We start from the raw sequence: 72,089 nt of genomic DNA, 5'->3' as shown, positions 1-72,089 counted from the left end.
ACCATAGAGCCATCGTGACCAATTACCGATCACATCTCCCTTATGATGTTCAGGAGTTAGAATATTTGCATGATCTAGAGATACAGCATAAAGGCAAACCACGCTACACTGAGGATTTTGTTCTGCAATTGGAGATGGAGCTAGTGCAGGCAAGGTTAAGAGAAGCTGAATCGCAGTGTGCACTTAAAGAGATGCAGAAAAAAATCTTGGACATGGAAAAGAGAAACGCTTCTTTACCTGATGTGAATAATGTGGCCATGTTGCAAGAGGAGCTTATAGGGGCGAAACTGAAAGAAGCTAAGCAAAGGATGTTGGAACTTGAAACACAGAACCAAATCAGCGGTAACCAGCTATGTTGAGCAGAGAAGGAGTGCTATGGTCTACATGAGAAGGTGCAATATCTCTCAGCCCAGAATAAGGGTCTACTCACTCAGTTAAATGAAAGTAAACGGAAAATGGCTGAGATAGACTGCAAGAATAAAGAAGATTTGATGGCAGTGAGACTTCAAGAGGCAGATAGCATAGCAGCCTTGGCTGAACTCCAACAGGAAATTGCGAAAGAAGCAAATGAAGAGGAATCTTCAGGAAGCCAGGATTTTATTCCAGTTCTTCTCTACGACTCCTTACAAGCAGAGTGTGAGAAGTTGAAAGAACAGTATGAACAGGCCCAGGCTACAATTCTGGAGGGGATTAACTCGGCAACCTCCGAAAAGCTAGTTTCAGTAGAAGCATATGAACAACTAAAGGTTGAACATGAGCAAGAAGTCCAAAGGCTGCAGGAAATTCTTGATGAGCTCAAGGCCAAGACAGACTCATCGGTAGAAGTTCCATCCATAGATGAGAATTTAGAGGTGAAAGACATGGCAGAACATGAGAGACAAGATGTCCAAGAACTCATAAAAATATTGAAGGAAACCCAAGTCAAATATGAGGCGGCAATGACCGAGGTTCAACGACTTGAAGAACAAATTCAACTGGGAATCCTTTCAGTGGAAGGAAAGGAAACTGTAAGAAACACAGAGACTGTAAGAATGGGCCCTGAACATGAGCTAGGGAGCATCAAGGCGCAACTTCTTTGAGCGCTTGAAACCAAAGTACAAGAGGAAAGGAAGGTGAAAGCATTGGAGGGAAAGGTGGATGAAATGCAGAAGACTCTGATCCACAGAGTCCCCGTGGAAGAGTTAACGGTCAGCCAACTCCTTCACATGCTGAGAGACAAGACTCCACAATGGGAACACGAGCTTCAATCTTCAAAGGGAAGGAATTCGGAGCTCCCAAAAGTTACAGTTTACTCTATGAAGAGTTCGTTGAATCACGTCAATGTGAACAGAAGAATGTTTAAACAGCTGCTTCAGTAGAAGGATTAAATAGCCTGATAACGCAATCCCCGATGGAAGGGAAGGTATTGAACTCACAAATGAGGTCAGTAGTGAAGGAATGGCAGACAAACCAGGAAGAGCGGGATGAAATTGAATGCATGAAGAAGTCTTTTCAAGAAAGATGTCTAGGGAAGGAACCACCGTCGGCTAACGTCCAGATGGATAAGAAGGAAGTAGAAGGGCCTCTCACTGGCCTAACTCAGGACGACCCCGAATATTACCATGACCTGTTGAGTGACACTGAATATTACGAGGATCTGGTCTGCTCAGTTTGTGATGAAAACTCCCAAAGTGCTGAAATCCGGATGAAGCACTTAAGGTCTAAGGAACATAGAGAGTTGGTGGCGCTACAGCTGGCAGCTGAGAAAGGAGCTCCGAGAGTGTCAAAAAGGCAGAAAAGAAAAAGAAAAAGCAGAAGATAATAACTGTCTAAAATATTAGCACTTCTACCATCTCAGGCGGAACACTACGAAAGGAGCTAAATTAGTTGAAAAACTGGAAAATATCAAGACAGCCAGTTGGTTGTAAAAGTCCGCGCTGCTGGTTCAACAGGACGGAAGTTCAAGCTGTTACGTCAAGAAAAAGGCTATGGAGGAGTCACGCTAGCCATGTGAACCGGCTACCTCAAAGAGATGTTGTTCGGAACGAGTCAAGATCAGAGACTGAATCTATGGACTGTTTCCGCAGAGACTGAACTTGTGAACTGTTCTCATCGAGATTATATCTGTAAATTGTTTTATATGACGTTGACTCCACCGAGATTATATCGGTAAATTGTTTTATAGGAAGTTGAAGATATGTATGTTTAACGGGGACTCTGTAAGTAATAAGCTAAAAAGGGAGGATTGTAGTGTATGTACCCGTCTACCTTTAAGGGAACTATTGAATGTAACCGTTCACCTTTAAGAGAACTACTTTAGGTGTGGCACTATTTGTTTGGCTTCTGTATACTGTAATACCGACAGTGACCACACCAGTATATAAGTGTTGTGGCAGGATAACTGGGGCAGATTCGCCCGGACCTTCGAATAGTAAAGACCTGTTTGTTTGTTACTTCTGAAGTCTGTGTATTTATTAACTGCACAACCCACAGACTTTACACTCACCACCAGAACGATCTAACACAAATACACATACAGGCTCTCATGAAAACACATCAGACGTACCTGTGCTGAGAAGATCCACACGTGAAGTAAAAAAGCCTGATAGACTTAATCTTTGAGTACAAAGAAAACTACATTGAAAATGTATTGACTGTTGAAGATGTTTATGTTGTTATTGATTGATACTGATTTTGTTTAACCTCAAAGAAAGGGGGATGTAATGATCAGTAACCTGTCATTCTGGAATGGTACACTAGGTGGTGCTGTATGTATATAAGAGTGGGCTACCCATGATGCACTAGGCTACCCACAAGGCAGCAGTCAAGATGGAGGACTCTACAGATACTGTACCTAGTCCACATGTGCTCAATAAAGTGTCTAGCAAAAGCTAGCTGTTCTTAATAAAAATGACTAGTTATTAATGAACATAACAGGGACGTCATTCATTAATGCCCTAGATATACAAGGAGTCCAGAGTAGTGTGAAACAATTACAAAGGGTAATACAACAGATTTTAGAGAAAGAAACTGGTTTGGTTCAACAAGAATCAGAGTTGGGAGAACATACGATAAGGAAATTACTCGAGGGAATCAAAGTTATAGAAGACCATGCTAGCACTATCAACAAACTAAACCATAGAGCTGAGGAACAGGCAAAAGATGGAGCAGGGAGAAACTTGTGCCATGCCTATGGCCAATGGACCACCGGATAGTTAAAACACAATCTGGCACAGATACGAGGTGAGGTACCAGACTGGATTAACAGCACACAGCTCTATGGCCTGAGCCAGAATCCAGGCCCTCTGAGTGCCTGTACCCTCAAGGGGATGACCAGAGTATATCCAGTGATACAAAAATGCAAAGCAGAAGTGACAGCAATGATAGGCATGGTACTCATGATACCAGTGGTGAGACTAGACACGACTCCATACCCACAGTACCAGGTAACAAACATAGGCACAGTGAGGGGTGAGACATACCTCCAAAACTATCCAATTGGTACCTATGCCATCAGGAAGAATGATACTATAAGAGGAGTCTCCCTAAACGGATGCCATGGGAAAGGTACGCTTACAATATGCCCACATCCGGTAGGAGAAGGCACTAAGGATGAGTGCGGCTATAATAAGACAAAGGGGTGCATGTTGGAATTATCACATCAATTACCATCACACCCGCTCGGGATATAGAGACAGAGGGGAGTATTGTATAGCCACCACAGAGACGGAGTACCAATATAGTAACCTTGTATGCGTAATCACAATGCCTAACTTCTGCTTTACACCAAAGATCCCTGTGACAATTGGACACACCAGATTGGTGTATGTATACTCAAGGGAGGAAATGAAACTAAATGAGACAGATAGTTTAAGGGACGAATTGGTCAATTATGAAGATCCGGTGGGGGCTCCGATACCCCGCCTGCAAGAGGATCTGCAAGAGATAAAAGAGGGCTTAAGTAAAATGGTGAAACAATACGTAATGTTGCAAAGGAACCTTGGGGAACTAGAAAGGGACATAGAAGTAGAACTACAGGAGGTCCCATTGTAAGAATTCGCAATAATTTACAGTTCTGAAGATTAATTTTTTGATTAAAGAATCCCTGGGCGTTGTGCTTTTAAATTTCCAGGGATAAAAATGGCTGTCACCACATGGCCGAAGACAAAGGACAATGCTTTGTTTACAAAGCAATTGAATGCTATTAGCATTTGTTTGTATATCGAGTGGATACATCTAAACTGCAGAAGAGACTTTTGTATCTTGAATGGGAACCGTTTAAGAACTGAATGGGTTTTTTAAATCACCCAGCACTGGACAATAGGGCTGTTGCATTCTCTTTTGTTTTAGCCCAGGTGAACTCCGGATGTGGGCGGGATCATTTCAGCCCCACAGTGCAGACTCTAACCCAGTCCAACCACTTTGAGTTAGCCAATCACAGCTTTCTCTTGTGTATTGGACCCTTTGGGCGGGGAATTTTGCACACAGCCCTTGCAGGGCAGAATGGCAGGACCTCACCAGGTATAAAAGATAGCTGCTGAGAAGCTATCACTCTTTTTACTTTGCTGGACCACAGGTGAGCAGGGTGTTCTGACTCCTCAACAAGGCAACCTAGCAGGAGTTTGGGGTGGTGATTTAAGGGAATTGCTAAGATTGTTTAAATAACATTGTAGCCATTGTATCCCTCGTTTTCGCCGTCTGCAACCCCCTGTTATATAGTTTTACTGTAATTACTGTGTTTGTGTGGTATCGTTTATTCTTTTGATTGTAGTTTATTTAGGTAATAAAACTTGATTTTTCTCTCATCCAAACCACTTGTCCGTTTTAAATCATTAATTATAAGTTCCTGCACTCAGAACTGAAGGAGGGGTAGCGATTCGAAACCGCTGTTTGTAAATTGGTTTAGAGTGCAGCAGCAAAGGCTGCTGACCAGGTGAATTACCGTAAACCAGGTAAAAGGTTGGAATTGGTCAGAGCTCAGAGGCAAAGGCTGCTGGCCAGGTGAATTACCATAAACCAGTTAAAAGAAGCCCCCCCTTACACCATGGTATAAGAAGCTGTGGGATTGGGGGATGAATGTCAACATCCACCCATGGGACAGCATTACGTCTCACATACTAGTTATAGTACAATTGGTTTTGGCGATAGGAATGGGAATAGCAGCATGTGCCGCCTGTAGAAAACATAGAAAACAAAGAAGGAAATGGAAGAAATGTACATGACCTTGATAAAGTAGTAATGTATGCTGTTCAGTGGTAATTGTTACAGAAACCTCCTGGGCAGATTCCCATCGAGCAGACAGACGATTACTACGAACGAGCGAAGGCTTGGGAGAAAGACCTGCTTAACGGATGTATAGTACTAATAACATTAATGCTTATAACCTATGTAATTGGATGGATAATATGTTGATGGAAAAGATGTCAGGCTGCGCAGTTTCAGGCCCAAGGCTGTCGGCGATTCCCAGGAGGCCGTCATTCCAGTGGGACTCCGGGAATCTGCCCCCAGATTTGTTCCCAGGCAGGCCAATAGCAGAAGGTTGTCCCCCGGGGGTGGGAGGGGGAGGGGCGGGTGATGGATCACACGTCGCTTCCTTGCTCTCCGCCGGTCAAGCTCCCAACTAGGCTGCACTCGAAGCCTGGGACTTGCCTGAGCCCCAGGCCCTGCTCCAAGCCCCCTCCTCCCTGTACCCCTTCAGCAGCTGGTTGAGCAGGGTCTTCTCGTTGGCCCCTTGCCGCCGCGCGAGAAGGGGCGGCAGCGGGTTGCACTGGTACTCGATGACCACCATCTTGACCTGGTCCAAGTTCTGCCGGGTGGGAATCTGCATCATCCGCACGGAACTCCCCCGGTGGTCCTGGAATCGCGGAGCCAGGTCCTTGAAGAGCTTCGGGATGAGATCTTTCTCCTGACAGAAACAGAAAAAGAAGTTTATTCCCAGAAATATTCCACTCTGCCCTCCCCTCAACCGGGCCCAATAAGAACTCTCCCTTCTCAGTTACGGCTCACTCTCGCCTCCTAGTCAGAAGGTCATGGGTTCGAGCCCCACTCCAGAGACTTGAGCCCATAAACCAAGCCGACACTCCCAGTGCAGTACTGAGGGAACGCCGCACTGTCGGAGGGGCAGTACTGAGGGAGCGCCGCACTGTCGGAGGGGCAGTACTGAGGGAGCGCCGCACTGTCGGAGGGGCCGTACTGAGGGAGCGCCGCATTTTCGGAGGGGCAGTGCTGAGGGAGCATCGCACTGTCGGAGGGGCAGTGCTGAGGAAGCATCGCACTGTCAGGGGGCAGTGCTGAGGAAGCATCGCACTGTCGGAGGGGCAGTACTGAGGGAGTGCTGCACTGTCAGAGGGGCAGTGCTGAGGGAGCATCGCACTGTCGGAAGGGCAGTACTGAGGGAGCGCCGCACTGTCGGAGGGGCAGTACTGAGGGAGCACCGCACTGTCGGAGAGGCAGTGCTGAGGGAGCATCGCACTGTCGGAAGGGCAGTGCTGAGGGAGCGCCGCACTGTCAGAGGGGCAGTGCTGAGGGAGCACCGCACTGTCGGAGGGGCAGTGCTGAGGGAGCGCCGCACAGTCGGAGGGGCAGTACTGAGGGAGCGCCACACTGTTGGAGGGGCAGCACTGAGGGAGTGCTGCACTGTCAGCGTGAATCACTGTCAGAGGTGTCACCTTTCAGATGAGAGGTTAAACACGAGGCTCCGTCTGCCCTCTCAAGTGAATGCAAAAGATCCCACAGCCACTATTTTGAAGAGGAGCAGGGGAGTTCTCCTCGCTGTCCTCTGACCAATATTTATCCCTCAACCAACATCTGGTGATGATCACACTTGTATGTGGGAGCTTGCTGTGCACAAATTGGCTGCCGGGTTTCCTACATTACAACAGTGACTACACTTCAAAAAAAAAAGTACTTCATTGGCTGTAAGGTGCTGTGGGACGTCCTGAGGTAGTGAAAGGCGCTATAGAAATGCAAGTAGCCAAGGCTCTTTGCGATGGACAGCGCGGCGAGATCGCGGACGTGGCGGAGTGACGCTCGCGACACAGGCCGACCCCGAAGACCCCGCGCGCCCCCCCCCACCCCGCCCCCAGCCCCGCACCAGAGATACTGACCGTCAGCCAGAAGTCGGCCATCTTCATGGCTTTCTCGTCCGTGTCCCCTCGCTTGGCGTAATCCACCAGCTGGAAAGCAAGGGCAGATCAGTCAAACCCGCAGGCTCCTTCCCAGCACAGAGGCCAGGCGGCCCCTCCAGCCTGCCCTCCTTCTGTACGCGAGCAATCCCCAAACCCATCCCACTGCCCCACTCTCTCCATCGACAAATATTGATCCCAAATTCCCCCTTTCACAGAGGCCATGGTCTCGGCCTCAACCTCCTCCCCATGGCTTCAGTGACGTGGAGGATTGGAGAAGCTGGGATTGTTCTTCGAGCAGAGAAGGTTTAGGGCAGATTGAACAGAATGATAGAATGATACAGCGCAGGAGGAGGCCATTCGGCCCATCGTGCCTGTGCTGACTCTTTGGACTCACTCCCCTGCTCTTTCCCCAGGGCCCGGAAAATGTTTCCTTTTCAAGTATTTATCCAATTCCCTTTTGAAAGTTATTATTGAATCTGCTTCCACCGGCCTTTCGGGCAGCACATTCCAGGTCACAACAACTCGCTGTGTAAAAAAAATAATCTCCTCACCTCCCCTCTGGTTCTTCAACCAATCACCTTCAATCTGTGTCCTCTGGTTACCGACCCTTCTACCACTGGAAACAGTTTCTCCTCATTTACTCTCAAAACCATTTATGATTTTGAACACAATCTTCCCCTTAACCTTCTCTGCTCTAAGGAGAACAATCCCAGCTCCTCCAGTCTCTCCACATAACTGAAGTCCCTCATCCCTGGAACCATTCTCGTAAAGAGCGGCGTTCAAAATCATGCGGGGTTTTGATCGAGTAAATGAGGAGAAACTGTTTCCACTGGCAGGAGGGTCGGTAACCAGAGGACACAGAGTTAAGAGAATTGGCAAAAGAACCAGAGGGGAGATGAGGAGATTATTTTTTATGCAGCGAGTTGTTGAGATCTGGAATACGCTGCCTGAAAGGGCAGTGGAAGCAGATTCAATAATAACTTTCAAAAGAGAATTGGATAAATACTTGAAAAGGAGATATTTGCAGGGCTCTGGGGAAAGAGCAGGGGGAGTGGGAACGAATTGGAGAGCTCTTCAAAGAGCCGGCACAGGCACGAGGGGCCGAATGGCCTCCTTCTGTGCTGTGAGATTCTATGGGAGCATTCCGTGCTTCAACACCTCTGTGTACAGAAATTTCTACTAATCCCTCTCAGAACACTCGTTAAATTGATGGGCTCACGTCACTGACGCCCCGAGCACAGGAAATTTATTGTCCCTATTCACTCCATCAAAACTCGATCATTTTAAAAAACCCTATTAAATCTCCGCTTAGCCTTCTCTGCTCCAGTGCAAATAGTCCCAGGATCTCAAGTCACCTCTCTGGCTCAGTGGGTAACACTCGCTCTCGCCTCCGAGTCAGATGGTCGGTTCGAGTCTCAGTCCAGAAACTTCAGTACATAATCCAGGCTGACACTCCCAGCGCAGTAATGAGGGAGCGCCGCACTGTTGGAGGGGCAGTACTGAGGGAGCGCTGCACTGTCGGAGGGGCAGTACTGAGGGAGCGCTGCACTGTCGGAGGGGCAGTACTGAGGGAGCGCTGCACTGTCGGAGGGGCAGTACTGAGGGAGCGCTGCACTGTCGGAGGGGCAGTACTGAGGGAGCGCTGCACTGTCGGAGGGGCAGTACTGAGGGAGCGCTGCACTGTCGGAGGGGCAGTACTGAGGGAGCGCTGCACTGTCGGAGGGGCAGTACTGAGGGAGCGCTGCACTGTTGGAGGTACCGTCATTCGAATAAGTCGTTAAACCGAGGCCTCGTCTGCCTTCTCAGGTAGACATAAAAGACCCTGCGGCCACTATTGGAAAAAGAGCAGGAGAAGTTATTCCAAGTGTCCTGGGCTAATATTTATCCCTCAACCAATAATCACTGAAAACAAATGATCTGGTCTTTTTAAAAAATGCATTCATGGGTTGTGGGTGTTGCTGGCAAGGCCAGCATTTATTGCCCATCCCTCGTTGCCCTTGAGAAGGTGGCGGTGAGCTGCCTTCTTGAACCGCTGCAGTCCGTGTGGTGAAGGCACTCTCACAGTGCTATTTGGGAGGGAGTTTTTAGGTAGGCTCTTTTCCAGGTTGAATCGCCCAAGTCTCTCCACACAACTCAGTCCCTCTGGCACCGGGGATCGGTCTCGTGGCTCTACTCTGTGATGCCCCTCGTCGTCGAATATCTCCCTTATGTCTGTGTGTCCAGAACTGGATCCAGTACATTTAAAAGAAAGACTTGCATTTATATAGCGCCTTTCACGACCACCAAACATCCCAAAGTGATTTACAGCCAATGAAGTACTTTTGAAGTGTAGCCACTGTTGTAATGTAGGAAACGCAGCAGCTAATTTGTACACAGCAAGCTCCCACAAACAGCAATGTGATGATGACCAGATAATCTGTTTTCTAGTGATGTTGGTTGAGGGATAAATATTGGCCAGGACACCGGGGAGAACTCCCCTGCTCTTCTTCGAATTAGTGCCGCGGGATCTTTTACGTCCACCTGAGAGCGCAGACGGGGCTTCGGTTTAATGTCTCATCCGAAAGGCGGCACCTCCGACAGTGGAGTTATCCCCAGTGTCCTGGCCAATATTTATCGTTCAATCAATATCAATAAAACAGATTATCTGGTCATTGTCACATTGCAGTTTGTGGGAGCTTGCTGTGCACAAATTGGCTGCCGCGTTTCCCACATTACAACAGTGACTACACTTCTAAAGTACTTCATTGGCTGAAAAGCGCTTTGGGACATCCGGTGCTCGTGAAAGGCGCTATATAAATGCACGTTGTTGATTCGGAGGAAAGCAGAGTAACAGCAGCCTGGGCAGACGGCAGGAAGGAACAAGATAAACGGGGTGTTCGAAGGGAGGAAGTGATTACCTTCTCAGCGTAAAACCTCATCTCATCAGCCCGGGCCAGGGTGGTTTCAATCCTCTCGTGTCGCACCAACGCTGTCACAGGGTTCCGCAGCATATCGATCCGGGACCGGGGTCCCAGCCCCATCCGACGGTAAACTCGCCCATGACTGATCCAGAGGGCAGTGGTGAGATGCATCCTTCCGAGGGGCCGGGAGTCTGGGGGGGATCAGAGACCGGAGCAAAGGTGAGAAATCAACCGTCACAATCCCAGCGTCACGTCACAGCTCGACCCAGAAACACCCTGATCCCGTCCGCCATTCATCACCGTCCCCGTCCCACACTGATCACCGACCCCCCGGACCCCGACCCACACTGATCAACGCCCCCCCGGACCCTGTCCCACACTGATCTCCGCCCCCCCCGGACCCCGTCCCACACTGATCACCGCCCCCCCGGACCCCGACCCACACTGATCACTGACGCCCCAGACCCCGTCCCACACTGATCACCGACCCAACGGACCCCGTCCCACACTGATCACCGCCCCCCCGGACCCCGACCCACACTGATCACTGACCCCCCGGACCCCGTCCCACACTGATCACCCCTCGGACCCCGTCCCACACTGATCACTGAGCCCCCGCCCCGGACCCCGTCCCACACTGATCACCCCCCCGGACCCCATCCCACACTGATCATCGCCCCCCCAGACCCCGTCCCACACTGATCACCGACCCCCCAGACCCCGTCCCACACTGATCACTGACCCCCCGCCCCGGACCCCATCCCACACTGAACCCCCGCCCCGGACCCCGTCCCACACTGATCATCGCCCCCCCAGACCCCGTCCCACACTGATCACCGACCCCCCAGACCCCGTCCCACACTGATCACTGAACCCCCGCCCTGGACCCCGTCCCACACTGATCACCCCCCCGGACCCCAACCCACACTGATCACCACACCCCCCGGACCCCGTCCCACACTGATCACTGACCCCCAGCTCACTTGGGCTGCTAACTCTGGTTGCAGGTATTCCTGGAGATATCATCACATGAACTCCGACCTCCAACCACCCTGCCCGGTCAAACAGCCTTCCCCCCCGCCCCCATCTCCCACTTGCCTGGATGAGTGCAGCTCCAACAACACACAAGAAGCTCAATACCATCCAAGACAAAGTAGCCCGCTTGATTGGCACCCCATCCGCCACCTTGAACATTCACTCCCTCCACCACCGGCGTACCGTGGCTGCAGTGTGTACCATCTACAAGATGCACTGCAGCAACTCGCCAAGGCTTCTTCAGCAGCACCTCCCAAACCCACCACCTCTACCACCTAGAAGAACACACTCGCCTCTGAGTCAAAAGGTTGAGGGTTCAAGATCCACTCCAGGGACTTGTAGCATATAAATCCAGGCTGACACTCGAGTGCCATGCTGAGGGAGTGCTGCACTGTCGGAGGTGCCGTCTTCCAGATGAGACGTTAAACCGAGGCCCCGTCTGCTCTCTCAGGTGGACATAAAAGAGCCCATGGCACTATTTTGAAGAAGAGTAGGGGAATTATCACCAGTGTATTGACAATATTTATCCCTCAACCAACATAACAAAAACAGATTATCTGGTCATTATCACATTGCTGTTTGTGGGAACTTGCTGTGCACAAATTGGCTGCCGCATTTCCCACATTACAACAGTGTCTACAGTTCAAACTTAATTGGCTGTAAAGTGCTTTGAGAGTAAAAGATTGGTGAAGTCAAGCGTAGGTCCCTTGCAGTCAGAATCAGGGGAATTTATAATGGGGAACAAAGAAATGGCCGACCAATTAAATACATACTTTGGTTCTGTCTTCACAAAGGAGGACACAAATAACCTCCCAGAGATGTCGAGGAACATAGGCCTAGAAAGTCAGTGGGCTGCGCCACCAGTTAGCACCTTAAGAGGGCGCTAAGTGGGTCGGAAGCCACTGGCCACGCCTCCCGCTAAATTCAGCGGGATGCTAATGGCGGCACTCGCCGTTAGCACTGCGCCGCTACCGATGACGTCATCGGTGTGCGCAGCGCCCCACTGACGCCCCGATCGCGATATTAGATGCGCCCCCTGCTTTAACACCGGACGCGATGTGCGATCGGTTCAGGGGGGCCTACCTGCGGCGGTAGATCGCGCTGCACAAGGCTCCTCCCCTTTAAGAAGGGAAGGCCTGCAGTACTGCAGTGCAACGTGCCGCAGTGTGTGGCGCTGCGGCACGTTGCACAGCGATATTAAGTTGCAGCGCCCCAAGAGGGATGCGGGGCGCCTCCAGTAGCACCGCGCTTCCCTCTGGGGCGCTCCAACTGAATTTCCGGCGGACGGCTGCGCCTGCTTCCGGGGCGCTACTTTTAGCGCCCTGGCGAGGCTGGCACCCCAAACGGGGCTATAGTGAATTTCTAGGCCATAGGGTCTAATGAGAGGGAGGAACTGAATGAAATCAGTATTTGTACGGAAATGGTGTTGGGGAAATTGACGGGATTGAAGGCCGATAAATCCCCAGGGTCTGATAATCTACATCCTGGGGTACTTAAGGAAGTGGCCCTAGAAATAGTAGATGCATTGCTGGTCATCTTCCAAAATTATATAGACTCTGGAATAGTTCCCATGGATTGGAGGGTAGCTAATGTTACCCCACTATTCAAAAAAGGTGGTAGAGAGAAAACGGGGAATTACAGACCGGTAAGCCTGACATCGGTAGTGGGGAAAATGCTAGAGTCTATTATAAAAGATGTAATAGCAGAGCACTTGGCTAACAGTGACAGGATCGGAAAAAGTCAACATGGATTTACAAAAGCTAAATCGTGCTTGACTAATCTACTGGAATTTTTTGAGGATGTAACTGGTATAATAGATAAGGGAGAACCAGTGGATGTAGTGTATTTGGACTTTCAGAAGGCTTTCGATAAGGTCCCGCATAAGAAATTAGCGTGTAAAGCTAAGGCACATGGGATTGGGGCAAGGTACTGACTTGGATAGAGAACTGGTTGGCAGACAGGAAGCAAAGAGTTAGAATAAATGGGTCTTTTTCCGAGTGGCAGGCAGTGACTAGTGGGGTACCGCAGGGATCGGTCCTAGGACCCCAACTATTCATAATATATATTAATGATCTAGACGAGGAAACTAGATGTAATATCTCCAAGTTTGCAGATGACACAAAGCTGGGTGGGCGTGTGTGCTGTGAGGAGGATGCCGAGAAACTCCAGTATGATTTGGACAGGTTGGGTGATTATACTGCATCTGCCATGCATCTGCCCAATGTGGATGAATGCAAGGTTATCCACTTTGGTGGCAAAAACAGGAAGGCAGATTATTATCTGAACGGCAATAGATTGGGAGATGGGCAAGTGCAATGAGACCTGGGTGTCCTTGTGCATCAGTCGCTGAAGGTAAGCATGCAGGTGCAGCAGGCGGTTAAGGCGGCAAATGGTATGTTGGCCTTCGTAGCGAGAGGGTTCGAGTACAGGAACAAGGATGTCTTGCTGCAGTTGTACAGGGCCTTGGTGAGACCACACCTTGAGTATTGTGTACAGTTTTGGTCGCCTTATCTGAGGAAGGATGTTCTTGTCATGGAAGGAGTGCAGCGAAGATTCACCAGACTGATACCTGGGATGGCAGGAATGATGTATGAGGAGAGATTGAGTCGATTGGGCTTATTATAGTGTCCGCGTATCAATAACACACGGACTGCAGGAGAACGGTAATAACAGGTATTTACTGAACAGAGGGTATGCTGGAGCTGAAAGTACAGAAGCCTGCTACGGCTTTATATACTGGTGTGGTCACTGCCGGTACTGCAGTATAAAAGCAGTTCTCCCTTAAAGGTACATACACACAATTCCTCCCCTTTTAGATAAACAGTACATAACATTCATTTAACAATTAAATAATAACTAATTACAATTACAATTTTCTTTGTACTATATACATCAGCTGAAAGTAATCATTTCATAATCATAATCAACTTTGTCATTGTTAGTGCACAAGTGCAGTACAACGAAATGTAGGCTTGCAGCTCCCGAGAGTATACATTTTGATTAAGACATTTAAACATTCAACATTCATTTGGCTTGTAATACATAAACATAAATATAATAAAGTGCATTGGCAGATGTGCAGGCTTTAGAGTTTATTTGTGGAGTTCAGTAGGATGACAGCCCTGGGAAAGAAGCTGTTCCTAAATCTGGTTGTTCGGGTGCGAATGCATCTGTAGCGTCTCCCAGATGGCAGGAGGGCGAACAGACTGTGGCTGGGGTGGGTAGGGTCTTTGATGATGGTCCGTGACCTCCGTAAACAGCGTTTCTGGTATATGTGCTCTATGGTCGGTAGCCGGGTGCCGGTAATGCGTTGGGCAATTTTGACTACCCACTGCAGGGCTTTCCGGTCATAGTAGCTACAGCTGCCATACCATACTGTGATACAGTTCGTCAGGATGCTCTCTATTGTGCAGTGGTAAAAGTTAGAGAGGATCAGGGGTGACAGGTTACATCCCTTCAGCCTCCTTAGGAAATATAGGCGCTGCTGGGCCTTCTTCACCAGAGAGGAGGTATTGAGGGACCAGGAGAGGTCTTCCGTGATGTGGACTCCGAGGAACTTAAAGCTGTCCACCCTTTCCACCACAGCCCCATGGATGTGGATGGGGGTGTGACTTCCGCCTTTAGACTTCCTGAAGTCCACGATGATTTCTTTGGTTTTCTTGATGTTGAGGGCCAGGTTGTTATCGGCGCACCACTTCACGAGATGCTGGACCTCCTCCCTGTAGGCTTTATAATTTATAAATTCAGTCTTTGAGGAGGCTTCCTGATCCTGTCTGGATAGCGCCTTTCTCGAGTATCCTGTTCTTGCGGCAGAGTCGATTCTGGCTCATATTGTCATTGGTTGGTTCATCAGCTTCCAATACCACTGATTCTGAGGTAGACGCAATCTGTACTTCGGGTTCATCACCAGGTGCGCCTGCTCGTGGTATGGGTTTGACTTCTTCCTGTGACTCTAGAATCTGGTCAGCATGGCGTCTCACGATGCTCTCTCCAACGTCCACTGTGTACATTAGTGGTCCCTGCCGTGTGCATATCGTTCCTGGCTGCCATTTTTCTGTTCGGTAGTCGCGGGCCAAGACTGGTTGCCCTATCTTGAAGCTCCTGGTTGGCTTTTCATTGATGTGCTGGAATTGCTTATTCTCAACATCTCGTCTTATGTTTGGTTTGAGCAAGTCCAGGTGACATCTTAACCCGCGGTTAAAGAACATCATGGCTGGAGTTTGGTTGGTGACTGCATGTGTCGCATTTCGGTAAGCAAACAAGAAATTATCCACCTTGTGTTGCAGTGGTATGTTGTCGTTATACATCGCCTTTATTGCTTTTTTAAAGGTTTGAACAAACCTCTCAGCCAATCCATTTGTGGCTGGATGATATGGGGCGGATGTGTAATGCTTTACCCCATTATTCCTCAAAAACCTCCGAAAATCCTCGGACACAAACTGTGGTCCATTGTCGGAGCAAATCTGTTCTGGCAAGCCATTCCTGGCGAAGATGGTCCGTAGGACTGCAATAGTTTTCTCCGTGGTGGTGGAGGACATTTTGATGACCTCTGGCCATTTCGAATGTGCATCCACGGCGATTAAAAACATTGAGTCCATAAATGGACCAGCAAAATCAATGTGTACCCGTTGCCATGAAGATGAGGACCACTCCCATGGGTGTAGCGGGGCCTGTGGTGGAGCGTTTTGGACTTTCTGGCATCCTGTGCATCTCTTGGTCATTTCCTCGATTTCTTTATCGATTCCCGGCCACCACACAAACGCCCTGGCTAGGCACTTCATTTTCACCCCTCCCAGATGACCCTCATGAAGCTCATTGAGCACTCTTTCTCTCAACTTGGGTGGAATTACCACTCGGGATCCACACATCAAGGTCCCCTGGCACACTGACAGCTGTTCTCTCCTTGGCGAGAATGCTGGCAACAGTGAGTCGCCATGTGCTGGCCATCCCTTCACCGTCAAATCATAGACCCGAGAGAGTGTCGGGTCATTTCTGGTTTCCTTTTCTATACTTGAGTTTGTAACAGGTAGACATTCGACTATGGTTGAATGGAATATCTCAACAGGGTCCACTGCAGGTGCTTCCTCCACCGTAGGCAGTGGCAGGCGCAACAGCCCATCAGCGTTTCCTTGCTGTTTCATGCCCTTATACTCTATGTCGTATTGATGTGCCCCTAGAAAAAGGACCATCTTTGCAGCCGTTGCGCCGTCATCACCGGAACGCCCTTCTTTGGGTTAAAGATGGAGACAAGAGGCTGGTGATCAGTCAGTAAGGTGAATTTCTGCCCGTGCAGGTAGTGATTGAACTTCTTCACCCCCCACACCAGGCTGAGGGCCTCCCTGTCAATCTGGGCGTAGTTACGCTCGGCTGAAGTTAACGAGCGTGACGCAAAGGCTATTGGCCTCTCTGAACCATCAAGGAATTTGTGCGACAGCACCGCTCCAATGCCGTAGGGAGACGCATCACATGCCAACCGAATCGGTAGTGATGGACTGTAGTGGGCCAATACTTCTTTTGAGGTGATTAGGCATTTACATTTCTGAAAGGCACGCTTACACTCATCACTCCATTTCCATGCTACTCCAGTTTGCAGCAGGGCGTTCAGCGGGTGCAGAATTGTAAACAAGTTTGGCAAGAACTTATGGTAGTAGTTCACCAGCCCGAGGAACGACCTCAGTTGTGACACATTTTCCGGTGCTGGAGCCTTGACTACTGCCTCAATCTTGTCTGGGGACTTATGTAACCCCTCTTCATCAATCACGTGACCACAATACGAGATTTGTTTCCTGAAAAACTCGCATTTGGGGCGGTTGGCTCGTAGCCCATATTCTTGTAATCTAGTGAGCACCTGCTCCAGGTTGGCATGGTGTTCACTGTCATTTCCGCCCGTAACCAGGATGTCGCCCAAATAACACTGGGTCCTCGGGATCCCCTGCGGGACTTGTTCCATCGCCCTCTGCCAAATAGCCGGAGCTGATGCTACCCCGAATACCAGCCGGTTGCACTGGTAAAGGCCTTTGTGAGTGTTTATCGTGAGGCATTTTCTAGATGCTTCTTCTACCTCCATTTGTAGATACGCTTGGGCCAGATCAATCTTCATAAAGTGTTTCACTCCAGATAGTGAGGCGAAAATATCTTCTATCCGCGGCAGTGGATATTGTACTGTGTGAAGGACTGGGTTCACAGTTACCTTAAAGTCCCCACAGATGCGAATCTTCTTCGGTTCCCCAGGCGTGCTGCTCAATGATTTCTTCATTACAGGAACGATGGGTGTGGCCCACTCGCTCCAGTCCACCTTGGACAGCACACCCGAATGCTCCAGACTCTCCAGCTCTGCTTCGACAGCTGGGCGGATCGCATACGGTACCGGTCTGGCCTTAAAAAATGTTGGGTTTGCGTTATCTTCAATTTTTATCATTGCCGTTACGCCTTTTAGAGTCCCAAGCCCTTGCTGGAGCACCTCTTTCGCGTCAGTTAGAATTTTTGACAGTCGTCCAGGTGTGACGTCGTCATCCTTTTTGTCAGCCACGGTTAGCGTCTGAATGGAATGCCAATCCAATTGCATTTTTCAGATCCATTCACGTCCCAATAATGGTGGTCCTCCATCTTGTAGTATATATAGATACAGTTCCTGTGTTTCCTTGCCGTTGTATTTAACGGGCACCCTTATTTTTCCTCTGGGGTAGACTTTTTGCCCCGTATATGTCTTCAAGACAATGGAAGTATCCTTCAAGGGAATGTGTGAGAATAGCCGCTCGTAGTCTCGTCGATTCATGACAGTTAGGGCTGATCCTGTGTCCAATTCCATCTTTACTTGGGACCCTGCTATCATGAGGGTGACCGAAATGGTTCGGTGATCCTCCTTTGCGATCACGTTGTGTAACTTTAGACAACTTAGTCTCCTGCTCCCGGAGTCATTATCACTCTTCTGATCTTCCGAACTACTGTCCGTCATCTTTTGTACTTTCTTGTACTTTTCCTTAGTAGTTCTTTTAGTGTTGGTTTTCTTTCCTGACCTGCAGACTCGTGCTATGTGTCCCACTTTTCCACATTGCCTGCATACTTTGTCCTTAAACCAGCAATCCTTCTGGTCATGGGTTGTTCTGCCGCAGCGATAGCACTTTTCTGCTCCATATGCCATTTCATTAGCGCTATATTCTTGCGGTTTCTGTTGTATTTCCGCAGCTCCCCGTGCTGCTGCTTCGTAGGATACTGCAACGCTGAAAGCCTTTTCTAGCGTAAGGTCCTTTTCCGAAAGTAGTCGTTTCTGGGTTCCTTCACTCTGGAGCCCGCAGACAAACTTATCCCTTAAGGTATCTGCCAGTCCTGCTCCGAACTGGCAGTGTTTCGATAACTTGCGAAGTTCCGTAAGATAGTCAGCATTACTCTCGTCTTTGTGCTGGTTTCTTTTATGGAACTTGAATCTTTCTGCTATCAGCAGCGGTGTAGGGTTTAGATGTTCCTGTAAGATATTGACAATCTCTTCAAAACTTTTCTCCATTGGTTTAGCTGGGGTAATTAAATTCCGCAATAGGCCGTACGTTCTTGCGCCCATCAAATTCAATACCGACGCCTTCTTTTCATCGGCCACCTCATTTGCCTTGCAATACACTTCAATTCTTTCCACATACGTGGTCCAGTCTTCTATTTCGTTGTCGAAAGCAATGATGCTGCCACTCTTCGGCATCTTGGGTGGTTTAAAATGGCGCCTCCCGCGCTTTTCCTTCTTCCCCAATGGATTAAAATGGCGCCTCCCGCGCTTTCCTTCTTCCCCCTGCTGCCAATGCTGCTCTTAGCGTTCTAACTCATAATGGCGGCGCCCCGCGGCTTCCTGCGTGTCTCTCTTTTGTTAATTAATTTTTTCTTCGACGCTGTCCACTGCGCGTCTCTTTTCCTTCCCCTTTTTTTTTCTCAAACACTGCCCGACTCTTGAGCACCGGCCGCGCCCTGTGCGCGCCACCCTCTCTCTCTCTCTTTTTCTTCCCGACGACGCTGCTCGGCCCCTTTGCAGAGCCGCTCGATCGAGCTCTAGCCCGCCGCAGTCCGGGAAAGGTCAGAGCACTACCTGCTACCAGTGCGATTTGCTGGGACACCTTGACTGGAGAACCAAGCCCAGCTCTCCACAGCTTCCCCTGCGATTCTCTGAACTCCGATGGATCACTGGGCAGTTGCCCACGGTCGACGCCCGTTGCTCTGGCTTCGACCTCCAAGAAGCTTCTTTTCAGGGATGGAGCCCCGTGAGGTGATGCAGTACTGCAGGTGAGTTTGAACCTGCTCGTCACCACGATAGTGTCCGCGTATCAATAACACACGGACTGCAGGAGAACGGTAATAACAGGTATTTACTGAACAGAGGGTATGCTGGAACTGAAAGTACAGAAGCCTGCTACGGCTTTATATACAGGTGTGGTCACTGCCGGTACTACAGTATAAAAGCAGTTCTCTCTTAAAGGTACATACACAACACTTATATTCGCTGGAGTTTACAAGAATGAGAGGGGAACTCATTGAAAATTATAAAATTCTAACAGGACTAGACAGACTAGATGCAGGAAGAATGTTCTCGATGGCCGGGGAGTCCAGAACCAGGGGTCACAGTCTAAGGATAAGGGGTAAGCCATTTAGGGCAGAAATGAGGAGGAATTTCTTCACCCAGAGAGTGGTGAACCTGTGGAATTCTCTACCACAGAAGGCAGTTGAGGCCAATTCATGAAATATATTCAAGAAGGAGTTAGATATATTTCTTAAGGCTAAAGGGATCAAGGGATATGGGGAGAAGGCAGGGACAGGGTACTGAGTTTGGATGATCAGTCATGATCTCATTGAATGGCGGAGCTGGCTCGCGGGGCCGATAAGCCTACTCCTGCTCCTATCTTCTATGTTTCTAAACACATTGCTGTTTGTGGGAGCTTGCTGTGCACAAATTGGCTGCCACATTTCCCACATTACAACAATGACTCCAGTTCAAACTTAATTGGCTGTAAAGCGCTTCGAGACATCCGGTGGTCATGAAAGGTGCTATATAAATGCAAGTTTTTCTTTCTTTTAATAAGGTTAGGTTTAAAAAAATAGAAAATAAATTTATATTTAAGAGATTAAAATCATGTTTTTTTTAATCAAATAGATTACAATAAAATTAAAGTGGGGTTAAAATGAGCTAATTTTTTTTAGTGTAACTAAGTGTAAGAGGTTGAAGTGAATGAGAAGTTTGAGTGGAATGTGAAAGTGCTGCTCAGGTTGAACTGGGCTGAATGTGGGTCCTGGGCCTGAGGCTGGGGGAGGGGAGAGGAGGGGGACCTGGGCCTAGTCTCCAGGGCCCAGCCCGCCCACTCATTCCCGCTCCCGGCGCCTCTCCGGCCCCACTTACCCCAACTCCGGGGCCTTATCGGCGGTTAGCGGGTGCCCACTCCCAGGGCGGCTCTTTCTCTGCGGCTCCAGCGGGTTTTTTAAACCCGGTTTTCTTCCTCTTTTAAACAACAAGAAGCCGCTTTTCCCCCTCACATGGGCGCCGCCATCTTCCTTCCGGCCCCGCGTCCCCGCGCTAAACCCGCCGGCCAGCGCACCTCGCCCCGCCAACAAACGTTCCGCCTGACTCCCCTCAGATCAGAGGCAATTCAGTCTTTTTAGAATAAAAATAAAGACTTGCATTTATATAGCGCCTTTCACGTCCACCGGACGTCTCAAAGCGCTTTTCAGCCAATGAAGTACTTTTGAAGTGTAGTCACTGTTGTAATGTGGGAAACGCAGCAGCCAATTTGTTCACAGCAAGCTCCCACAAACAGCAATGTGATAATGACCAGATCATGTGTTTTTGTTGCACCCACTATTAGAGCCAGGGGAACTTAAACAGCAGAAGAGAGGAGACTGGGGGAGAAAGAGCAAAGGATGGCAACGGATGGCCAAGGAGCTCCCTCAGGAGCTGCCAGCCCAGGAGCCATTTGTAAAACAATTGATCTTTCACAATTTTGTGCCCTCGACCGCTATCTATAACCGACTAGAGGCTAAAATATATTAGCATTAAATAAACTGCTCAATGACAATGAATCAGATCACAATTTGCTTGTTTAATAATGTTTGAATAACTCGGTACATCAACATAGATTTTACTTGGACAATGTAGACGCAGATCAATCAGTTTGCATGGAAATATTTTAAATACAATACAGAATAATACAAATTAAAGCACATTTCGGCCTGTCGAGCCTGTGTCAAATAAATTACACATTTCAACCAACTTTACAATTTTCAAATTCAGCTTCTGCTTAAACTCTTGTCGACACTTTCTTAAACTTTGAAAACTACAATAACAGCATTTTACTGAACATCTGTTCATGAAATCTCATGGGCAACAATTTTTCAGTCACTATATTTATTAGCACAGTATATTTTGTGATCGGCACCTTTACCAACGCAGATGTAACCAGACTGCATAAAGACAGCATCGATCCCAGCGATCTCTCACCATCAGAATAAAGGGGCTGTGACAGCTCGGTGGGACAAACACTCACGGAGATTAAACACATTCTGCAGATGCTGCAGTTTATATCAGCGGGAACATTTTGAAATCCCAGTCAGAAGGTACAATTTCAGAGTGAGAGGGTCAGACATTAGGCTACAGCAACATAGCCCGAAATCTCCAACCCTCACTGGGAGTGAGAGATTGTGGAATTTACCCTTATATTCCATCTTAATCCACACAGAAATATTATCATAAAGAGTGAAAGGTAAGAAGTATAAATATGAGTAATATTTGAGATAACTAGTGGTTATTGAAGGCCATTCAAATAGAAAGAAATATTTAAACTTAGTCAAATTATAAATTGGTTACCGTTCTCTTCATTATGTTTCGGAACATTTTCTCAGGCGAATTTTGAAAGCTGTTGAATCCTTGAAGAATTCCCCACAATGACGGCAGGTTTCAAAGCACGTGTAAGCTTTCAACTGATAGATGTAAACAAAACTCTCTCCACATTCAGCACATTTATACGGCCTCTCTCCTGTGTGGATCCGCTGGTGTCTCTGGAGGTGCCCTGCCAGTGTGAAACTCTTTCCACATTCAGCACATTTATACGGCCTCTCTCCTGTGTGGATCCGCTGGTGATTATGGAGGTGCCCTGCCTGTGTGAAACTCTTTCCACATTCAGTACATTTATACGGCCTCTCTCCTGTGTGGATCCGCTGGTGACTGTGGAGGTGCCCTGCCCGTGTGAAACTCTTTCCACATTCAGTACATTTATACGGCCTCTCTCCTGTGTGGATCCGCTGGTGTCTATGGAGGGTCCCTGAATCTGTGACACTCTCTCCACATTCAGCACATTTATACGGCCTCTCTCCTGTGTGGATCCGCTGGTGTCTCTTGAGGGCCCCTGAATCTGTGAAACTCTTTCCACATTCAGCACATTTATGCGGCCTCTCTCCTGTGTGGATCCGCTGGTGTCCATGGAGGTGCCCTGCCTGTGTGAAACTCTTTCCACATTCACTACATTTATATGACCTCTCTCCTGTGTGGATCCGCTGGTGTCTCTGGAGGTGCTCTGCCTGTGTGAAACTCTTTCCACATTCACTACATTTTTCCGGCCTCTCTCCTGTGTGGATCTGCTGGTCTAGGTGAAAATCTCCTGATTTTATACATTCTCTCCTGTGGACAGATTGTGTGAACAATCCCTGCCCATTTTTGCGTTGTGCAAGATACTTTATGCTGGAAGGAGGAGATTGTCCTGCTGAAATTTGTCCACTGGATTCTGGATGTCTTCTGATGTGTTTCTGAAGAAAATCTGCAGTGGTGAAAGCAACATTGCAATGTGGGCAAGGATGACACTCATCTCGGTGCACTTGTTGCCTTGCTGGAGAAGGAAGAAAGAGAAATTGTCAGTGCAATGAATCATCTAGAAGTATCTTTTGGTAGTACAATTTGTGGTTATTTCAGCATAAACGCAGGGCTCTTTAGATGTTAATATAGTGAATTTAGAGCCGCCTCCAGTGAATGAAGTGGTGAGGGGGCAATCATCAATAGTGTGTGGAGATTTAAAGGGCAGTCCCAGCCCCGCTCACAGCCCCCAGACACAGCCCCGCCCCCAGTCTACAGTCACAGCCCCGCCCCCAGTCCACAGACACCGCCCCCAGTCCACAGTAACAGCCCCGCCCCTAGTCCAGTCACAGCCCCGCCCCAGTCCTGCCACAGCCCCGCCCCAGTCCACAGTAACAGCCCCGCCCCAGTCCAGTCACAGCCCCGCCCCCAGTCCAGTCACAGCCCCACCCCAGTCCACAGTAACAGCCCCACCCCCAGTCCACAGTAACAGCCCCACCCCAGTCCACAGTAACAGCCCCACCCCCAGTCCACAGTAACAGCCCCGCCCCCAGTCCACAGTAACAGCCCCGCCCCCAGTCCACAGTAACAGCCCCGCACCCAGTCCACAGTCACAGCCCCGCCCCCAGTCCACAGTCACAGCCCCGCCCCAGTCCACAGTAACAGCCCCACCCCCAGTCCACAGTAACAGCCCCGCCCCAGTCCACAGTAACAGCCCCGCCCCCAGTCCACAGTCACAGCCCCGCCCCCAGTCCACAGTAACAGCCCCGCCCCCCAGTCCCAGACCCCATACCCCAGTCCCAGAGAGAGAGAGAGAGTGGGGCAGAGAGAGAGAGAGAGTGTGGGGCAGAGAGAGAGAGTGAGGCAGAGAGAGAGAGAGAGTGGGGCAGAGAGAGAGAGAGTGGGGCAGAGAGAGAGAGAGAGAGAGAGTGGGGCAGAGAGAGAGAGAGAGAGAGTGGGGGCAGAGAGAGAGAGAGAGAGTGGGGGCAGAGAGAGAGAGAGAGAGTGGGGCAGAGAGAGAGAGAGAGAGTGTGGCAGAGAGAGAGAGTGGGGCAGAGAGAGAGAGTGGGGCAGAGAGAGAGAGAGAGAGAGAGTGGGGCAGAGACAGAGAGAGAGTGGGGCAGAGAGAGAGAGAGTGGGGCAGAGAGAGAGAGAGAGAGTGGGGCAGAGAGAGAGAGAGAGTGGGGCAGAGAGAGAGAGAGAGTGGGGCAGAGAGAGAGTGGGGCAGAGAGAGAGAGAGAGAGTGGGGCAGAGAGAGAGAGAGTGAGAAAGGAGCATAGAGAGAGAGTGGGGCGGAGAGAGAGAGAGAGTGGTGCAGAGAGAGAGAGAGAGAGTGGGGCAGAGAGAGAGAGAGAGAGAGTGAGAGAGAGAGAGTGGGGCAGAGAGAGAGAGAGGGAAAGTGGGGCAGAGGAAGCTGGGGGCAGAGAGTGTGGGGTGGAGAGAGGGAGAGAGATTCGGGCAGAGAGAAAGGCAGAGAGGGAGCAGGTATAGAGAGAGGGGGGAGGCCGAAAGAAAGCGGAGATTGGAGGGGGGAGAGAGCGAGGGAGGGGGGAGAGAGGGAGGGGAGAGAGAGGGAGGAGGGAGAGAGAGAGGGAAGAGGGAGAGAGAGAGGGAGGGAGGGGTGAAGGTCAGGAACTTGGGTCGGGTAAGGAGGAGGTCAGGAAGTTGGGTGGGGTGGTGAGGGGGTCAGGAAGTTGGGTGGGGTGGGGAGGGGGTCAGGAAGTTGGGTGGGGTGGGGAGGGGGTCAGGAAGTTGGGTGGGGTGGGGAGGGGGTCAGGAAGTTGGGTGGGATGGGGAGGAGGTCAGGAAGTTGGGTCGGGTCAGGAGGAGGTCAGGAAGTTGGGTCGGGTAAGGAGGAGGTCAGGAAGTTGGGTGGGGTGGTGAGGGGGTCAGGAAGTTGGGTGGGATGGGGAGGAGGTGAGGAAGTTGGGTGGGGTGGGGAGGGGGTCAGGAAGTTGGGTGGGGTGGGGAGGGGGTCAGGAAGTTGGGTGGGGTGGGGAGGGGGTCATGAAGTTGGGTGGGGTGGGGAGGAGGTCAGGAAGTTGGGTGGGGTGGGGAGGGGGTCAGGAAGTTGGGCGGGGTGGGGAGGGGGTCAGGAAGTTGGGTGGGGTGAGGAGGAGGTCAGGAAGTTGGGTGGGGTGGGGAGGAGGTCAGGAAGTTGGGTGGGGTGGGGAGGAGGTCAGGAAGTTGGGTGGGGTGGGGAGGCGGTCAGGAAGTTGGGTGGGGTGAGGAGGGGGTCAGGAAGTTGGGCGGGGTGGGGAGAGGGTCAGGAAGTTGGGTGGGGTGGGGAGAGGGTCAGGAAGTTGGGTGGGGTGGGGAGGGGGTCAGGGTGTTGAGTGGGGTGGGGAGGAGGTCAGGAACTTGTTTGGGGGGTGGGAGATGGTCTTAACCCGCGAGGGTGAGCCCTTTCTGTTCCAAGTGAGCTCTGTTCTGTCTGGATTTGGCAGTCAGAATGGCTCGAATTACACTTTGCAAAGTCACTGATTACGTCGGCTGGGAGGATCTAATTACACATTCCAGAGAAACTGCTGGATGTGTCTTGTCCTCCAAGGGGACCAATCAGCAATCAGGACTTGTCATCCAAGGGAACCAATCAGAGCTTTAGGTGTTGCAAATAATCACATCCTTCAATGAATACTGCCAAAGATTTCAAAGTTCATGCATTCAGTCTTTGAAATCCTCCAAGGAACAAGGTAGATATCAATACTCTTTCAATTACTTTTATAAACCAGCGTGAAAATCAGTTTTCTTAAAACAGGACAGAAAATTAAACAGCAAGTGCTGAATAAAAGAGCAGGGGAACTGGCTGGGAGTTGCAGAGGCCCCAACAGTGCAATGAAGCTCACTGTATCTTTATAAATAACAACAACAACTTGTATTTATATAGCACCATTAACGTAGTAAAACGTCCCAAGGCACTTCACAGGAGTATTATAAGGAGAACAACCCCAGCTTCTTTAGTCTCTATACATAACATAAGAACATAAGAGTTCTGACGAAGGGTCATCGACCTGAAACGTTAACTCTGTTTCTCTCTCCACAGATGCTGTCTGACCTGCTGAGTATTTCCAGCATTTTCTGTTTTTATGTTACATTATATAAGAACAATAAGAATTAGGAGCAGGAGTCGGCCATACGGCCCCTCGAGCCTTCTCCACCATTCAATAAGATCATGACTGATCTTCGACCTCAACTCCACTTTCCGCCCGATCTCCATATCCCTTGATTCCCCTAGATTCCAAAAGTCTATCTATCTCAGCACTGAATATACTCAATGACTCAGCATCCATAGCCCTTTGGGGCAGAGCATTCTAAAGGTTCACAACTCGCTGAGTGAAGAAATTGCTCCTCATCTCAGTCTTAAATGGCCGACCCCTTATCCTGAGACTATGCCCCCTGGTTCTCAACTGTCCAGCCAGGGGAAACAGCCTCTCAGTCTACCCTACAATCACCCTCAGAATCTTATATGTTTCAATGAGATCACCCCTCATTCTTCTAAACTCCAGTGTATGGGCTCAATCTACTCAATCTCTCCTCATAGGATAACCCGCTCATCCCAGGAATCAATCCAGTGAACCTTTGTTGCACCGCCTCTAAGGCAAGTATATCCTTCCTCAGATAAGGTGACCAAAACTGTGCCCAGTACTCCAGGTGTGGTCTCACCAAAGTCCTGCACAATTGTAGCGAGACTTCCTTAATCTTGTCCTACAGCCCCCTTGCAATAAAGACCGTCTTGCCATTTGCCATCCTAATGTCTTGCTGTACCTGCTTGCTAACTCTGTGCTTCCTGTATGAGGACACCTAAATCTTTCTGAACACCAACATTTAATAGTTTCTCACCATTTAAAATATATTCTGTTTTTCTATTCTTCCTACCAAACTGAATAACCTCAGATTTCCTCACATTATACTCCATCTGCCACCTTATTGCCCACTCACTTAACCTGTCTATACCCCTTTGCAGGCTCTTTGTGCCCTCCTCACAGCTCACTTTCCCACCTAGTTTTGTAACATCAGCAAACCTGGATACATTACACTCGGTCCCTTCATCTAAGTTATTAATATAAATTGTGAATAACTGAGGCCCAAGTACTGATCCTTGCGGCACCCCACTAGTTACAGCCCGCCAACCCAAAAATGATGCGTTTATCCCTACTCTCTGTTTTCTGTCTGTCAACCAATCTTCTATCCATGCTGATAAATTACCCTCAACCGCATGAACTTGGATAGAGAACTGGTTGGCAGATAGAAAGCAAAGAGTTGGAATAAACGGGTCTTTTTCCGAGTGGCAGGCAGTGACTAGTGGGGTACCGCAGGGATCGGTCCTGGGACCCCAGCTATGCACAATATATATTAATGATCTAGACAAGGGAATGAGATGTAATATCTCCAAGTTTGCAGATGACACAAAGCTGGGTGGGCGTGTGTGCTGTGAGGAGGATGCCGAGAAACTACAGGATGATTTGGACAGGTTGGGTGATTGGGCAGAAGCATGGCAGATGCAATATAACGTGGATAAATGTGAGGTTATCCACTTTGGTGTGAAAAACAGGAAGGCAGATTATTATCTGAATGGCAATAGATTGGGAGAAGGGGAAGTGCAACGAGACCTGGGTGTCCTTGTGCACCAGTCGCTGAAGGTAAGCATGCAGGTGCAGCAGGCGGTTAAGAAGGCAAATGGTATGATGGCCTTCATAGCGAGAGGGTTTGAGTACAGGGACAAGGATGTCTTGCTACAGTTGTACAGGGCCTTGGTGAGGCCACACCTTGAGTATTGTGTGCCGTTTTGGTCGCCTTATCTGAGGAAGGATGTTCTTGCCATGGAGGGAGTGCAGCGAAGATTCACCAGACTGATACCTGGGATGGCAGGAATGACGTATGAGGAGAGATTGGGTCGACTGGGCTTGTACTCGCTGGAGTTTAGAAGAATGAGGGGGGATCTCATTGAAACTTATAAAATTCTGGCAGGACTGGACAGACTAGATGCAGGGAGGATGTTCCCGATGGTCGGGGAGTCCAGAGCCAGGGGTCACAGTCTAAGGATAAGGGGTAGGCCTATTAGGATGAAATGAGGAGGAATTTCTTCACCCAGAGAGTGGTGAACCTGTGGAATTCTCTACCACAGAAGGCAGTGGAGGCCAATTCATTAAATATATTCAAGAAGGCGTTGGATATATTTCTTACGGCTAAAGGGATCAAGGGGGATGGGGAGAAAGCAGGGACCGGGTACTGAACTTGGATGATCAGCCATGATCGCATTGAATGGCGGAGTAGCCTCGAGGGGCCGAATGGCCTACTCCTGCTCCTATCTTCTATGTTTCTATGTTTAACCCTTATCTTGCATAACAACCTTTTATGTGGCACCTTATCGAATGCCTTTTGGAAATCCAAATTTACTATCTACCCTGCGAGTTACATCCTCAAAATACTCTAATAAATTTGTTAAACACGATTTCTCTTTCATAAAACCATGTTGACTCTGCCTAATGATATTACGATTTTCTAAATGCCCTGTTACCACTTACTTAATAATGGATTCCAGCATTTTCTCGACAATTGATGTCAGGCTAATTGGACGGTAGTTCTATGTTTTCTCTCTCCCTCCTTTCTTGAATAGCGGTGTTACATTTGCTACCTTCCAATCCGCTGGGACTGTTCTAGAATCTGGGGAATTTTGGAAAATCACAACCAATGCACCCACTATCTCTGCAGTTATGTCTTGTGGAACCCGAGGATGTAGGGGTCCAGGGGATGTGGTGGCTTTTAGTCCCATTACTTTCTCAAGTACTTTTTCTCTACTGTTCTTAATCATTTCCCTTCCTTTCATTTGCCCCTTGGTGCCCCACTACTTTTGGTATGTTTTTTGTCTTCTCCTGTGAAAACAGATACAAAATATTTGTTTAAGGTCTCTGCCATTTCCTTATTCCCCATTATAATTTCTCCTGTCTCAGCTTCTAAGGGATCAATGCTTACTTTTGCTACTCTCTTCCGTTCTACATACTTGTAGATACTCTTACAATCTGTTCTTATATTTCTTGCTACTTTACTCTCCTATTCTATTTTGTCCCTTTTTATCAATGTTTTGGTCATTCTTTGATGGTCTCTAAAGCTTATTACTATTCTTTGTAACAGTATAAGCCTCTTTTAATCCAATACTATCCTTAACTTCTTCAGTTAGCCAAGGATGGATCAATTTTCAACAGGAGTTTTTAATTCTCAAAGGAATGTATATTCACTGAGAATAATGGAATATGTTTTTAAATGTTTGCCACTGTTTATCTACCATCATATCTTCTAATCTAATTTTCCAATCTACCATAGCCAACACACCACTCATACCTAAATAATTGGCTTTATTTAAGTTTAAGACACTAGTTCAGGCATAAGTATTTCGCTCTCAAGCCCAATGTGATATTCTAACATATTATGATCACTCTTTCCCAGAGGATCCTTTACTATGAGATAACTGAAGTCTCCCATCCCTGGTATGATTCACACAGATTTGGACACAATACTCTCGCTGAGGCCTAAACAGTGATTTATAAAGGTTTACCATAATTTCCTTGCGTTGGTACTCCATGCCTCTATTGATAAAGCCTAGGGTCCCAAATGATTATTAATAGCCTTAACAATATGCCCTGCCACCGTCAAAGATTTGAGTATGTGAATCCCAAGGTGTCTGTTCCTGCACCCACTTTAAAATGTTATCATTTAATTTATGTTGCCTCTCCTCAGTTTTCCTTTCAAAATGCATCACTTCACAATGTTCTGCATTAAATTTCATCTGCCATGTAACTTCCCATTTCATTAGTCTATCGACATCTTCCTGAAAACTTCTACTATCCTTTTCACTGTTTACTACGTTTCCAAGCTTTGTGTCATCTGCAAACATTGAAATTATGCCCCCAATTGTCAAAGTCCAGATTATAAATATGTATCAGAAAGAGCAGGGGTCCTAATACTGACCCCTGGGGGATACCACTGTATACTTCCCTCTAGTCTCAAACAAAAATTCAGCAGCACTCTTTGCTTTCTGTCTCATGGCCAATTTTGAATCAACGCTAACATTCCCCCTTTGATCACATGGGCTTCAATTTTGCTGACAAGTCTATTACGTCGCACTTTATCAAACACCTTTGAGAGTATAACAGAAAACAAATGATACTTTGGCTACATTTCCCTATTTTGATCAGAATCCTTACATTTTGGTTCTTGTTTTGCCACCAACATTGCGGTCCATTTGATACCGAGTTCCTTGGCATATTCATCACCATACCAGACCAGCAGCTCGCACCGAGGAGGAACAGGCTTGCAAGTCCTGTAATAAATTTTGCTGCAGTGCTGAAAGGCTACAAGGTTCTGCTCCTCCTCCTTTCTGGCACAGTTAACAAACCTGGAACATAACATACAAATATTTAAGTAGCCAAAAATAAGTTAAAATTGTAAAATGAATACAGAATGTAAAGCATATTAGTATAGCGAGTTAGAATGAGAGAACATGTCCCCAGCCATGGACAAATTTCAATTTCAAACACACTGTCAGGAGAGGACACTCAGTGGGGACCAATCACTTCAGTGTAGATACGAAAGATAATGGCCCCAATATTTCAAAGGAGGGAGTGTCTGACGGGGGGTGGGAGAGGTGCAGCGATCCAGAATTACAGGTTTCCCGGATCCGGTTCCTACTGAATATAATGCCTAGAGCTGATTAAAAAATTTGGCTCGATTTCCCAGCCACAGCCACCCAGAATGAAAGGCTGACTGGCTGTTGGGTGGGATATTGTACTGGATGGATCATATGAAATGGGACAAATGATCTTCTTCATCCATTACTATCTTGTGATCCTCACAATACGGTATCAGTCTTCCCTCACCTCATCCAATTTGATGTAGATTAATCCTTCGCATCAATGTATTCAAAATCCTTGTTGGATTTGGTGATCTGCAGAAAAGTATTTTGATAAAAAGAATGGAATAATAAAAATTTTAAAAGCAACTTTATCTTTTTATTAGACTGTCATAAGGCTTAACACGTATTGCAAGATTCTATTACATCGCCTCCCACGTCTTTGAGTAAAAATTGACCTTCCTCTTACCTGTGTTCTGTGATTATACCTTTTCATCTGAGTGCCCAGTTGAACACGATGGCTGGGACTGAAATGATGTAGCATAGGAGCTCGAAAAATAGTATAATGGTGCTGAACAGTTTCAGGAAGCTTTGTAAAGTCGGGAAAGGTCCCTGAATTACTGTATTGTCAGAGCGCCCAGGATTTGGCAACTGCTGTTCAATGCATTCTGAAACTAGGAATGATGAGAGTTGGTTGAGGTGATGCCTGACTCACCTTTGTTCATAAATACAATGACAGCAGGCTCTGGGAATCTCCTGGAACTGCTTTAATAGGATAATACCTGAATTAGAGCAGCAGCACTAAATTAATCAGAAGGTGAACAAAGTACAAGGGACTGGAATGTAGGCTCATTCTTAGTTGACGTTGGCTCCAGTACAAAGCCATTGGATTAAAATGATAACAGCTACAAGGCCATCCAATACCAACAGGCTCTATTCCTCAAAAACAGGAGTGGGGAATCAAGCTAAGAATGCAATAGACAGAGGCCTTGAAATTGGATAAGGCCCAAAAACAGGCGCGGGCAGCACGATGTGCCCACGCCCGTTCAAAGTAGTGCAGGCAGCACATAAAATTCATGCTGCCTGCTCATTATAATGATTGTAGCGCTGAAATGTGCTGCTGATTGTCTTAGTGCTGATTCGGGGGGTCAATATTGGGTGGAGTCTCGTGGCCAATAAAGTTTGTTCAAGGCTCTAATACAGGGGAAGTGCTTTTTTGCACAAACACCTCATTGTCATTGTGGAGAAAACCATGGCCCAATAGCCAAGAAAAAGGGCAAGGAGATTTTCTGATGTGGCACTGGAGGCCTTGATCCTGGAGGTTCTATGACATCCTCAGGTCCTCTACCAACAGGGGGCAGGAGGCCCGCGGACACAAGAAGGCTGTGGGAGGAGACTGCTGAAGCCGTCAGTATGATGAGTGTTGTCCGCAGAACCTGGATCCAGTGCTGCAAAATGTTAATGACCTCACACGACTGGTCAAGGTGAGTAAATGCATCTTCAAATACCATATCCCACCATCTGTGCCATGAATCGCAAACACTGTTCAATGCACCACACCCCCATCAGTCACCTACCAACAATCTCTAGCCAGCACCACTCATACCTCACACACTTACCACTGCTGCAAGACTTACACCCACATCTCACACCTTGCACAAATTTCCAGCTATTCAACCATGGCAGGCACATCACCCAAACATATTGTACCACACTCACTGACACTTCCTTTCTCTTGCAGGCCAACTTGCCGCACAACCTCCGGGAGCACCAGCAGATGGATGAAGGGTCATCGGGTGGCAGTTCTGTCAACAAGGGCAAACGGCGATGACGAAATCCAGCACCGCCGTCAGTGTGCCAGTGCAGCCTTCGGTCGCCTCAGGAAGAGAGTGTTTGAAGACCAGGACCTCAAACCCGGCACCAAGCTCATGGTCTACAGAGCAGTAGTGATACCCATCCTCCTGTATACCTCAGAGATATGGACCATTTACAGCAGGCACCTTAAATCACTGGAGAGGTACCACCAATGCTGCCTCTGCAAGATCCTGCAAATCCATTGGCAGGATAGGCGCAGCAACGTTAGTGTTCTCGCTTAGGCCAACATCCCCAGCATCGAAGCTTTGACCACGCTCGATCAGCTCCAATGGACAGGTCACATCGTCCACATGCCCGATACGAGACTCCCAAAACAAGCGCTCTACTCGGAGCTCCGACACGGCAAGAGAGCCCCAGGCGGGCAGAGGAAATGCTTCGAGGACACCCTCAAAGTCTCCTTGAAAAAGTGCAATGTCCCCACCGACAGCTGGGAATCCTTGGCCCAAGACCACACAAAATGGAGGAGACGCATCCGGGAAGGTGCTGAACACCTAGAATCTCTTCGGCAGGAGCAAGCGGCAGCCAAGCGCAAGCAACGCAAGGAGTCTACGTCAACCCAAGCATCCCACCCACCTGCCCGCCCCTGCAACCACCATCTGCCCCACCTGTGACAGAGACTGTCGGTCCTGCATTGGACTGATCAGTCACCTGAGAACTCATGTTTAATGTGGAAGCAAGTCATCCTCGGTTCCCAGGGACTGCCTAAGAAGTAAGAAGAAGGGTAAGTCAGAATTGAGAACCTCATGGACTTGAGGGAAGTAGTGCTCGCAATAATTGTTGGGGCAGTGACAGAGTCCGTGGAGTGCGGGGAAGTGAAAAACATTGCTGATGATGACGGTATGCTTATACCTAATCCTTCTTCTCTCAGCCCACTATCCCTCATCCCACAATCTCTTTTCACTTGCACGCTGCTGATGGTGTATGCATGGATATCTGGCTTTCCCTCCTACCTCAACACAACCCGACCCTTGTGCATTTCTCCTTTCAGATACCCAAGCACTTTCAGCAGCCCAGCCTGACTCTGAAGTTCTGGAGGAGGAGAGTAATGGAGGAGAAGCAAATGGCACTGTAAAGTAGCAGAAGTGCCAGGAGGCGGGAAGATGTGCTGCTTCGGGTCCCGTCTCCTGGAGGCAGGAAAGGCATTAAATACTTTTAACTGCCTGTTAACAGGCAGAAGAAAGGATTAGTGCCATTTTACCTTCACAGCTGAAGGCTTCCCGATCTCGGAGAACCCCGCCGGGTTGGAGGTGACGTGGAGGAGGTCTTCGGCAGTCGGAGGTACCTGGAAATATGATGTAGAGTTGAGTGATGGGTGCAAGTGTGGAGTGGTAAGTATGTAAGGTGAGTGACAAGTGTAAAAAAATAGTCACTTACCTTGTTTTCTTCCTACAGCCTTCATCCTCTCTGGATCGGGAGACCCGACATCCTCCTTGTCGATTTCACAGACTGGCTGTTGCATCCTCCGAACCAACAGCCATGTGAAATCTACAAATTGAAAGGTTTGATGAGTCCTGAACACAAGCACTCATCAAACTACAGAGAATGTCAGTGTTTGACAGCCTCACAGAGCTGTCAAACACTGACAATTCTTCTTTCAAGTCTTGACAGACAGAGCACGTCATCGTCAGACCTGCTGTCAGTGACTTCCTCGCTAATTGGCCTGCTGAGCCAGCAGGGCGGGCTTAACAAGGTCAATCAGGGGAAAATCCCTCTGGTTGGTCAGACGAGGGTAGAGACGGGACATTGACACAAGCAACAGTCCCGCCTCCAACTTGTCTCCACTGAGAAAATCCAGCCCATTGATGTGACGATCTGTCTCATCTAACTATCTGGGGCATGCGCAGGCAACGGCAGCACTACCGACCTCGCAAAATGGCGGCCACCGCAGGACCCACCGAAAGCAAGGCAGCCACCATTTCTCAGCAAAACCAGTCTGACTGGCCAGCGCTGAGACTTCAGAATTCGCGGTCACAGAGTTCAATAATTGCCTCAGCTGGCAGGGGGGTGGGGAGGAATTCTAGTGAGGGATTTTGTTTCAGAGTGTGAACATGCTGCCTCAGCTGGGGGCGGGGTGGGTGGCAGAGTTTTTATAAATAGTTGGGAGTCTGCTGTGGCCTCAGTGGTGTGAGAGGATTTTTCTCTCAGCACTGACACTATCAGCTGTGGGGAAGGCACTGTGAACTTTGATACACCTTTGGACTCAGTGGGGTGAATTGCAATTGTTTCCTCTGTGGTGGTGTTTGGTGGGTTTCAGTCAGACAGAAGCATGTTTGCTTTCTCGCTTCCTGATTGTGGTGAGTCATGTTCGGGTAGTTCCGTGGCTGCTCCCAGCCCTACAATAAACACACCCAGTAATCCGTTCTTCATTTGTGAACATTTCCATGTGTTGACAGGCTAGTTGAACACAAGAGGCCTCACAGCAAAGACTAATTCTGTCTTCACTCGCTGTCTACTTACCAGTAGGACTCACTGAACAGCAACCAGGAATGGGAACCTTGGATAATTTATAGAAAATAAATTCCAATAAGTCCTGAACTTTATTATAAAATAAGGAACTTGATAACGACAGCAGTCACTTACCGCCCATGAATTTCCACTGACAGCCTCTGCTTCTTCATTTGATACTATTCCTTCATAGGGTCCAAAGTGAACGCCTTTGGGAATAACCTGCCCTTCATTCCATACACCAAGACCAGCTTTTCGAACTTTTGAAGTCGCTATGCTGAGACCCTCCGGAAGGGTTAAACGTGCTCTGTCTGGCTGACCGAATTCCACCACCATGTCCTTTAGGAACACTGCAGGGCCATGCACAGGGCATTCTTCAATAAAAAATGTCTCGCAGTCTTCACAAACTAACACATAAAATACAACTTAAAGATGGATCAGGATCTCAATTCATTATTCAGTGTTCATGAAGGTAAAAGGTGCTAGTACTGTACTGAGATTGATTTGCCTCATTGTTTGATTGCAGTCTGCACACACGATATTTCCATGATCTATCAGCTGGTGAAAACACTTGGGGCATCTTCCCTCTATGAAAATTACACCCAGTGCCAGTCAGATCTTCCCCCACTCTGTTGTATACAAGGGCTTGTTCTGGGCGACATGTTCGGTTCTTTACTCCAAGAAGGCAGTACTGACCACAATTAATAACAGCATTGCAAAAACTGTCAACAGTATCTCCAGGCTGTGCCGCACCTGATAAGATTGGAGTGGGCAGGAAGGGAATTTTGCACAAGGAGGCTGAATTACCTCCTATAGCTACCTCATTCTTTGCATGAAGTTCAACCTGCATATCCAGTAACAAAAGTCCCTCTAAACTATCAGGCAAATCACACTAGGGGACAGTGTCACTTCTCAAATTTGCCCTTTCAGTTATGCCATCATCTTGTCCCCACACCCCTTCCCAAACCATGCTGACTCCCAACTTAATTCTGGCTGCACCGTCAATTCTTCGGAGATGGTCATTGCTTGCTGTTCATAAGTTTGAATGCTAGCTGCCGCTTGTCAGCCCAAGCCTGGATTTTGTCCAGGTCCTGCTGCAGGCTGGCATAGGATGCTTCAATATCTTAGACAAGGAGCTGCTATTCCCTGTAATCAGGGGCCATTAGTTTATAATTACTGAAAGTCCTATTCTATTTTATTACAAGATTCCAGAATTATTATCAATAGTTTGGGGATCATATTTGTGATTGTTTTTCCTCAATGAAAAAGAACAATCGGTGCCTGTTTGTGGGCAAACACAGGCCTGCACTCCTGTCCCACCACTCTGACATGCTGCATTGCTCCACCAATCCCCTGGCTTACCAAGGCCCCTATGTCATCACACCAAAATGCCCAATAAATTATTCCTGCCCTGAGGAAATGGATAGGTTACTTTGCACATACACAGGTAATCATCGTCACAAAGTTCCCTTTCTTCAGTATCAACTTTTCTCTCTCTATTTCTGAAACTGTATCTTCTGCTTTCAGTCTTTTTGGTTGTTTCTTCATTTGCTGACCCCAAGATCTTTCCAGTACAGACAACTATGAAATAAATCAAAAAGATCATGAAGAAAAATTGAACCAATTAATTGTAATATTCTTGCATGTAAGGTTTGTTTTTGGTTACACAGAAGATGCTGTAGACATTTACATAATAATGCAAGACACTGTGTTAATCTGATTTGAATGACTACGGTAGTGGTCACATTATCAACATAGAGCATCTCTTCCTCATTAAAAAAAATAATTATTCAAAATAGTAATACTTTACTGAAATCCTTTATTCCAGGACAAATACCTTTATTGGATTCGCTACAAGATTCATTTTCACAAAGCAAGGTGCTCGTTTCTCTTTTGATCTTTTTAACTGGAGCTGTCTCTTCCATCGCTGAGGCATTGTCCTGAGTGAAGCCCCTGGAAACTTCAGCTTTATCCTCTTCTGAATGGGATGCCATCTGTGATGGGGCTTTTTGGTTCTGAAATGCAGATTATGACGGTAAAACTGTCTCTCACCGCTTCTGAATTAAAGAATAGCTGCCTCAAGTCTGCCTGTATTACTAAAGAGATTGTGTACAAGTCAAAGTGTTTGTCTATTTTTCCTCTCCATTAGTTGTTTTTGAATATTTAATAAACAAAGCTACCCAACTACCCGTTGGATAAATGCAGTTGCTCCCCAGTGTAGTACTGAGCCACACATATCAGAAAGTTCCCATGTTTGATACTGTACTCCTGTGTTAAGTTTGCTGATCTCAGCAAATGTGGTAAACTTAATAGAATCATAGAATGGTTACAGCACAGAGGTAGGCGATTTGGCCTGTCGAGCCCATGCTGGCTCTCTGCAAGAGCACTTCAGCTAGTCCCACTCCCTGCCCTTTCCCCAGAGCCCTGCACATTTATTTTCTTTGGGTACTTATCCAATTCCCTATTGAAAGCCACAATGAATCTGCCTCCACCACCCTTTCAGGCAGTGAATTCCAGATCCTAACCACTCGCTGCGTAAAACAGTTTTCCTCATGTCGCCTTTGGTTCTTTTGCCAATCACCTTACATCTGTGTCCTCTGATTCTCGACCCTTCCGCCAATGGGAACAGTTTCTATCTTCTATGTTTCTCTCTATCTACTCTGTTTAAACCCCTCATGAATTTGAACTCTTCTATCAAATCTCATCTCAACCATCTCTGGAATGAGAAGAACAACCCCAGCTCCTCCAGTCTATCCACATAACTGAAGTCCTTCATCCCTGGAACCATTCTCTAAGGCTTTCGCATCCTTCCTAAAGAGCAGTGCCCAGAATTGGACTCAATACTCCAGTTGAGACCGAACCAGTGTTTTATAAAGGTTCATCATAACTTCCTTGCTTTTGTTCTCTATGCCTCTATTTATGAAGCCCAGGATCCCGTATGCTTTTTTAACCACGTTCTCAACCTGCCCTGCCACCTTCAACGATTTGTGTACATATACCCCCAGGTCTCTGTTCATGCACCCCCTTTAGAATGGTACCCTTTACATTATATTGCCTCTCCTTGTTCTTCCTTCCAAAATGTATCACTTCACACTTTTCTGCATTAAATTTCATCTGCCACGTGTCCGCCCATTCCACCAGGCTGTCTATCTTCTTGAAGTCTATCACTATCCTCCTTACTGTTCAGTATACTTCCAAGTTCTGTGTCATCTGCAAATCGTGCCCTGTACACCCAAGTCTAATTACAATTTACCTCAGCACCCTTTTGCAAGGGAGGGAATAAAATTAGCCAGGATTCCCACTAAATGCTAACTAATAATCAGTTGTGGAAAGGGTCTCTGCGTGTATACAAAAAAGGGACAGATCTTCTCCAACAATGATGAGTCTAACACATGAAGAACAGCCATTTAGGAAATGCCATCAGGGCTGCACATTAAGTCAGCCTAGACTTAGGAAGCATGAATCAGTGCATTCAGGAAAATGAGAGAGGAGGTTAGGTGCATAGTTTTACTACTTAAGCTTTGGTCTTCACAAACCACCCACAATCCCTAAAAGAGAGGTAGGGCTCAAAATTCGGTAGCCTCCAAAAACGGGTGGTTGGATTGCGGAGTGGAGTCACGAGCCAGGTGGTCAAGAGATAGCCCTTGTCGCCCAGTAGCCACCCACTGGTTTGTCTTGGTGTCTCAAAGACCGAGGGAGTAGCAGACTGGCACAGAATAAAAGCATTATGACTGCTGCCAGGATACTGGGCATTCACCATCATGATATGCTGAGCATGGTCACACACCAACTGCACATTTAGCGAGTGGTAACCTCTGCGGTTGTGGTATAACTCAGCATTATACAGATTAAGTTAACGGCCAAAACTGTGGCAAATGGATTTCAATGTAGGCAAGTGAGAGGTTATCCTCTTTGGACCTAAAAAGGATAGACCAGGATACTTTCTAAATGATGAAAAGCTAAAAACAATGGCGGTCCAAAGAGACTTGGGGGTCCAGGTACAAACATCATTAAAATGTCATGAACAGGTACAGAAAATAATGAAAAAGACTTATGGAATGCTGGCCTTTATATCTAGAGGACTAGAGTACAGGGGGTAGAAGTCATGCTGCAGCGATACAAAACCCTGGTTAGACCACACCTGGAGTACTGTGAGCAGTTCTGGGCACCACATCTTAGGAAGGATATATTGGCCTTGGAAGGAGGGCAGCATAGGTTTACCAGAATGATACCCAGACTTCAAGGTTAAGTGACGAGGAGAGATTACACAAATTAGGGTTGTATTCCCTAGAATTTAGAAGGTTAAGGGGTGATCTGATCAAAGTATTAAGGGGAACAGATAGGGTAGATAGAGAGAAACTATTTCCGCTGGTTGGGGATTCAAGGACTGGGGGCATAGTCTAAAAATCCACTCACCACCACTTTTAAAAATTATTCTTCCTCTTTCTTTAAGCACACACGCACATTCCACAGCCAATTGCAACCAAATAACCTACAGCAGGATTTCGGTACTTGTTTTTGAACGATTTAAGGACACCCATAGTGAATGCCTCCGATTCCTCTCAGCTCAGTGCGACATTATTCACACTCACCTGAACGTCATGGTCGAGATCAGTCTCGTAACTTCAAGGAATACAGGAACAGGAATAGTCCACTGAACATGTTGTTAAGTATGTTAGATAAAACCCTTTAACCCCATTCATGTTTTGCCACCATCACCATTCACTTAATATCCTGACAACCCAAGAATCTATCACCTTTTAAATAACTGAATTAAATCTGCATCAATGGCCTCCTGTGGTAGTGCATTTCACATTCCCATAACATTTTGCTTTAAGAATGTTTTCCTGGATTAACTTTTCAATAGCTTAGTTTTAAATTTATGTCCCTTTCTTACAGATTTCATGATCAGCAAAATTACTTTTAGAAATCATCTATCTTGTCAATTCCCTTTTTAATTATTACACAGGATGTGGTCAATGCTAACAAGACCATCTTTAATGTCCATCCCTAGTTGCCTTGAGAAGATGGTGGTGGTGGACCTTCTTTTGAAACACCTCGATCAGATCACTCATGTTTCGGGAGATTTGCTCAGTCTCTGATCAGACCTAAGGTAATACATGGAACAGGAAAGACAAATCCACAGCAGTACTTTCAGTTAAATTGTAACTACAAGACTAGGATAAACCTGGTAAAAAAGTTCAGAACGAAGGTCACAGCAGGAATTATCAGTACCTGAAATGGTCGCCTGGGGAGGGTAGTAGAGGCAAAAACCAAAAATGAATTAATTTAAGCAGTTAGATATTGTGATAAGGGAATCTTAAGTTTCCACTGGAAGGATAAGTTCGATGGGTCAAATGGTCTCACTGCTCAATATTAATGTTAGTGATCCAATCTAAACACTGGGGAACTCAGCCACTCCCTACTGACAGTATTAATGTGATTGGTACCTTTTGGGACTGAGCAGCTGAATCTTCCCCATCTCAAGTTGTAAACAATACATTTCTGCAGCATTTTCTTTCTGGTTTCCATTTGAAATCTGCCCTCATCTCACCTCCGATTTGCTCTTCTCAGACATGGCCTTGCCCTCTTCGGTATCTTCCCTGTCACTCTGAGTTTTGCCCATCCCTTCCTGAGGTTGGCCACCTTATTTACTCAACTTTTCCCTCGACTTTTTGTGCCCTTCTCGATCCCTCAGTCTTTTCAATGGTTTTGCCCCCGGTCTACTTTTTTCTTCCTTTTTTCTGTCACCTCACGGGGCTAAAATGAAGCCCAATGTAAGTGAAAGACTTTCCTGTCAGCAGCAGTGTTTAGTTTATGTGGCACTAATATCTGAGGCGGTCTTTTCTTCTGACTTTCCCTCAGACGAACACGACCTGAGTCTCTTTCTCACTAAAAGTAACCCTGCCAGCTCCTGGGTTTTCTTCAGGATATTTTTTCTTCCTTTGCTGGTCAGAAATAATGTTTGACCGGATTATTTTTTGTTCAGCTGCAATCCCTCAGCATTTGCCCTAAAACATGTGAAGTGAGTGAGAATGTGCTTTCCCCGCCCAGTCCTCCTCCTCCTCCTTCCCTTTGAACCAAGATGGCAGCGCGGGGACGTCCCACATTCCTTCACCAAGATGGCGGCGGGTTGCCGGAGTAACCCGGGTTTGTAGCTGGGGAGAAATCCTTAAGCAAGGTGGCGGACAGTCGCCCCGCTCACCCGGGGGCCGGGCCGGGCCGCGCCTGACGCTGCGACGCAAACACGAGGCCCCGCGGGGTCTTATTCCCGCCCTTTGTCTTTGGGCCTTGGTTCAAAGGACGCGCGCTCGGCCTCCCTGGGCGCGTGAGGCGGGCTGTCTCGTCACGCTGGCGCTCGCGCCCTGCTCAACCCTCAGCCGCAGCGGTCTGATTGGCCGCAGCGCTGCTCACATGTCGCCCTTCTGTTGGCCCCGCCCCGGGGGAGGCGGGCCTATAAATAGTGGCGGCGTCGCCTAGCAACGGGCAGAAAGCGGGAGGCTGCAGGAGCGGGAGGAAGCGTGCGGTTGGGGAAAGCACATACTCACTTCACACGTTTTATGGCAAATGCTGAGGGATTGCAGCTAAAAAATAATCCGGTCACAAATTATTTCTCAAGAAAAGGAACAAAAATATTCTGAGGAAAAACCAGGAGCTGGCAGGGTTACTTTTAGTCAGAAAGAGACTCAGGTTGTGTTAGTCTGAGGGAAAGTCAGAAGAAAAGACCGCTTCAGATATTAGTGTCACATAAACTAAACACTGCTGCTGACAGGAAAGTCTTTCACTCACATTGAGCTTCATTTTAGCCCCGTGAGGTGACAGAAAAAAGGAAGAAATAATCGTCCCGGGGGCAAAACCATTGAAAAGACTGAGGGATCGAGAAGGGCACAAAAATTGGAGGGAAAAGTTGAGTAAATAAGGTGGCCAACCTCAGGAAGAGATGGGCAAAACTCAGAGTGACAGGGAAGATACTGAAGAGGGCAAGGCCATGTCTGAGAAGAGCAAATCGGAGGTGAGATGAGGGCAGATTTCAAATGGAAACCAGAAAGAAAATGCTGGAGAAATGTATTGTTTGCAACTTGAGATGGGGAAGATTCAGCTGCTCAGTCCCAAAAGATACCAATCACATTAATACTGTCAGTAGGGAGTGGCTGAGTTCCCCAGTGTTTAGATTGGATCACTAACATTAGTATTGAGCAGTGAGACCATTTGGCCCATCGAACTTATCCTTCCAGTGGAAACTTAAGATTCCCTTATCACAATATCTAACTGCTTAAATTAATTTATTTTTGTTTTTTGCCTCTACTACCCTCCCCAGGCGACCATTTCAGGTACTGATAATTCCTGCTGTGACCGTCGTTCTGAACTTCTCTCTTACCAGGTTTATCCTAGTCTTGTAGTTACAATTTAACTGAAAGTACTGCTGTGGATTTGTCTTTCCTGTTCCATTTAGTACCTTGGGTCTGATCAGAGACTGAGCAAATCTTCCGAAACACGAGGAGTGATCTGATCGAGGTGTTTCAAAAGAAGGCCCCCACCAGCTCCTCAAGGCAACTAGGGATGGACATTAAAGATGGTCAAGTTAGCATTGACCACATCCTGTGTAATAATTAAAAAGGGAATTGACAGGATAGATGATTTCCAAAAGTAATTTTGCTGATCGTGAAATCTGTAAGAAAGGGACATAAATTTAAAACTAAAACTAAGCTATTGAAAAGTTAATCCAGGAAAACATTCTTAAAGCAAAATGTTATGGGAATGTGAAACGCACTACCACAGGAGGCCATTTATGCAGATTTAATTCAGGTATTTAAAAGGTGATAGATTCTTGGGTTGTCAGGATATTAAGTGAATGGTGATAGTGGCGAAACATGAATGAGGTTAAAGGGTTGGATCTAACATACTTAACAACATGCTCAGTGGACTGTTCCTGTATTCCTTGAAATTACGAGACTGATCTCGACCATGACGTTCAGGTGAGTGTGAATAATGTCGCACTGAGCTGAGAGGAATCTGAGGCATTCACTATGGGTGTCCTTGAACTCGCTTAAAAACAGAGGTACCAAAATCCTGCTGTAGGTTATTTGGTTACAATTGGCTGTGGAATGCGCATGTGCGCATAAAGAAAGCGGAAGAATAATTTTAAAAAGTGGTGGTGAGTGGAAGCATTTTTAGCCATTTTGTTTTGCCTCTCCAGGCATTCTCTGGCGCATGTTAACACCACAATTAGTTGTAGAAGGTCTTGTGAGGCAACTTCCCTTCAAGACATTTCAACATCATGATGCCATAATAATTACTCTGCTCGTAATAAAGATTGACTGTGCCCTTGGAGCAAATGTCAATGGCCCAGAAATTAGGTTCCCAATGCGTGAGTACGCACGGGGTATTCACGCTTAGACCCAACGACAGTGCCAGTTTCGTGCATGCACTGCGAACGCGCGGGAAACCGGCACTTCCGTTCCCCTGAAAGAAGGGGTTGACAGGTGGAACGCGTGTGCTGGAGGGCAGCGCTTACGCATCGAACTTACGTTTTTTTTGCAGGTTTCTCCGGGAGGGTAAGTCTCCAGCGGTTACACTTTTAAAAAGCAGGCGCAAGACCTGCTTTTAACAAGGCAAGTGGTGAATTAATTAAAATTAAAACATTTTTTCTGCAGGTTTATTATTTTTAAATACTTTAAAGAAAGGTAAGTTTATTTTTAGCCCCGTTAGAAAATGTAATTAATTTTTTCAAAAATTTAAATTATTGTTTAAAATAGTTATTTCATGTAATTTATAGTTTATTTTAAAAATGTGATTTAAAAAAAAAAATTATTTGAGATTTTAGTGATGTTTTGGGGCTTATAGTATTTATTGGTTTGACAGCTCTTCCTGTCAAACTTATGAATGAAGCATTCCCTGCTACCATTGGCACTCCATGGCCCACGTGATCCCAGGGGACGCATCGAACTAACTTCGCCCCTGGGATACGCAAGCACTGCGCGCTGGCAGTTGGAGGAGGCCTAGGATCGGAATCCCACACGGGCCCACAGCTCAACGGGCAGCGCGCTAGCTAAGTGCAGGTTGGGGGCTTGCACCCGCGGGAAGCCCCCGACCCGAATTTCTGGGCCATTGTCTTCACTGGACAAAAAAGACGCCAGTGGATTTGTTGTTAATTATGTTTTCAAGAACCAAGCTCAAAGAATGATAGAATTGTACAAAGACTTTGACCCCAGCAGATCTTCCATCAACACAGTGCCCTTAAATAAACAATCACTCTTTTGGTCTCATCCTGAGGAGGTCATATCTGCAAATCTTGACTGTAAATGATTCTCCCCGGTGCCATAGATATTCAAGGCTGGGCCTTTGATTGCCCCCAGAGAGCTCCACATTGTCAAACTGACCAATGTTGAGCCATTGAATCCCAGCAGAAGCTTGTGACTTGGGAACACATCTCGTTCAACTCAGGTCCTACTGAGTGGTTTCTTCTACTGAATGGTGAACTCTGCACTGTTGGTGAAGTGCAAGATCCTCACAAGTTTACTTCCTTTCTGTGTCTTGTATTGCCATTTCATGGGCACCTTTTGTCAGTCTGCTCTTTACAACTCCTGAGGGCCATCTGTGCTTTCATGATCTAGAGTCTGCGGGGGATTGAGTGCTCTCATAGTACATTCTGAATGACGGGAGCTGATTTTGGTGGGTGTGGGAGTTATTCTATCAACACCTTTATTTATGAGTGTGCAGCAAGCATCGTTAACCTGGTTCCTACTCTGAACTAATTTCAAACATTTCTGAGGCAGCATTCGCTATGACAATACTGGTGGCCTAGATACCAGCACACAATGGTGTTTTTTAACCTTTATTTAGCTATGCTTGTGTGAAATGCCTGTCTGTCTTGTATAGTCCTTATAAAGCTGTTACTAGCACCTTATCAACAGGTGAACAAGTTCCTGGAATTTCAGATTCTCTATTAATTGAGACATTGTCGAACTAATACAGAGCCCTAATGTTTGTAGCTGCCTTGTATCAGACAGCCCCAGGAAAGTTCTTGTCTCCATAACTGCACAGTTACTTAGATACTGATGTACCTTTTGCGTGAAGAGACTCAGATTACACCAGAGCTTCCTTTATGTTCTTGGACTGAAGATGTTCTATTTGTCATTCTAAGTGACTGACTATGACAAAAGTAAACTATCACACTTTGTCCTTCCCGACCTGTCTCCAGCCTTTGACACGGTTGACCATAGCATCCTCCTCCAGCGCCTCTCCACCGTCGTCCAGCTGGGTGGGTCTGCACTCGCCTAGATCCATTCTTATCTATCTAATCATAGCCAGAGAATCACCTGCAATGGCTTTTCTTCCCGCTGCCGCGCCATTACCTCTGGTGGCCGCCCAAGGATCTATCCTTGGCCCCCCTCCTATTTCTCATCTTCAAGCTGCCCCAAGGCAACATCATCTGAAAACACAGCGTCAGTTTCCAAATGTACACTAACAACACCCAGCTCTACCTCACCACCACCTCTTTCGACCCCTCCACAGCCTTTAAATTGTCAGTCCGCTCGTCCAATATTCAGTACTGGATGAGCAGTACCTTCCTCTCACTAAATATGGGGAGGACCGAAGCCATTATCTTCAGTCCACGAAACAAACTCCATTCCCTAGCCACTGACTCCATCCCTCTCCCTGGCAATTGTCTGAGGCTGAATCAGACTGTTCGCAATCTTGGTTTCATATTTGACCCCGAGATGAGCATCTGATCACATATCTGCACCATCACCAAGACCGCCTATTTCCACCTCTGGAAGATCGCCCGACTCGGCCCCTGCCTCAGTTCATCCGCTGCTGAAACCCTCATCCATGCCTTTGTTACCTCTAGACTTGATTATTCAACGTACGCCTGGCCAGCCTTGCACTTTCTACTCTCCTCAAACTTGAGGTCATCCAAAACTCTGCTGCCTGTGTCCTAACTTGCACCAAGTCCCAGTGACCCATCACCCCTGTGTTCGCTGACCTACATTGGCTCCCCGTTAAGCAACGCCAAAAATTCTCATGCTTATTTTCAAATCCCTACATGGCCTCACCCCTCCCTATCTCTGTAATCTCCTCCAGCAATGTGGAAATATGATTTTGCCCTTACTAGTGCATGATGGGATACTTGACATCTGATGTATTTTTGTACTATTGCCTGTGGACTAAAACCGAGTCAGCAGCAACTAACGTAATCTTCTGACCTATTGCAATTAAGTTAATCACAACCTGCCAGAACAATACATTGCAGAACTATTGGGTAACCGCACTGCTAATGACATCTGGCCAAAGAATGAAAACAATTCTGTTAAAGGTCAATCTCGTTTCTCTTTATCTGCATGAATACTGAAATAGCTTTGTACAGAGTTGACTAGCTAACTTTTATACATGATCATATTGAACTTGTGTTCTTCACTGTATAAATATGATAATCAGACATGAGTGAGCAAATCATTTTTTTGGTAACAAGATTCAGACAAAACCTCCTGACAGAATATAATTAACTAACTTTGTCTGAAGACATTTCTGTCCTGCTGACCTTTTGATTGTCCTTGTTTAAACTCTTAATGTGTTTAAGATGATACAATACCATTACATGTGATCGATGGAACGCTTGCTTGTTTGAGTGTATAAATAGGCTGCATTCGCTGATGTCCTTTAGAGATGTTGGCCTAGCCTTTGTCCAGGCAGCTCTCTCCTTGTATACACTTGTATGCAAGTAAAATAAAGCTTTGCTTATCTGACGGTACAGTTTGTTTCAGAGTCTTACTCGGAGTCGAGACTTCGACAAGCCCCACAAAATTCCGAAATATCTACACTCCTCTAATTCTGGCCATCCCCAATTTTAATTGCTCCACCGTTGGCGGCTGTGCATTCAGCTACCAAAGCTTTAAGCTCTGGATTTCCCTCCCTAAACCCCTCTGTTTCTCTACCGCTCTTTCCACATTTAAGAAGCTCCTTAAAACCTACCTCTTTGACCAAGCTCTGCCCTCATATCTGTTTATGTGTCTCGGTGTCAAATTTTGATTAAAAATGCTCCTGTGAAGCACCTTGGGATGTTTAACTACATTAAATGAGCTATATAAATACAATTTTGTTGTTGTGATACCTCTTCAGCAGAACTTGTGTTGTCAATGGTCTCTTCATCCGCCTCCATTGGGCCAGCTGGTAGAGGTGGGCTGGGCCTCTGCTCTGGAGTTGAAGATGATTGGAGCATCAAAACCTTCTCTAAAGTTTTCTGCTGTAGCCACTTCCTTCTCAAATATAGCTGGTGACAGATGCTTCCCTTTCGAAGATGACTACTGAAGATTCATCCTGGCATATGAGCTGGCTACTACTCTGTTCCCTCAGAGTCTGGCATGAAAGAAGTGTATCATATCCTTCTCTACTAGGCAGGCTTTTTGGGTGAAATGAACTGATAGTTGGGCTTGTCCAGCTTTATTTTTAGTGTACCATAGTACAAAGATCATATGGACAACAACCACACCATCATGACATTGATGTGTTTTGTAGGGAGGCTGCCCTTTATGTGATTTTCTACCAGCGATTAGTGCCAGCCCACTCTAGTGATGGCAGGATAGTCTTGTAAAGAATGGCAGATCTGACTGGGCAGCTAATCCCACATTTGTAGAACTTTAGTTTGTGGAGATTACAGATTTTGATGCCTAGATGTAACAGGAATCACATTCATTTTATTTTTTCAGATTACAGACAAGTTTAAAGACATTGCCGTTCATTTTTCCAAAGATGAATGGGCAGAGCTGAGTGAATGGGAAAAGATTCGTTATAAGAATGTGAAGCGGAACTATGAAGCCATGCTTGCAATAGGTTTGTACAGAATCCATTTTTAAAATTCCTTTCTACATTTCTCCCTTCCTCTCCTGAACACTTTGATACGTACTGGCATACGTTCCTTCCAATATTGCACCCAAGTAGATATTCTCCTCATGTGAGGTCAGACATTTTGTCTGGGATTTTCCATTTCACCATTGCTTGCACACATTAGGAACACATATCAGGAAATCCTCGGCCTGTGATACTCTGAATATTAATTTAATGGCTGTAAAGTTACTGGCTGATGTTCAGAATTTCCCAATATATGCTCCTTATGAGGGTCAGGAGTGCTGAAGCAGAAAATCCTGTCTGAGAGTTGGTGGACAGCAAAGCTGATCCTGAACCTGCCTTCATCTGACCAGCACACATGTATTTTTCAGCAGAAAAACTGGATAGTGACCAAGGGTGAAACTCCTGACTGATATTTTTACCCCTTCCTAACCCGAAGTGAGGCCACTTTTAACATTTCTGTTGTCACTGTGGCTGAGATGAGCTAACTGCACAGGTCAGGCATCAAACCTGGGTCTTTCTGGTCTTTCTGACCCTGTTCCATTCTTAGACAGTACATTTTACCAAATAAGCTATTTGGAGAGCCTGATAGTATTCAGCTTCTGGGATTCATTCCAATCCTACTAATTCTCCCAGGCAAGCACTGAATGTTGCTAAAATGGCAATTGAGTGCCATTCTATGCACCAGTCGTTGCTGTTTTGAACCAGGCGATAGAATACGTACACTTTTTCCTTTAATTTTCCCTTTCCTGAGAGAACAGTTTCCAAACCAACCCTGCAACACAATCTCCATTAACTGATTTCCAATAGATATTGGAGATTTTACACTGCAATCAAAAGCAATGACTTATCTCAATGAGATGATGGTGTTCATAGATAGCACAAAGCCACATTCAGTGGCCCCCAGTTACCCCTTATTAGCATGAGTTTAAACTTTAGAACTAGTTGCTAGACACAGCCTGGCAACATATTTGTGTGGAAATTGCCCTGAATGGAGAATGTGCCCACAACTCAATGCTCCTATTCATATAGGGAGGGATTGCCCTGGTTAAGGTTATGGTTGCATAGTGGTTCTGTTACTGGACTAGTAATCCAGAGGCCTGGACTAATGATCCAGCGACATGAATTCAAATCACACGATGGCAGCTGGAGAATTTAAATTCAATTAATTAAATAAATCTGGAATAAAAAGCTAGTGTCAGTAATGTGACCATGAAACTACCGGATTGTCATAAAAACCCATCTGGTTCACTAATGTCCTTTAGGGAAGGAAATCTGCCATCCTTACCCGGTCTGGCCTATATGTGACTGCAGACCTACAACAATGTGGTTGACTCTTAACTGCCCTCTGAAATGACGGCTCACCACCACCTTCTGAAGGGCCATTAGGGATGGGCAAAACATGCGGGCCTTGCCAGCGACGCCCACATCCCGTGAATCAATTAAAAAAGGGTTGCTATATGTAGTGGCATCAGAAGCACATTGATGTTCAATGCATTTACAGTATCGCACAGTGACACTGTCACTGGAGGTAGCAAAAGCAGAGTTATTGTGTGAAACCAGTAGCAGTGGAAAGAAGTGTACTGTTCTGTTTTACTTTATGTAGAAATGAGTGAAACTGGAAGGAAAATAAGGATTGCATTTTTGTTCCCTTTAAAAAAAATTTGACTGGTCTCCATCCAGTGTGGCTTTTCCCCCATTCTTTGTGCTAAACCATTACATTATTATCATTAAATACTGAACCATGAATAAAATCAATAAATATTGGAATAAGGGAGGTGAACTCTGCATCTCAGATGCCATCACTGCCCTGCCTTTCCCTTGGTCCTGTGAGTGACCATCAGCTGTCACAAATGTAAAGCTCCTTCCTTCGGACTCTCCAATGGGTGCAATAGGGATCAGTGACATACTACTAAAGAAGAACTGTGAAAAGATGACTCTTCGAGGTCCAGGGTCTGAGTGCTGTGCTCCCAGCACCCCAGCATAACATAAAAGCTCCTTTTCATCTGATGAGTCCGAGTTGGATTTAAATCCAGATGCCATCAATGAAAGGAAAGCCTCTGTACTGCTCTTACCTGATATTATTCTAAAGTGGTTAGATTCAACAGATGCCTTACATCAGTAAGTTAAATACAGGCAATTACCAACTGTAGATGATTGGAATATTTTAATTTTCACAGGATTGAATGTACCAAAGCCAGCATTCATGTCAAGACGTAGCAGGGGGTGCCAACCCCGTGTGTATGAATCGAGTGACTCGGATGAGGATTGGACGCCTAAACCTCTTGTGAAAAACCCACCACGTAAATTGAATGTGTTTTCTTCATTAAAATATTAAGTGTTTATTTTTTTAAACCTGATTGCAACCAGTTTGGCCAGGAGCTCGTACAAATTTGTTGTCAGGAGGCAGTTACTTTTAGGTTTTGCCTAACTGGAAAGATAAGTAAATTGACTTATATTTTTCCTGGCTGAAATATATACTTAATGCAAGTTTTCTTTTTCTAATTTTTATCTGCATAATGTGTTGATTCTTCTTTGGGCTGGAATACACTCGATATTTTTAGAATCATCATGCTGTTAACTTAACTAAACTAAATTCGATTATCCAAATCACTGACATTACTTTTTTTTAAGAGGTGAGAATCTTTAAGCCTCCCTTTAAGAATGAAGATACCAAGAAGACTAAGAAAGAGAGCACCAGAAAGGTAATTCAGTGTGAAGAGAAATTCTTATCAGACTAATGTGTCAAGGTGGAAACAAACTGCTAGAAAGTCACAGCAGGCCTGTCAGCATCTGAAAGATATATTGATACAGGGTCCTCCTCAAACATTAACCAGTCTTTCTCCTTCAGACACGAATTTACCTGCTACACACTTCCAGCATTTTCTGTCTTTATCTCTCATTTCCAGCAATTAATTTTCTTTATAATTCTGTTGGATGAGTGCCCAATCTGTGGCCGATGACCTTGGCAACTTGACTCTATTGGTAATTATATTTCTTACTTTCTTACTTTTCCTATTTGAATTTCATGACTTGGAGATTTGGAAATGAACTATCCTTAACACTGTTTGTGGATAAATCCTTCATCAGCATCTCAAAATATGTGAACAGCAGCAGCTTGAAATATTGGCAAATTAATTGGAACTTGGATTAAACTTTATGGGGGAGAAATTCAGTTGTTAGCGCCAGCCGCTAGCGCCTTAAGAGGGCGATAAGTGGGGCGCGAAGCGGCTAGCGCCTGGGTGCGGTGTGACCTGTGCCTCTCGCGAAATTGAGCGGACATTTAGCAGCGGCGCAAAACCGCAACGCCCGCTCAGCTGCGCGCGCAGATCCTGACGTCATTTCATGGTGCAACGCCCTTGGTGCGCCCCGAACCGGAACTTCAGTGGCGCCCCCTTCTTTCCGCCTGGCGCTCCCAGCGATTGGTTGACTGGAACGGTTCCCAGTTGCTGTGGGGCTAGGGGGGTTGCTATTTAAAGGGAGCTCTTCCTGGCTTCTTAGTGGTAGCCATTTTTGGACCACTCCTTCTGTGTGACGGAGAGAGAGATTTGCAGAGAGACAAAGGGAGAGAGCTTTCTGCATTGACTCAGCACTCGCGCAGGTACTTCTGGCTTCGGTCCAGAACTTTGCAGTTGGATTGATTTTTCAGTGCCATAGCCTTGAGTGGCCACATATTATGGGGGCTGCAATGGGTGGAAACATTGGGTTTCTCCATTGCATTGAGAGGGCTCAGAGACGCCGAGAGAGAGTGCCAATCATGGCCAGATGGAGGAGGGCCAACAGGCGTCGGCACAGGAGGCCTTACCCTCCCAGGGTATACCGCCAGCAGTTCTCATACCTCAACATGTCTGAGGAGCAGTGTATTCGGAGGCTTCGATTCAGAAGGGAGGTGGTCACTGAACTCCGTCACCTGCTTCAGACAGATCTGCAGCCTCAGCTGAGGAGCAGGACATCTCTGTCGGTGGCAGTGAAGGTGACAGTGGCTCTCAACTTCTATGCCACCGGCTCCTTCCAATCCGCTACTGGGGACATTGCCAATGTCTCCCAGTTCGCGGTGCATTGCTGCATCCGCCAAGTCACGAATGCCCTCTTCAAAAGGAGACGTCAGTACATTTCCTTCCCCATCACCCTGGACAAGCAGCAAGAGCGCGCAATGGGATTTGCAAGGATAGCGGCTTCCCCATGGTCCAGGGCGCCATTGACTGCACGCATATGGCTTTGCGGGCGCCTCTAGAGAATGCCGAGGATTACCGCAACTGGCAGGGGTTCCATCGTTGAATGTGCAGTTGGTGTGTGACCACAGACAGCTGATACTAGCTGTCAATGCCCGCTTTCCAGGCAGCAGCCAGGACGCCTTCATTCTGTACCAGACTTCTGTGGCAGACCTTTTCAAAGCCCTGGCTCACCTAGGAGGTTGGCTTCTCGGGGACAAGGGCTATCCTTTGTGCACCTGGCTGATGACCCCGCTCCGTGCGCCCAGCACCCCTGCTGAAGAACGATACAATGAGAGCCATCAAGCAACCAGGAACATCATTGAGCACACAATCGGCATGCAAAAGTAATGGTTCCGCTGTCTGGACCATTCTGGGGGAGCCCTTCAGTACTCGCCTGAGCGAGTCTCCCATTTCGTTGTAGTGTGCATGCTACACAACCTGGCTATCCTCAGGACTCAGCCACTGCCAGCAGACATTGGAGGTCCACCAGAGAAGGAGGAGGAGGAGGAGCACCAAGACGGGAGGGAGGCACAAAGTGCAAGGGCCGTCCGTCAGCGGCTTATTGCAAGTCGGTTCTAGGCCCCCTCTGAGGGAATGGCTTGTGCCATTGAAAGAACATGAATGGAACCGTTCCGCAAACCTTGAGCCGGTCAAGGCAACAAATTGTTCAAAGAGCAAACATGCACAATCTGAATAAAGACAATTATTTATTTAACAAACTCTGTGCCCTTCCTGCATGACAAACAAATACAGAGAAACCCCCCAAAAAACAGTCAGACTCATAACTGGCTCTCACAACCTGGAGACAATGAACAAAAGAGTTAACCAAAAATGATCCTCGGCCTTCACTAAAAAAAATCACACCATTTTGCCACACCTCCTACTTTTTGGTCTGCGAGGGTGATCTGCCTCGCTTGCGAGATTGGCCCCTTCCCACCCTGCAGCTCCTCCGCAATGGGACCCCAGTGGCTGCAGCAAGGCTGGGGGAAGGCTGCCGAGTGTCAGATAGTGAGTCGGCAGATGCCCTTGGGGGACGGCCTGGACCAGCTCTGGGCCTGGAGGGCTCGGCTGCTGACTGCTCCAACTCTGCATGGGTGGCAGCAGTCTGTCCTACAGGTGGTGGCAGCTGCAGTGGAGGAGTGACAGTGTTGGCAGCAGGAATGCTGCCATCCTGACAGAGCACAGGCAATCTCTGGTCGGACGACACACTGGCACTCGCATGGGGCAGCGCTGAAGCATGCGCAGCAATCTGCTGAAGCACAGACTGCTGGCCTGCTGCAGCGCGGCGAGGGCCCCGGCGAATCCTGCCCGATCCGGCGAGGGTGGCAGCAGTCAGTGCTCGTGTAGCCCTAATCTGTGTCTGCATCAGACCAGCCAGTGACTGCATGGCATGACTAAGCACTTGTGTGGAAGCCGCCTGCGCTGCACCGAAGTCCTGCAGACTCCTTGCCTGTGCTGACCCGAATTCCTGTACACTCCTTGCCAGTGACTCTATGGAGTCAGGCATCCTTGCCACTGCAGCCATGAGCTCAGTGTGCCTGTGCTCCACCTGGGCGCCCATTTTAGCGAGGAGCCGCACCTCCTCTGCGCTCACTGTAGCAGGACTGGAGGCCAGACTCTCCCTCCGGGGAGAAGGCCGCCGAGCTTCCCTACCACCCCCCCGCATTGCTGCAGCCCGCTGGCCCCGGAGCTTCACCCTCCTCAGACCCTTCCCCCCTGCTCCCCTCTAGGGAAGACGTGTCCCCATTATGGCCATGGGCTGCCTTGGCTGAGGGTGGCACTGATGGTCCGGCTTCCTCTTCCTCCTCCTCGCCTTCTGAATCACTCACAGTGGCACCTTGAGGGCCTGCCTCCTCACCTGGCAAATCAGCATCTGAAAGCATGAAGGTACAAGAGTTGCTTTAGCGTGAGGACAGGGCGGCAGCGAGGGAGGCATGAGTGCTGCAATGCACTGCATTGGTTCGATCGTGGCAAAGGATGCTGGTGTGAGGCACAAGTGGAAGGGGAGAGGTCAAAAAGGTGATGACCTTACCATTGCTGTCCACAACAGGGTCGGCATCTCCAGTGGCGACGGGGCCAATCATCCGGCCTGCCATAATCCGTTCCACTCGCTGCTCCAGATCGCTGAGGTCTTTAATTTCAGGACGGCCTCCCCCGGTCCATTGCTGCTGCCTCCTATTGTGCGCCAGCTTGCCCTGCAAGAGAAAGGACGGGCTCTCGGTACAGTGTGAAGCCCTGATCTTGGCTGCACTGCCTCCCATGGTGGAATAGCCCTTAGTGTGAAGCCCTGATCTTGGCTGCACTGCCTCTCATGGTGGAATAGCCCTGACAGTGTCAAGCCCTGATCTTGCCTGCACTGCCTCCCATGGTGGAATAGCCCTGACAGTGTCAAGCCCTGATCTTGCCTGCACTGCCTCCCATGGTGGAATAGCCCTGACAGTGTCAAGCCCTGATCTTGGCTGCACTGCCTCCCATGGTGGAATAGCCCTTACAGTGTGTAAAGTGGTGAATGTGCATGTGAGTTTCATGAAAGGCCCATAGGTGTTGGATGAGGGCTGTGCATTGGGGCTTTCAGGACCCTTTGGCCATAAAGTGATGTGCACATGCAGGGATGAAGAGGATACTGGAAAGGGTACTCACCCTGACAACCCGAGTGAGGTCGTTGAACTTCTTCCTGCATTGCACAGGGGTCCTAGGTACCATGCTGCTGGAGGTCACTCTGTGTGCCACCTCCCTCCAAGCTTTTCGATATTTGTTGGGCAATGGCCTCCTATCACTGTCCGGAAACAGGATAGATCACCTGCGCTCCACTGCGCCAACCGGAACCTTCAGGGCCCCCTCACTGAAGCGCTGCGCTCGCTCCCTGGCCCTCTTGATAGTTGTAGGCGTAACAATGTCGCAGCAGGTCTGTCCAGGCCGAGAATCAGAGCTCCAATGTGCAGGGCGTGGCTGCAAGCCAAATCGACCCTCCCCCTTTAAGAGGTGACCGGCGCCAGCGTGTCTGCCTGCAATCGCTAACTAGCCGCACCTGCGCTGCGCCCGCCCTCGGTGGTAGTGCCTCGCCTCTCCGGCTTAGCACCTTAGGATAGTCGTGCTGCGCCTGCTTTAGCGCACCAAGAACCTCTTGGGACGAAGCAAGTCAATTTCGCTGAAGGTGGCGATAATTTGCGCCGGGCGCTAAATTTATCGCACGCTCGACTATAGCGCCCCAAACGTGGCGATACTGAATTACTATGTTAAAAAATCAAAAGGTTAAATTATGAGAATAGGTTGCATAGACTAGACATATTCCCTTGAGTGTAGAAGATTAAAAGGTGATCTAGTTGAGGGGTTTAAGATGATTAAAGGATTTAATAAGGTAGATAGAAATAAACTATTTCCTGTGGTGGGGGGAGTCTAGAAGAGGTGGGCATAACGCTAACATTAGAGTGAGGCTGTTCAGTGGTGCTGTCAGGAAGCATTCCTTCACACAAAGGGTAATGGAATACGGAACTCTCCCCTCCTTCACACAAAGGGTAATGGAATACGGAACTCTCCCCTCCTTCACACAAAGGGTAATGGAATACGGAACTCTCCCCTCCTTCACACAAAGGGTAATGGAATACGGAACGCTCCCCTCCTTCACACAAAGGGTAATGGAATACGGAACTCTCCCCTCCTTCACACAAAGGGTAATGGAATACGGAACTCTCCCCTCCTTCACACAAAGGGTAATGGAATACGGAACTCTCCCCTCCTTCACACAAAGGGTAATGGAATACGGAACTCTCCCCTCAAAAAACTTGTGGTCAATTTGAAAAATGCAAAACTGAGATAGACTTTTGTTAAGCAAGCATATTAAGGGATACGGCGCAAAGGTGAGTGCATTTGAGGTACAGACCAGCCATGGTCTAACTGAATGGCATAACAGACTCATGGGGTTGAATGGCTGCCTCTTGTTGCTATGTTCCTTGTTCCTAAAAGAAAAATACAGCGGCATTTGGACATTATGAATGAATTGTTTATTTTGCTGTAGTGTGTATTCATTTGTTTCAAGTACCGTGTCATGTAAGCAAGAATTGAAATAGTGTTTCATTATCACCAAGTTACTTGTGCAGAGCATTCATAAAGCTGATCATTTTGATGATCTACATGAATCATGGAGCAAAAGACCCTGTAATGATGTCTTTGAGAGACATTCAGAAAGTGTATTAAACCAAGGGACACATTAGATAGTATTTTATGTGGTTTCGCTATTAAGGTGAAAGCGATAAACGTGTATTAAATCTTGAGGATATGCTACTCTATATTAGTGGAATAGTGAGAGGACATTGTTACAATTTCTGAAAATACTCATAACATGTCATGTGAATGACTCCTGATAACCTGCAGAAATACATGTAAATATGCTTGCAGATGGTTTAGTTCATTAACATGAAACAACTATCTGCGAGTCGTATCGGTAAGATGCTGTGCTCAATTGGACATGTGTTACGCTCATGGTATCTTCGCTGATCGTCTTGGTCCTTTTAAGTTTAGGCTAAATATATTTGATATTATTTTATATGTTATAGTTAAAACATCAAAAGATTAAATTATGAGAATAGGTTGCATAGACTAGACTTGTATTCCCTTGAGTATAGAAGATTAAAAGGTGATCTAATTGAGTTGTTTAAGATGATTAAAGGATTTAATAAGGTAGATAGAAATAAACTATTTCCTGTGGTGGGGGGAGTCTAGAAGAGGTGGGCATAACGCTAACATTAGAGTGAGGCTGTTCAGTGGTGCTGTCAGGAAGCATTCCTTCACACACTTCAATTCAATTCAATTCAAATCGCTTTATTAGCATGACAAGTTACATCTTATGTTGCCAAAGCATCGGAAAACATTCATGTTTGTTCACAAAAATACAGATCTATCCATACAGTGTATAAACAGATATATCCCTGAGTGTATAAATATACTTTCATATAATTTATATATACTCTTTTCTTATATTTAGTGGTTGTCCCTCTGTTTATGGCAAGCTGTAACATAGTGTGCCGCTAGTGTTACGCAATTTTTCTCTTCCCCTAGTAGGTATGGGAGTTTTTGGTCGTCATTCAAATTTCTGAATTCCGGGCATATTTTTGTGAATTTTGGGTAGAAATTCTCCCTTATGCCCTGATATTTTCTACAAGCTGTGAGGAAGTGCATCTCTGTCTCCACCACTCCCTGACTGCAGTGAGAGCATATCCTGTCCTCTCTTGGTAGCCGGGTCTGTCTGTGTCTACCTTTTTCGATCGCCAGGTTATGTTCACTAAGTCTGTACATTGTCAAAGTTTTTCTCAGTTTGCTATCCTTTACCATGGTCAGGTAATCAGCCATGTTGTATTGTCTGTTTAGGGCCAAGTAGCAATTGAGTTTGCTTTGGGTTTTTGTTGTTTCTGCCCAATATGACAGATATTTTTCCTTTTGCTTAGCGACGATTGTGTTGGGTCGAATTCTTTGTGTTACGCTGTCACTGTCCTGGGGCTGGTTATTGTTAGTAGTGTTACCTCTTGGCTGCAGCACAGTAGACTATATGATTACAGACTTAGACCCATCCTCTTTCAGAGCATTCACAGTCAAACCACAAACAACACTGTCAGATCACAGTCAAATTACTATGTTCCTCAAAAAGACAGAAACAAACAACATAGAAACACAACCCAGTAAACTGTACAACACCAAAAAATCGTACAGATGGGCCAAAAACGACACGGAAAAATACCAGAAAACAATTAGCAATGCATCAACTCAAGCTCTCTTAGACACCTTTCTGGATAACATATACACTCACAATAAAGAAGGTGTAAACCGGGCAGTTAGTAAACTAAACAATATTTTTGATAATTTGGCAACAAATGCAAACTTGAAAGCTTGCAAGAACAAACCCAAAACAAAAAACTATGAAAAATGGTTTGACCGAGATTGCCATAACATGAGGAAAAAACTTAGAAAAATATCAAACCAAAAACACAGACATCCAGAAAACGCGGAACTACGCCTTACTTATTGTCAGACACTAACACAATACAGAAACACACTCAGAACCAAAAAAGAGCAATATATTAAGAATACACTCAGCTCCATGGAGGAATCCATTGATTCCAATTGTTTCTGGGAAAACTTGAAAACACTACACAAAAAACAACACGACGATTTGGCCATTCAAAATGGGGACACATGGGTAAACCACTTTGAAAAATTATACCAGAAAAACACACTAAGACCAGAGCAACACCAAATATGCAAAAAACTGGAAAAGCTAGAAATGGCCATAAAAGATAACCAAAACCCGCTGGACGCCATAATAACAGAAAAAGAACTTCTTGAAAAACTCAAGGACCTGCGACCAGGAAAAGCCTGCGGGACAGACGGCATACTAAACGAGATGATTAAACACACAGACAACAAAATGAAACTGGCTATCCTAAAACTCTTCAACTTGGTTCTGAGTGTCGGTTATTTCCCTGATATCTGGAACAAAGGACTCATAACGCCCATATACAAAAGTGGGGACAAAATCGACCCAAACAACTATCGAGGCATCTGTGTAAACAGTAACCTGGGGAAGGTATTCTGTAGCATCATAAACAAAAGACTTATAAACTTCCTTGAGGAGCACAATGTCTTGAGTAAAAGCCAAATTGGATTCCTGCCAAACTATAGAACATCCGATCATATCTTCACCCTACAGACCCTAATTGACAAACACGTTCACCATAACAAAAGCAAAATCTACGCATGCTTTGTAGATTTCCAGAAGGCTTTTGACTCCATCTGGCATGACGGTTTATTCCTGAAACTTATCGAAAGTGGGGTAGGAGGGAAAACATATGATGTAATTAAATCAATGTATACAAACAACAAATGTGCAGTTAAAATTGGAGACAAACAAACAAAATACTTCCCACAGGGGCGGGGGGTGACGCAGGGCTCGCCAATCTCACCGACACTCTTTAATATTTACATAAATGGATTGGCAAAACTACTTGAACAATCTACAGCACCCGGCCTCACCCTATATGAATCCAAGGTTAAATTCCTCCTCTATGCAGACGACCTGGTTCTGCTGTCACCTACTAAAGAGGGGCTACAGCAAAACCTGGACCTGCTGGAGTCGTACTGCCAGACTTGGGCCCTGACAATAAATCCCCAAAAAACCAAAGTCCTTGTGTTCCAGCAAAGATCCAAACATCAGGGACCCAAAATAAATTTCACAGTAGGAACAACCAAAATTGAACAAACCACTAACTACACATACTTGGGCTTAAAAATCAGTTCTACGGGAAACTTCAAACTGGCTGTGAATGAACTGAAAGAGAAAGCAAGAAGGGCTTTCTATGCCATCAAAAAATCAATCCAAATAGAAATCCCAATTAGCATTTGGCTCAAAATTTTCAAATCAGTAATTGAACCAATTGCACTCTATGGCAGTGAGGTATGGGGACCGCTAACTCAACAAGAATTTGCAAAATGGGACAAACACCCAATTGAGATCCTACATGCAGAATTCTGTAAAAGTATCCTCCGGACTCAAAGGAAAACAGTAAACAATGCATGCAGGGCGGAACTAGGCCAATATCCATTAATAATCACTATCCAAAAAAGAGCCACCAAATTTTGGAATCACCTACAAATGAGCAATCCCCAATGCTATCACTACGACGCCCTGAAATGCCAAGAGCTGACCATAAAGAAGAATACCCTCAGTCAACTAGTCCTGGGACTCAGTGAAGTAACTACTAACAATACTAACAATAACCAGCCCCAGGACAGTGACAGGGTAACACAAAGAATTCGACCCAACACAATCGTCGCTAAGCAAAAGGAAAAATATCTGACATATTGGGCAGAAACAACAAAAACCCAAAGCAAACTCAATTGCTACTTGGCCCTAAACAGACAATACAACATAGCTGATTACCTGACCATGGTAAAGGATAACAAACTGAGAAGAACCTTGACAAGGTACAGACTTAGCGAACATAGCCTAGCGATCGAAAAAGGCAGACACAGGCAGACCAGGCTGCCAAGAGAGGACAGGATATGCTCTCACTGCAGTCAGGGAGTGGTGGAGACAGAGATGCACTTCCTCACAGCTTGTGGAAAATATCAGGGCATCAGGGAGAATTTCTACCAAAAATTCTCACAAATATGCCCTGATTTCAGAAATCTGAATGACAACCAAAAACTCCCATTCCTACTGGGAGAGGAGAGAAGCTGTATAACACTGGCGGCACACTATGTTACAGCTTGCCATGAACAGAGGGACAACCAGTAAACTAAGAAAAGAATATATATAAACAATGCGAATGTATATTTATACACTCAGGGATAAACCTGTTTATACACTGTATGAATAGAACTGCGTTTATGTGCTAAACCATAAATGTATTTTGATGCTTTGGCAACATAAGATGTAACTTATCATGCCAATAAAGCGATTTGAATTGTAAATTGTGAATTGTTAGTAGTTACTTCACTGAGTCCCAGGACTAGTTGACTGAGGGTATTCTTCTTTATGGTCCTCTCTTGGCATTTCAGGGCTTCGTAATGATAGCATTGGGGGTTGCTCATTTCTCGGTGTTTCCAAAATTTGGTGGCTCTTTTTCAGATAGTGATTATTAATGGATATTGGCCTAGTTCTGCCCTGCATACGGAACTCTCCCCTCCTTCACACAAAGGGTAATGGAATACGGAACTCTTCCCCTCCTTCACACAAAGGGTAATGGAATACGGAACTCTCCCCTCCTTCACACAAAGGGTAATGGAATACGGAACTCTCCCCTCCTTCACACAAAGGGTAATGGAATACGGAACTCTCCCCTCCTTCACACAAAGGGTAATGGAATACGGAACTCACCCTCAAAAAACTGTTGTGGTCAATTTGAAAAATGCAAAACTGAGATAGACTTTTGTTAAGCAAGCATATTAAGGGATACGGCGCAAAGGTGAGTGCATTTGAGGTACAGACCAGCCATGGTCTAACTGAATGGCATAACGGGCTCATGGGGTTGAATGGCTGCCTCTTGTTGCTATGTTTCTCGTTCCTAAAAGAAAAATACAGCGGCATTTGGACATTATGAATGAATTGTTTATTTTGCTGTAGTGTGTATTCATTTGTTTCAAGTACCGTGTCATGTAAGCAAGAATTGAAATAGTGTTTCATTATCACCAAGTTACTTGTGCATAGCATTAATGAAGCTGATCATTTTGATGATCTACATAAGTCATGGAGCAAAATACCCTGTAATGATGTCTTTGAGAGACATTCAGAAAGTATATTAAACCAAGGGACACAATAGATAGTATTTTACGTGGTTTTGCTATTAAGGTGAAAGCGATAAACGTGTATTAAATCTTGAGGCCATGCTACTCTATATTAGTTGAATAGTGAGAGGACATTGTTACAATTTCTGAAAATACTCATAACATGTCATGTGAATGACTCCTGATAACCTGCAGAAATACATGTAAATATGCTTGCAGATGGTTTAGTTCATTAACATGAAACAACTATCTGCGAGTCATATCGGTAAGATGCTGTGCTCAGTTGGACATGTGTTATGCTCACGGTATCTTCTCTGATCATCCTGTTCCTTTTAAGTTTAGGCTAAATATATTTGAATGTGTTGCTTTACTTTTTGGGTCTTTTGATGGTACCTAGCTCTTTGTGTTAGTATAGCCCATACATCTTTAACTATAGCCTTGCACGCATGCCACAATGGATCAGGTCAAAGCTGTGTAGTCCTGTTACATCCAGTCTTGAATGGTGAAGAACAGTTAAGCAACTAACGGGGGAGGAGTGAACATCCATGCACATTCCTATCCTCAGTGATGGCGAAGCCGAGCATGTGAGTGCAAAAGACAAGGCTGAATTGTTGGCAACCACATTCACCCAGAAGTGCCGAGTGGATGATATTTTTCGCCCTCCTCCTGTGGTCCCCAGCATCACAGATGCCAGTCTCCAGCCAATTCAATTTACTCCACATGATATCAAGAAATGTCTGAGTGCACTGGACACTGCAAAGGTCCCAGCAACATCCCGGCAGTTGGGCGGAAGACCTGTGCTCCAGAACTAGCCACGTCTCTCGCCAAGCTGTTCCAGTACAACCACAACACTGGCATCTACCCGACAGTGTGGAAATTTGCCTGTCAACAAAAAGCAGGACAAATCCCAAACTGGCCAATGACCGTCCTATCAGCCTACTCTCAATCATCAGCAAAGTGATGGAAAGAGTCGTCAACGGTGCTCTTAGGCAGCACTTACTCACCAATAACCTGCTCACCGACGCTCAGTTTGGTTTCTGCCGAAATCACTCAGCTCCAGACCTCATTACAGCCTTTTGTCCAAACGAACTGAATTCCAGAGGTGAGGTGAGAGTGACTGCTCTTGAGATAAAGGCAGCATTTGACTTAGTGTGGCACCAAGGAGCCCTGAAGTCAATTGGGATCAGGGGGAAATCTCGCCAGTGGCTGGAGTCGCAGCTAATACAAAGGAAGATGATTGTGGTTGGTGGAGGCCAATCATCACAGCCCCAGGACATCGCTGCAGTGGTTCCACAGGGCAGCGTCCGAGGCCCAACCATCTTCAGTTGTTTCATCAATGACCTTTCGTCCAAAATAAGATCAGAAGTGGGGCTGTCCACTGATGATTGCAGAGTGCTAAGTTCCATTCACAATTCCTCAGATAATGAAGCAGTCTGTGCCTGCATGCAGCAAGACCTGGACAATATCCAGGCTTGGGCTAATGAGTTGCAAGTAACATTTGCGTAACATCTCCAGCCAGAGAGCGCCTAAGCTATTCACAATATATATAAATGACCTAGACGAGGGAACTAGATGTAATATCTCCAAGTTTGCAGATGACACAAAGCTGGGTGGGCGTGTGTGCTGTGAGGAGGATGTCGGGAAACTCCAGTTTGATTTGGACAGGTTGGGTGATTGGGCAGAAGCATGGCAGATGCAGTATAATGTGGATAAATGTGAGGTTATCCACTTCGGTGGCAAAAACAGGAAAGCAGATTATTATCTGAACGGCAGTAGATTGGGAGAAGGGGAAGTGCAACGAGACCTGGGTGTCCTTGTGCACCAGTCGCTGAAGGTAAGCATGCAGCAGGAGTTTAGAAGAATGAGAGGGGATCTCATTGAAACTTATAAAATTCTGACAGGACTGGACAGACTAGATGCAGGAAGGATGTTCCCGGTGGTCGGGGAGTCCAGAACCAGGGGTCACAGTCTAAGGATAGGGGGTAAGCCATTTAGGATTGAGATGAGAAGGAATTTCTTCACCCAGAGAGTGGTGAACCTGTGGAATTCTCTACCACAGAAGGCAGTTGAGGCCAATTCATTAAATATATTCAAGAAGGAGTTGGATATATTTCTTAAGGCTAAAGGGATCAAGGGATATGGGGAGAAGGCAGGGACAGGGTACAGAATTTGGATGATCAGCCATGATCTCATTGAATGGCGGAGCAGGCTCGAGGGGCCGAATGGCCTACTCCTGCTCCTATCTTCTATGTTTCTATGTTAACCACTTCCCCATGACATTTAATGGCATCATCATCGCCGAATCCTCCACCATCAACATCCTGGGGGCTGCCATTGACCAGAAACTCAACCGGATAAGTCACATAAATGCCGTAGCTACAAGAGCAGGTCAGAGGTTGTGTATTCTGTTGCACGTGACTCACCTCCTGTCTCACCAAAGCCTCTCCACCACCTACAAGGCATCTCAGGAGTGTGATGGATTACTCTTCTTGCTTCAATTGGTGCAACTGCAACAACACTCAAGAAGCTCAACACCATCCAGGGCAAAGCAGTCCCCTTAATCGGCAGCCCATCCACCACCTCAACCATCCACTCCCTCCACCACTGACGCACCGTGGTTGCAGCGTTTACTACCAATAGGATGCACTGCAGCAGCTTGCCATGGCTTCTTCGACAGCACCTCCCAAACCCGTGACCTTCACCACTTAGAAGGACAAGTGCAGCAGGTGCATGGGAACACAATCACCTCCAGATTCCCCTCCAAGTCACACACCATCCAAACCTGGACATATGTGGCCATTCCTTCATCGTTACTGAGTCAAAATCCTGGATCTCCCTATCTAACAGCATTGTGGAAGTGCCTTCACCACATGGACTGCAGTGGTTCAAGAAGGCTCACCACCACTTTCTTGAGAGCAACTAGGGATGGGCAATAAAAGCTGGCCTTGCCACCGATGCCCATGCCCCAAGAATGAATAAAAGAAAAAAATTAACATCCATGTCTGCAGTGTCTTGACAAATTGAACAATGTTGGATTACTGAAGTACAAGTCCATCAGTCTTCCAGGCTAGTCTCAATTGGAAAGATTATGCATACAAAGTGTTTCATTCATCATGTTTCAGTGCCATATTTTATGAAACTTCTACAGTTTCTGCACTCCCTTTCCATGTACGTATGTAGTTGAGCCTGGCTGGAACACTGAAACTGGCATTGTCAAATTTTCTTCACTTAGCCCAGTTGCTTGAGGAATTTTAGTGTTTAAAAGGAGTACAGCTTCAATTGTATACAGTCAAGGTAATGTGTGATCATTATTCCAGTAAAACCCTGTTGTATAACTTCCTGAGATCATTTGATCAATTAAACTTGGTTTGAGTTATTATCAGTTGTAATTTGGACATAGTTTTTAGTGAACTATTCAAATTCCAAGTTACATGTTATAGTTACTTTCATGGAGGAATCTTGTATTCCAATAAAAGTTAATTGAAAGGGGTCATGTTTAAAGCAAAAATGGTGTGAATTTGATGTGGAATTATTAATGTTTTTATACTTCCTGTTACAGCATTTTCATAAATCTAATTAAACTTTCTCATGCAGGAAATAGATTGCCTCATTTATTTTGACACTTAATTTGCAATGCATGAAAATGTGTGTACACCTTGGGGTGACTATGATAGAAAATACCAGGAAAAACAAAACAAACTCGAAGGAACTTCAGAAATTGTGCACATTTTGGTTGCCAAAAACCACACTGAGTAAATTCCAAAATACACGTTTCCAGCGTGCCATTGATTTTCAATACCCTGTTCAAAACATTTTTTTAAAACAAAAATGTAATTTATTGACTACACATCTAATTTATAATATTACATTTTCTAGATGGCACTCCCTGTGTTTACAGGAAAGTCACATCCAACATTCCCACTCTGTCGGTCCCACGCAGCCCAGGACCGGCTTTTCAAACGTGAAATTTCACGCATGCGCGAACCTTTGAATGGGCCACGCAACCCCTTAAAGGGACCGCGCACCCAAAAAAAATTTGGGGTAACATTGGTCACATCACACTACTTCTGTCATTCTGTCACACCTGGGTGTCATGCTATTTCTCTCATGCTTGGGAGTTAATTTAAAAATGTATGGTATGTATGTTTATCCGTGTATTTGCGTTTGAGTTGTCCAAGTGCTGGGGGTGCTGCTGCTGCTTCTCCCAGCTCTATTCCTCCAGATGGTGCTGCAGCTATGTTGTATTGTATTTTATGTTTATTTTTTCCTTTCCTGCACTGCTTCCTGTAGGTAAATCTTATTTTAAATGTATTTACCTTTTAACTTATATTTGCTGTCTTCCTAACTTCTATTACCTGTCTCCCGGTCCTCATTGTCACAGAGCTCCTCCGCCGTCCCCAGTCCTGCTGCCTTCTCTTCCCACTGCCACCGGGCCTGTTAAAGGGGAAGTTGTTGAACAACGCTTCAGTTAAAGTGGAGTGACACAGCTTTTAAGGTATAATGCTGAGCAAGCAGGATAAGTACATGGGAGAACAGCCAGCCTCCCATCTTCTACCCTTCATAAACTTGGGCTCATCCAAAACTCTGCTGCCCGTATGCTCTGGAATTCCCTCCCTAAACCTCTCTGCTTCTCCATCTCTCTCCTCCTTTAAGACCCTCCTGAAAAACCTACCACTTTGACCAAGCTTTTAGTCACTTGTCCTAATATCTCCTCCTTTGACTTCTGTAGATTTTTGTCTGATTATGCTACAAGAAGTGGCGTGGGATTTTTTTTATGTTAAAGGCTCTATACAAATGCAAGTTGTTGTTGAGAGGAGGGAAAAATAGAAAAAATCTTAAGTAATTACTGCAAACCACTGTTGGAGACAGGGTTGGATAATTGAAGAACAAACAGCTATTCGCATTTTAAGGAAGTTCTGTGATGTGTTGGGTAAATATTATAACAAATATGTCTATGAGCCCTTTATCTTTCAGTATTTTAGGGCATGTAATAATTTGATCTTGTCCTGAGTCAAGTTTCAGTAAATTTGCTGTGTTGCATTTATCTGTTGTGTGACTGTAATGCACGACCCAGACAACCTGTGAACAATGCCGAGGGAAACCTTCTAGTTTTTATTTATTTATTTTTAAAGTTTGTATTTTTCCCTTTTATCATAATTTAAAGTGATCTTGTATTGAGAATTGCTGCATTAAAGATGAGCACTAAGGTTTTAAATATACACAATGGCCCAGAAATTCGGGTCTCCACGGGTGAGTACGCACGGGGCACTCACCCGTAGGCCCGATGGAAGTGCCGGTTTCCTGCATGCACTGCGCATGCGCGGGAAACTGGCACTTCCGTTCCTCTGAACGAAGGGGTTCAGAGGTTGAACGCGTGCGCAGGAGGGGCTGCACGTGCGCATCGAACTTCGGTCTTTTTTACAGGTTTTCCCGGGAACGTAAGCCTGCAGAATTTAGAAATGTAAAAAGCAGGCATAAGGCCTGCTTTTTACAAGGTAAGAAGTCACACAACACCAGGTTATAGTCCAACAGCTTTCTTTGAAATCACAAGCTTTCGGAGCGCTGCTCCTTCTTCAGGTGAAGTGGAGAAATGCATGAAGACACAGCTTATATAGTCAGAGAATCATGTCAGATGTTTACAGGTAACCTTTCCAACTGCCATTTATCGCACCTCGGCAGAGAGATAATCACAGCAGTCAAAGGTGTGAATGGTGTCCAAACAGGTCAGTCAGGGAAACATTACATCAAAGAACAATGAGGTGGGGTCACAAGGGGTCAAATATTGCAGATGCTGGGGTCTGTATGAAAAACAAAAAAACAGACAAAAAACATTTTTTTTGGCTGGAAATCACAGCAGGTCCGGCCGCATCTGTGTAGAGAGAACAAGCCAATGTCGACTCGAGTCTGGATGACCCTGCATCAGGTGGGCTTACATGTAGCGTGACATGAACCCAAGATCTCGGTTGAGGCCGTCCTCATGAGTGCGGAACTTGGCTATCAGTTTCTGCTCGACGATTTTGCGTTGTCGTGTGTCTCGAAGGCCACCTTGGAGAATGCTTACCCGAAGATCGGAGGCTGAATGTCCTTGACTGCTGAAGTGTTCCCCGACTGGGAGGGAACACTCCTGCCTGGTGATTGTTGCGCGGTGTCCGTTCATCCGTTGTCGCACTTACAAGGTAAGTGGTGAATTAATTAAAATTAAAACATTTTTTCCACAGCTTTATTATTTTTAAATACTTTAAAGCAAGGTAAGTTTATTTTTAGTCCCGTTAGAAAATAAAATTATTTTTTTCAAAATTTAAATTATTGTTTAAAATAGTTATTTCATGTAATTGATCATTTTTTTTTTAATTCACATTTTTAAAATAAACTATTTGAAGATTTAGTGCTATTTTGGGGCCGTAGTATTTATAAGTCTTGGCAGCATTTCCTGTCGGACTTATGAATGGAGCATTCCCTGCTCCGATTGGCTCCCCATGGCCCACGTGATCCCAGGGGACGCATCGAACTAACTGCGCCCCCTGGGATACGCAAGCACTGCGCGCCGGCAGCTGGACCAGGCCCTGGATCGGAATTCCACGGGGGCCCACAGCTTAACGGCCGGCGCGCAAGGTAAGTGCAGGTCGGGGGCTTGCACCCGCGGGAAGCCCCCGACCTGAATTTCTGGGCCAATGTTTTGAATTTTAAACGTTAGCTTTAATTGGGAACTCATCAGTGTCAAAATTATTAAAGTACAATATCAGCTTGGGGATAGAATTCATAATCCAAAATTAATTCCCCTAAAAGCATTGAAGTTCCTGGAAATATAGTTAGGTGCTTATCGAGATTCACCTACATTGTGTTAATTGTCAACAACACTGTTGGTAATTCATATCGAATTCAGTTTATGTTAACACTGATTGAACTCTTCTGTAGAAATTGTATATTGTCTTAGTGTGCTTATCTGAGCTGGTTATTCCTTTTGCACAGTTATTTTCTGGCCAGCAGCAAATCAGGCATGATCAAATTAAAATGAAGAACAGGGGACTGCATGATGAGTAAGTTATAACACCTCGGTGAATTGGGTTTAAATCTAGCCCAGACAGATGGAACGAAATTCTCCCTTATGTGAGACCTGTTAAGACTCCTAAGCGAAATGAAGCCCGATAGCTTCCAGCTCTATCCAGCACAAAACCCAGTGGATGAGAGTTCTCCACAGAAAAGTGTCTTCAAACTCAGCACAATCAACACCATTTTAGCCCAGTGATGATGAAGGAACAGCGATACACTTCTATGCCAGGATGGTGTGTGACTTGGAGGGGAACTTGGAGGTGGTGGTGTTCCCATGCGCCTGACACCCGTGTGCTTCCAGGTGGTAGAGTTTGCGGGTTTGGGAGGTGTTGTCAAAATAGCTTTGGCGAATTGCGGCAGTGAATCTTGTAGATGGTACACATTACAGCCACGTTGTGCCGGTGGTGGAGAGACTGGATGTTTAAGGTGGATGGAGTGCCAATCAAACGGACTGCATTGTCTTGGATGGTGTCAAGCTTCTTGAAAGTTGGAGCTGCACTAATCCAGGTAAGTGGAGAGTATTCCATCACACCCCTGACTTGTGCCTTGTAGGTGATGGAAAAGTTTTGGGGAGTCAGGAGGTGAGTCATTCGCTGCAGAATACCCAGCCTCTGTCCTGCTCTTGTAGCCACAGTATTTATGTGGCTGGTCAAGCTAAGTTTCTGATCAATGGAGACCCCCAGGATGTGGATGTTGGTGGAGGATTCGGCGATGATAATCCCGATAAATGTCATGGGGAGGTGGCTAGACTCTCTCTTGATGGAGAGGATTATTGCCTGGCACTTGTGTGGCGCCAATGTTACTTGCCACTTATTAGCCCAAGCCTGGATGTTATCCAGATCTTGCTGCATGTGGGCACGCACTGTTTAATTATTTGAGAAATTGCGAATACAACAAAACACTACAATCATCAGTGGACATCACTACTTCTGACCTTATGATGAAGGGAAGGTTATTGATGAAGTTGATGAAGCAGTTGAAGATGGTTGGGCATAGGGCACTGCCCTGAGGAACTCCTACAGTGATGTCCTGGGGCTGAGATAATTGGCCTCCAAAAATCACAAACATCTTCCTTTGCTATGTATGACTCCAGCCAGTGGAGAGTTTTCCACCCTGATTCCCATTGACTTCAATTTTACTAGGGCTCCTTGATGTCACACTTGGTCAAATGCTGCCTTGATGGCAAGGGTAGTCACTCTCACCTTACCTCTGGAATTCAGCTCTTTTGTCCATGTTTGGACCAAGGCTATAATGAGGCCTGGAAGCCGAGTGGTCCTGGCAGAACCCAGACTGAGCATTGGGGAGCAGGTTATTGGTGTGAGTGCTGCTTAACAGCGCTGTCAACGACATCTTCCATCACTTTGCTCATGATTGAGAGTAGACTGATAGGGTGGTAATTGGCTGGATTGGATTTGCCCTGCTTTTCATGGACAGGACATACCTGGGCAGGGCAATTTTCCACTTTGTCAAGTAGATGCCAGTGCTGTAGCTGTACTGGATCAGCTTGGCTAGAGGCGCGGCTAGTTCTGGAGCTCAAGTCTTCAGCACTACAGCTGGGATGTTGTCGGGGCCCATAGCCTTCACTATATGCAGCGCGCTTAGCCATTTCTTGATTGGCTGAAGTCTGGCTTCTGTGATGGTGGGGACCTCAGGAGGAGGCCGAGATGAATCATCCACTCGACACTTTTGGCTGAAGATGGTTGCGGACACTTCAGCCTTGTCTTTTGCACTCATATGCTGGGCTCCACCATCGTTGAGGATAGAGATGTTCGTGGAGCCTCCTTCTGCTGTTAGTTGTTTAATTGTCCTCCACCATTCACGACTGGATGTGGCAGGACTGCTGAGCTTTTTTGATCCTTTGGTTGTGGGATCGCTTGGCTCTATCTATAGCATGCTGCTTTCGTTGTTTAGCAGCATGTAGTCCTGTGTTATAGCTTCACCAGGTGAGCACCTCATTTTTCAGTCCACCTGGTGCTGCTCTTGGCATGCCCATTGAAGCAGGGTTGGTCCCCTTGCTTGATGGTAATGGTAGAGTGAGGGCTATGCCAGGCCATGAGCTTACAGATTGTGGTGGAATATCATTCCGCTGCCGCTGATGGCCCACAGTGCCTCATGGTTGCCCAGTTTTGAATGGCTAGATCTGTTCCGAATCTATCCCATTTAGCACAGTGGTAGTGCCAAGCAATACAATGGAAGGTCTCCCCAGTTTGAAGACGGGACTTAGTTTCCACAAGGACTGTGCAGTGGCCACTCTGACCAATACTATCATGGACAGATGCATCTGCGGCAGGTTAATTGGTGAGGTTTTTGCCTTCGTGTTGGTTCTCTCACCACCTGCCACAAGCCCATTCTAGCAGCTGTGTCCTTCAGGACTTGGGCAGCTCGGTCAGTAGTGATGCTACCGGGTCACTCTTGGTGATGGACATTGAAGTCCCCCACCCAAAGTATATTCTGTGCCCTTGCTACCCTCAGTGTTTTTTCCAAGTGGTGTTCAGCATGGAGGAGTACTGATTCATCAGCTGAGGGAAGGCAGTAGATGGTAATCAGCAGGAGGACTCCCAGGGCCACTCCCTCCACACTGTATACCCCTGTGCCGCCACCTCTGGTTTTGTCTGTCTTGCCAGTGGGACAGGGCACATTCAGAGATGATGATGGAGCAGTCTGGGACGTTAGCTGATAGGTATGATTCTGTGAGTATGACTATGTCAGGGCGTTGCTTGTCTAGTCTATGGGACAGCTCTCCTAATTTTGGTATAAATCGTCAGATATTAGTGAGGAGGACTTTGCAGGGTCGACTGTACCATGTCCGAATCCGATGCCGGATTGTCCATCTGGTTTTATTCTTACTGTAACTTTTTGTAGTGGTTTGATACAACTGAGTGGCTTGTTAGGCCATTTAAGAGGGCAATTAAGAGTCAACCACATTGCTGTGGGTCTGAAGTCACATATCGATCGGACCGGGTAAGGATGGCAGATTCCCTTTAGTGAACCAGTTGGGTTTTTACGACAATCCGATAGCTTCATGGTCACCATTATTTTTAGTCCAGATTTTTTGAATTAACTGAATTAAAATTCACTGCCATGGTGAGATTTGAACTTGCGTCTCTGGATTATTAGTGCAGGCCTCTGGATTACTCGTCCGGTAACAACTATTAAGCTGCCGTACCTTGTTCCAGGGAAATCGACCCGTTGTGCAAATCAAGCATAATGGAGCTGATTGGTTGATAGAATATATGCTGTGTATGTTATTTACAGAATATGAGATATGTACAAGATATTTATGGAAAGCTTTCCTTTGGAGATTAAATCATTGAAAGATTGCTTCACTGTTTGATTAATTGCCTATCAAGGAAACATAGATTCAGGATTATCAGTGGGAAAACGAAGGGAAGTTGGAATGAATTGTTTTTACACTGTGATATTGGAACATGGAATGCTTTAGCACAAGTGACTGTTGAGGCAGAATCGATAACATCATTTAATAAGGAACTGGAGAAGTACTTGAAAGGAATTGTATAAAAGATGTATAAAATAGTATAAAACTTAGCCGTGGCGCAGTTTGTAACACTCTCGTCTGTAAGTCAGAAGATTGTGGGTTCAAGTCTCACATCAGTGACTTCAGCACAAAATCCAGGCTGGCATTCCAGTGAAGTACTGAGGGAGTGCTGGACTGTCGGAGGTGCTGTCTTTCAGATGAGACTTTAACAATCTCCCTCCTCAGGTGGATGTAAAAGATCCCATGGCACTATTTTGACTAAGAGCAGTTCTACCCGGTGTACTGGCCAATATTTATCCCTCAACCAACATCACTAAAACAGATTATCTAGTCATCATTAAATTGCTGTTCGTGGGAGTTTGCTGTGTGCAGAATGGCTGCCGCATTGCCTACATTACAACAGTGACTATACT

General features: G+C 46.4%; 1 protein-coding gene and 1 pseudogene across 1 annotated transcript; both read right to left on the bottom strand.

Moving 5' to 3' along the window:
* Positions 1–5,599: 5,599 nt before the first annotated feature.
* On the bottom strand, positions 5,600–10,177 carry LOC147109815 (large ribosomal subunit protein bL17m-like). Its single transcript, XM_086002388.1, has 3 exons — positions 10,004–10,177; positions 7,086–7,154; positions 5,600–5,884 (listed from the first exon to the last, which is right to left on the bottom strand). The coding sequence occupies exons 1-3, from the start codon at positions 10,175–10,177 to the stop codon at positions 5,600–5,602; spliced, it is 528 nt and encodes a 175-aa protein (XP_085858514.1).
* An 11,723-nt stretch (positions 10,178–21,900) lies between these two features.
* Positions 21,901–40,420, bottom strand: LOC147109814 (uncharacterized; annotated as a pseudogene).
* Between the last annotated feature and the right edge of the window lie 31,669 nt (positions 40,421–72,089).

Source organism: Somniosus microcephalus, chromosome 12, assembly GCF_052327205.1.
Source record: "Somniosus microcephalus isolate GS21.2 chromosome 12, FLI_Smic_1.0, whole genome shotgun sequence".
Taxonomy (NCBI): Eukaryota; Metazoa; Chordata; class Chondrichthyes; order Squaliformes; family Somniosidae; genus Somniosus; species Somniosus microcephalus.
Note: the sequence above shows the minus strand (reverse complement) of the source record. Positions and strands in the feature narration are given on the sequence as shown.

Excerpts from the sequence above, each read along its gene's own strand:
- LOC147109815 (XM_086002388.1), bottom strand. The coding sequence starts at position 10,177 with ATGCATCTCACCACTGCCCTCTGGATCAGTCATGGGCGAGTTTACCGT. Across the intron at positions 7,155-10,003 it reads TGAGGTTTTACGCTGAGAAG|CTGGTGGATTACGCCAAGCG; the intron begins GTAATCACTTCC and ends CTTGCTTTCCAG. Across the intron at positions 5,885-7,085 it reads TGGCCGACTTCTGGCTGACG|GAGAAAGATCTCATCCCGAA; the intron begins GTCAGTATCTCT and ends TGTTTCTGTCAG.